Source organism: Helianthus annuus, chromosome 10, assembly GCF_002127325.2.
Source record: "Helianthus annuus cultivar XRQ/B chromosome 10, HanXRQr2.0-SUNRISE, whole genome shotgun sequence".
In the NCBI taxonomy this organism is placed as follows: domain Eukaryota; kingdom Viridiplantae; phylum Streptophyta; class Magnoliopsida; order Asterales; family Asteraceae; genus Helianthus; species Helianthus annuus.
The window spans coordinates 40,981,595-41,053,683 of record NC_035442.2 but is presented as its reverse complement, the minus strand read 5'-3'; the positions used below and the strand labels follow the sequence as shown (position 1 = coordinate 41,053,683).

Genomic DNA, 72,089 nt, shown 5'->3' with positions numbered 1-72,089 from the left:
TTACCGACTGAAAGATGATGTGCAGCGCTCTTCTATCCTTTTTTGCAGAATCTCTGTATGCGGCTATGGCTTCTTCCGAAGAATTTGTTCCTAATTCTTTATATCCATCTTCTACTATACTCCATAATTCCTGAGATTCTAACAAAACCCTCATCTGAATATTCCAGTGATAATAGTTTTGTCCTGTTAATTTAGGAATTTGAGTTTGATATCCGGTTGCTGGAATCATCTTGAAACAGATAATAATTGGATCAAGAAAACGAGATCTGGAGTTGTGTTTTGATAGAGATTTGATCGATGTGTATGTGGCTCTGATACCACTTTGTTGGATCTTCTAGGGTTTCAGAGAATAAACTTGTTCATACGTAAGAATTGATAAAATTAAATGGTACAGAATGAATGATACATATATGAGTGGCCGAGAGTTTAACCGCCACCGACTATAGTTTATAAATAATTAAACATAATATGTCACACTATCTAGATTATAATATAAATGTAATTATCTAATAAATCTGTGGAGTTTGGATTCCAAGACACTAGTTTTGTTGAAAGAGAAGAATCAAACTGGAGTTCCTTCTTTAGCTGAATCAAAACTGACTGTTGGTTGATCTGACACTGGCCCGAAACCAACATCATATCACGCCCATAGAAGATGAGGTAAAAGGATATCATCAAGAAACTCTGAAAACAGAGTCTTCTGGTTCCCATTATAAACTAGAACTTTAGTTTAGACACACAAATGATACTTATTAACCGTACAGATTACCAAATTGGAGTTTTGGCAACTACATAATGCAAAAGGAAAATTCACTTATCCCTCTCTTGCTGCTTGAGCAAATATTAATTATATCTTTAATAATGTGCTAAATCTACATACATATTCTACTTTTTCTTCCTATAAAGTGCAATAATTCAAACTGACTTTGGTGTTTGCTTGGAATTTGGCTATGTGGCCCTACGTGCCTTAACTGCTAACATAGCTTTAAATTTTAATTGCGTGACTAAGGCTAGTGGGTGTGGTATAAAGCCCCTAAGGGATTTATCACGTTACATCAGCATTACGTATGCGCCACATAAGCGAGGGGCTTTATCCTTAACTTGCACGGTGTGAAATAAAACCCCTTTTAAACAATATAAAAAAGAAAATAAAAAGGAAATCAAAAGGAGGAAATCTGATTGGTGGAAATGAATGGGTCCCACATGCAAACCCCTGTAGTGCTCGCCACTAGGGTGACGAAATTGCCCATGACGCCCCCCATAGCGCCCAGGAAATGGGGGAGGGGCGTTATAAGACGCCAAAGATGCTGAGTTGGCCAAGGACTGGACGGTATACCACACCATCTAGTCTAAAACTAAGTAACTAACTACTTGTTCAAAGTGTTTTGTCAAACCAAGCTAGTTTAGCATGAGTAGGCCTGTAAACGAACCGAACGTTCATGAACTGTTCATAAACTTGTTCGGCGGGAAGTTCGTGTATGTTTGTTTATTTAATCAATGAACGAACACGAACACAAAAATTTGTTCGAACGAACATGAACACACATTGTGTTCGTTCATTTATGTTCGTGAACATTCTTTTATGTTCGTTCATTTATTTTCGTGAACGTTCGTTTATGTTCGTTTAAATTTTAATGAATACATAAATCGTTATATTTAAATAAATATTAGGTTTTCTAACTACTTATATAAATATAACTAATTGGTATATCTATGAACACTTATTTAAATGTGTTTTCAGATAAAATGTAATATATTAGACTTGTTTCTTCAATCATGTTAATTTATGTTTATTCAAATATGTTCAGTTGTAGGATCGGTTTTGACACCGTACGATTGCGTACGAACGTTCGACGTGCGGAATCCGTGAACGTGCGTGACCGAACACAAAAGAACGTACTAATGACGTGATTCTATTGAACAAGATAACGTGTACAAAGCCGAGAATCACGTGAGAGACTTTCTCTCTCTAGACTTTCTCTCTCTAAGCTTAGATCTCCTAAATCACCAAATGAGCTAAAGTCTTACAAAGGATGACGTAACTCTCCTATTTATAGCCCTTGAAATTAATGAGACTTCTCATTAATTACCAAAATGTCGCCTTGCTAATTCTATCTAATTGTTACAATATAAGCTTGATTTCTTCGGTTTCTCGCTACGGCTCGGATTGACGAAGGCGATAGACATTACTGCACTAACAGACTCCCCCTTGGATATTGCCGCAGTCAATCTCGTAGCATCTTGTCTTTCTCTTTTTTTGGACAGAATCCCCGTGGATCTGTCTTCGAGCTTCCGTTGCTCTTCCTATCGATCAGACTTCTTTTCTTCAGGCTCCCCCTTTCGTCAAGCTTCCGTGCTTTTGGGATCGACGCCTGGCTTTCCTTATACAAGCTCCTCCGAAATAGTTATCTGGATTTTTGAATCCACGCTTCCTCTTGCGTTGAGATCATATTCAGACTCCCCCTTAGACTCGGCTCTCGGGATCGTAGTCTGGCCTTCACAGGTTCACAAGTTCAGGATCAATTCCTGTCTTTATTCTGCATCTGCTCAGGACTTGAAACCTGGTTAACCTGCACATCCTCTACCTCAACATAAGTTTCACAAATTTATAACACTAAGATTTAAGAAATTTACTGGTAGAAATCATTCATTCAACAATCTGTATAGTTACATCAAGTTCAAATGAATAACCTTGATTAACTAAGCACACAATCTTACAAAACATTTGTATATAACATTCAAAGTTTTCAACATATTCTCCCAACCCTGTTCATCATGTTTAGCACTCGAATTTTGAATATCAGCTCTTCAACATCAGTTGTCGAAAATCTTTTTGTATTTTTCAAAATTTAAGCTAAAACACAATATTTTTGGATTTTTGTTTTTGAATGAAATGCAGTAAACAAATATATACAGAAAATATTTTTGTGAGTTTGTGTAAGAGGATCATATCAGTTTATGAGACAAATCACTAGCACCGTTAAGCTTTAATCATTTTAAGTTCTAAACGATTCACATAGATTGATGATATAGTTGTCCTCCTAAACTCAATCTAAAAACTTTCGAAATGCTTACCGATAAGTTAAGGTATATTAATTTTGCACTAAATTCTTATGGACCCCACGATCTCAGCATATCCCCTCATCATGCAATACACTAACTCAAGTAATGCCTTTAAACTTTCATCAACTGTGATATGTGCTAAAACAAAGCAGAATGTTTAAACATTAACAATCAGGTCGATCTTTCGATACGCAGAGAAAGTCCAATGTTTAAACAAAATAAGAAAATAAAACAAGTTGAAGTTGTTTAGGCTTTAACCACCAGGTCGATACTTCCGTATACGCAGAGCTGATCCAAAGCTTAAACGAAACACCAAAGAAAATAAAGCAAAACGTTTAGGCAATAACATCCAGGTCGATACTCACGTATACACAGAGGATGTCCAATGCTTAAACAAAATAAAGAAATAAAACAAGTTTAAATCTTCGCAAAATAAAATGCACAATCACAGCGACTTTTCAGCAAGTTGTGAAAGGTCACAAACTAACCGGTTTTTATGCTCTTTTAGCATTCAGCGATTACTGAGTAGGTACACAATCACGAAGGACAAAACTAAGTACTATGCTTTCAACTATGTTTCCCACTAGAACTAGGCTTTTTCATTTATGTTTGTATCGTTATCGCAAATCTACTAGTCTAGCTGAGCCTATCGTCATATCCTTAGTGAGACCGTTTATCACATTTGACATTTCATTTCTTTAGCATGCTGTGATAGTCCGCTGATGTACTATCATTTCCTCTTATTCACAACAAAACTCATTTTTGATTTTTCAATGTTTTTGGCATTTTCAAAATTTCTAATTTTTTTTAAAATTTTTCTCTCCCTAAAATCAAAATATGTTTCAATTTTGATTTTCTAGGAAAATTTGAAAACAAACTGTACAAGAAACGTGACAAACTGATACCAAATCGCTTCAATTCGCCATTCACTTGGCATAAACAATCAGAACTCCCCCTGACAACAAACTATTTTCCCATTTAGCTTTCAAAACACTTAAGTTTGTTTTAATCAAAATGGTTTTTCTGGAAAATTAGTTTTGTTTGTCTTTTCACAAACTTGGGGTTTCATCACATTGTTCTTCTTTAATCATTTGTCGGAAAGATAAATCAAGTACAACTTAATGTCCTTGATTAGTCTTTTGTAATTCGAAATATCACAGTTACCAACCTGTGAATTTCTCAAGAAAGATGCCGATACCTGTTCCACACTTACCAACCTGGGAACTCCGGCAAGTCAGGATTTTACTTGAATAGATTCACCCAAGCCTGACCAGCCTTGGGTTTGACAGTTTTTACCTCAACAAATGGCTCTTCTGGTTTTGACGAACCAGAATCATTGCCTGAATGTGGCTTGTCTGACTTTGATGAGTCAGATTCATCGCCAACATTTGTCATTCTTTAGAGAGCAAGACGATTTATCAGAACTTTTATCTGTTCTTCCAGTTTTATCCGAGGACAATATCCTTTCGAGATACTCTCTTGCCTTCTTCCTTTTCTTCCTCTGTTTGTCTTTCTGCCCTTGTGAAACCTTTACTTTCTGTTCGTGAACTTTAGGTTCTTGAATTTTCTGTGCTTTGGGCTTGACATTGACTGGTTTCTTTGCCATTTTCTGAGATTCAGCCCTCGATCTTCCCTTAGATCTCATTGGGCAATCTCTGGCAATATGACCTTTGATTTGGCATTCAAAGCATCTTCTCGTCTCAAACCACTGACTTTGGCAGTTAACAGCAATGTGTCCTCGAACACCACAAGTGTAGCACACTCTGTTATCATACCTCTCACTACTTTCATACCGTACACCATTTTCATACCACACACTTAGATCATAGCATTGAGTTGCCTTGTGCTAGTCACCATTTCTCTGTTTACTATTATTGTAATGATTTGTCCTTGAAGAATCTACATCCCATCTTCTTCTGTAAGCTGGATTCGGCTTTTGAGCACTGTGGTCAAATCTGCACCACATATTACCAACTTTTTGTGAATTTTTAGAATGATTGGATGATTGAACTGATGAACTTTTCTTGTTGTTTTGAGAATTTTTAGAATTTTTAACATTTTGTTTTTGTTCTACATTCTTCTTAACAGGTTTCTGCTTTGAGCATTCACCTACTTAAGTAGAATGTAAAATAGTATCTTTAAATTTTTCTTTTAATTCCAAAAATATTTTCTGTTTCTCTTTTTCATCATCAGTTTTATCATCACAATCTTCAATTTTGACTTTTTCAACATTTGTGACATTGTTACTTATCAGAACAGAATTGATTGGTTTTGGACATACAAGATTTGATAATAATGATGAAGTCACAAAACCTTTCAATTTCTTTTCAAGTTCATCAATTTTGTTCCTTGAATTCTCAGCTTCTTTTTCAAGCTGAGAGATTTTCTCAAGATGAGAATTTGTAACACCCCAAAATCCAAATTTTATATATTCGAAATATGTCCTTACGCGTTATATTATGAAATAAATAACTAGACTATTTAACCTAGTTAAGTGCATGGTAAAAACTATTAAAAGAGAAGAGTGGTCCCAAATATGTGTTAGAAGTAAACTCGAGGGGTTAAAGTGGATAAGATGAAAGTTGATTTACTAATTAAAAGAAATCAACACACAAATAAACACACACATCATGTGTGTTCGAGAAGGAGCTAGGAGCTCCATGAGAGCTCCACAAACCCTAATCATGAAGATCATCAAATCGAAAGGCAAGATGAAGCCTAAATCCATAACCAAGCATGGATTAATGATCACCAACACAAGGGGATCATAAGGTATGTTTCAAAACTAACATTGATGATCATGTAGGAAGTGGGTAATGTTATAATCCGTGAGTTAATATGAAATTGATCATGTATAAGGGTTAGAATCATCATATAGAACATGTGTTATGCATGATTTGATTAATTTGTTGTTTGGGGGTGAAACCCACTTGTAGTGGTGAGGAAGATGAAGTGAGTGAATCATCCATGTTCAATATTTATGTAATTCTTGATGTATTATGTTGAATATGATAAACTCTTGCAAGTTAGGTTGAATATGGTATGAAGTTAGTTTGATGTTTGGTTGTGTTGGTGGTTGAAAGTAAGAACTTGGAAGATTATGCATGAATTGGTTGTAAATTTGCATTAAATGGTGTACGCACACCAAGTGTTTGATGAAATGTCTATGAGAGATTACTAGATGAAATCGCATGCAAGTAATGGATGAAAATGTATAATATGAGGATATAATGTATTTTGTGGTAATTGAACATAAGAAATGTATTTCCGATGGAATACATCTATGATTTTTGGTTAATTATATGATTTGGTAAATAGTATGCATTAGAAGTTGTACTCAATGCTTGGGTAATATGATGTACATTATGTGTTGATTTACTTATGCTTAGATGAAATAAAATGTGATTTGGTGTTATGTGTGTAGAAAGTGCGTATATTAGTAAGGAGTAAGGTTGGGAAGCTATGTGTGTTAAGTACGCTTGGACTATGTTGTTAATTGTAAAATCATGATATTACTAGTATGGAATAAATTGATTATGTTTTGTGTGCATACAACTAGATGATCATGTAGATATATGTGTATTGCTATGAAAGTATGAAATGTATATGATGTCCGTAGTATAATCAATTATAATGATGTGGATGTATGAGATTAGATTGATAATTCATAAGATAGACAGTTGACTTTCTGAAAGTCAACTGTGCATAAATAATGTAATAAGGCTTTTATCACAAGTGTTATATTAGAGAAATCATTAAGTACAAGCTATATCAATATGTGAATTTGTGACGACATGAAGAATTATGTGGAATGAAAAGATGCGACTTCTAGCTTATACTTTGTGTTGTTGGAATTTGACGAGTAAAGTTTAATGTAGGATATGAATGTGAAATGAATGCAATATTAGAATGTGCATTTATACTAATGAAGTGGTAACCATGATGACATGAAAGTATAGGATCATGTCAAGATGGGGGAAAGCATGGAAGGCTAACGGAAAGGATATGAGGAAGCATGTACGAAACGGGCACTCGAGGTAAGTGATTTCCGAAATCACTTCTTATTTATAAATGAAGTTTGGTATGTTGTATATAGGGAAACCAAGTAAGAATTTACGGGTAAGGGTAAGTACCAAGGTAAGTTCATATGAACTTCGTCTATCCTTAACGTAATTTAAGATGATAGTTTCATCGTGTTAATGGAATGTGCATTATATTGTTGAATGTTCATTGTGTTGGAATGTGCATTATGTTGCTAAATGTTCATCGTGTTAAGGGAATGTGCATTTTGTTGCTGAATGTTCATTGTGTTAATGGAATGTTCATTATGTTGCTGAATGTTCACCGTGTTAATGGAATGTTCATTATGTTGCTGAATGATCATCGTGTTAATAGAATGTTCATTAGGTTGCTGAATGTTCATCGTGTTAATAGAATGTTCATTATGTTGCTGAATGTTCATCATGTTAATAGAATGTTTATTATGTTGCTGAATGTTCACCGTGGTAATGGAATGTTCATTATGTTGCTGAATGTTCATCGTGTTAATAGAATGTTCATTATGTTGCTGAATGTTCATCGTGTTAATAGAATGTTCATTATGTTGCTGAATGTTCATCGTGTTAATAGAATGTTCATTATGTTGCTGAATGTTCACCGTGTTAATGGAATGTTCATTATGTTGCTGAATGTTCATCATGTTACTGGAATGTTCATCATGTTACTGAAATGTTCATCATGTTACTGAAATGTTCATCATGTTAATGGAATGTTCATCATGTTTATTGGAAGTTAGTCGGTTATGTTTGTTTGTAATTGCATTAATTTGTGTTGATATGTTTATAGATAAGGCTCAACTTACAATAAGTGAATGTGACATGTATGTAAGTGCGTATGTGAAGACGTAATCATGTATGTATGTAAGTAGATACGTATGTATGCAAGTAAAGGTATGTATGTATGTACGTAGTTATGTATGTATTATATACGTGGTTTCAATACATTTAAGTATTGACCTTATTAACAATGTGCCTCGAGAATGAAATGTAATGCAGGTACATTATTGAAGTTTCACCAAGGATTAGACACCCGGATGGAATGATTAAATCTAGAAAGATAACGGGATGGAAAGTATATGTGGATAGAACGTAACGAGACTACATGATTAAGAATCTTGTTTGTATATAATGTATGCTAATGTTGCGAATGTATGTGGTGGGTGCAGGTTGTACGAGTCACAGATTATCATCACGAGGAGTAGCGATCAAAGACCGAGTCACAAGATAGATTGTACGGGAATGCTTGAGTATGTAATTTGAAAAACATAAGTTATGCTTTTATTTTATTAAATGAGTACGAAGGATGCATATATTGTAAAAGAGTTATTTTAAAATGAACTTTCAAATAAGTCAAAAACGTTTATAATAAAAAGAAATTTTATGGTACGTATTTCCGTTGCGTCTTTTTAGTTAAAGCGTGTTAAGGTCTTACAAGTTGGTATCAGAGCCCTGGTTTGAGGGAAATCAAGTACGAAAAGATAAATACTTGAACTCAAACCTGTGTGCTCTTGTGATAAAGAACCCGTACAATCCATGACTCGATCAACATCTAAAGGTAAGCATAACTGCTTCGAAAGGATGATCCGTGAATGCGGTCTAGAACCGGCATCAAGGCAAGTGATAAGACAAATGGACCCCAGGTACGTAAATTTAACGTGTGGGCGTATGAAGTGGTATAATTAAGCGAGTGAAAGAAAATTTTAAATGAAATATAATAGTGATATGGCAATGAAGTTTTGAAAATGATACACGTGCCGAAACTTAATTCTTCGGACATAAGGTGGCGATTATACGAAGACACGAAACTAGTATGTGGATTGTGTACCTGGCCAGTACACAAGAAACATATGACGTTCGTGAGACCGTGATAATTGTTACAGGTATGTCCGTAGAATCAGGTAGTAGGTGGACGTGAGGGTGAAGAGAAACGTAAGACTTTCAGGAATGAAAGTATGAATGATATGTTAAAATCCACGAGACGGATTCGAAGCATGAAAGTAATGAAGTATGAATGACCTGTTTGAATCCGCGAGACGGATTCAAGGAATGAAAGGCATGAATGGAATGTTTGAATCCGTAAAACGGATTCAAGGAAATGAAATGTAGAAATGATATGTCTGAATCCGCGAGACGGATTCAACACATGTAAGGAACAAAAAATGTGAATGATATGTTTGAATCCGTGAGATGGATTCAAATCATAGATGGAAGAAAAGGTATGAATGGTATGTTTGGAACCGCTGGATGGATTCAAAGCGTAGAAGTAATGAAAGGTATGGATGTTACGTTTGAATCCGCAGGACGGATTTAAAAATATAAAAAGGATGAAACTAGCCCACATCAGAATGTGCCGATAGTTTGACCTTGGTTGCGTAAAACGAGTCATATGAGTAAATATAAAGTAACTGAATGAAAGAATGATCATAATTGGCACGCAAACCTAAATTTTAAAATGAAAGGAAGAAGTTTCGAACAAGTTATGTGTTAAATGTGTTAGAAATCGACTCTTAGGAGTCATATTAAATGACGGGCTACGACCCGGACAATAATTTAAGTATGAATGAGAAGGGTGAGTTTTGTTAAGAATACCGAAATGATGTAATGAATGTCCTTGCAGGTAAACATGAAGGGAAAGACGTATGAATGTGTACCTCTTTACATCTACGGTAAGTAAGAAATGTCGGTTTGACCTTGAAAAGTCAAACTGCAAAGCTCGACAAAATAAGTAACCGAAATAAAAGAATTGCATGTAAGGAATGAAGTGTGGAAAATGTTATAACATGTACGTAGGAAATTGTAAAAGAATTATAAGTGAGTAATCACCTAGTATAATGAATGTTTGAATGAAAAGTGCTAACCGCTAATTTTGTAGATGTCAATGGTAGAACTCTCAATGTGATGAAACCAAACGAATTGGTGAATGAATGTGCATGAGTAAAAGCTCAGTACAAGGATGAATGAAAGCTGGCCTGGTACGGTTAGTACATGCGAAGGAGCGGATCGATCTGGTTTATGGATCGCAGAAGCATGGAATGAAATCAAAGTAAGTATAAAGTTTTAACTCATATCGGATAGATATGGATTAGTAAATTTAAAAGCGACCTACGAGATGAATAATGGAATAGGTATGGTAGGGTAGGGTATGGAATATATGACTTTTAATAGTTGATGTAAGAAGAGAACTATGTCATTAAGAAGTAAATCTCAAAAGTTGTGAGTGAAAGTTCTGAGTACTGATTGAACTCTTGTATGATTAACTTGCACGACACGCTTAGTTGTGTAGATAAGTAATACAGCATGAACTGAAAGCAATAGTAATGTGAAATGAACGAAATGATTTAAAAGTAATGTAATGGTATGCAAGGTACAAGTAACCGTAGAAAACGTAGAATGAGGTTAACGTTGGAGTTAAGCACGTAGGTGGGATTATGTAATAGTAGTTTTGTTATGGTAACAAACCAAAAGTTAAATGTTATACAGTGCATGTAGAGAATGTAATTTTTTTAGATGAGATAAAGATATTAGATCCGTTAAGAACGGGTCATACGAATGTATGTCTGATTACAAGTTGAAGGAGCATGTGTATTGGCCCGTTGTTGACAGGTCAAGGAAATGAAAATGATATGTGAAAGTATGATAAGGAAAGTATTGATTTATTAGGAAGAAGTCAATTATTTGAATAATTTATGAATCAAGAATGAATAGTCACCCATTTTTATGGTGTACCAGTTAGAGTTAAGCATATATGAGTATGTATAAATTACAAAGTAAGATCGTATAATCGATGAAAACGATATGAATATCAAAATAAACATAAAGGAATGTTAGTAAGGGGAAGTTGGAATTTCTTCCAGCAAACAAAATGATGAATGAACCGCTAGCTATGAAGTGCGTTAGCAGCAAGCTCTATTTGGTGAAAGTGACATTAATAAGAACTCTGGGACGGGTTCTTGAAAAATGGGGGATAGTCATCGTGATGGGCTAGCGATAGTGTCAAGGGGACATAGAGAAGAGATAACTAGTGTTAAATGAAGGTAAGAAAGGTTTCGGGGACGAAACCTCATTTAAGGTGGGTAGAATTGTAACACCCCAAAATCCAAATTTTATATATTCGAAATATGTCCTTACGCGTTATATTATGAAATAAATAACTAGACTATTTAACCTAGTTAAGTGCATGGTAAAAACTATTAAAAGAGAAGAGTGGTCCCAAATATGTGTTAGAAGTAAACTCGAGGGGTTAAAGTGGATAAGATGAAAGTTGATTTACTAATTAAAAGAAATCAACGCACAAATAAACACACACATCGTGTGTGTTCGAGAAGGAGCCAGGAGCTCCATGAGAGCTCCACAAACCCTAATCATGAAGATCATCAAATCGAAAGGCAAGATGAAGCCTAAATCCATAACCAAGCATGGATTAATGATCACCAACACGAGGGGATCATAAGGTATGTTTCAAAACTAAGATTGGTGATCATGTAGGAAGTGGGTTATGTTATAATCCGTGAGTTAATATGAAATTGATCATGTATAAGGGTTAGAATCATCATATAGAACATGTGTTATGCATGATTTTGATTAATTTGATGTTTGGAGGTGAAACCCACTTGTAGTGGTGAGGAAGATGAAGTGAGTGAATCATCCATGCTCAATATTTATGTAATTCTTGATGTATTATGTTGAATATGATGAACTCTTGTAAGTTAGGTTGAATATGGTATGAAGTTAGTTTGATGTTTGGTTGTGTTGGTGGTTGAAAGTAAGAACTTGGAAGATTATGCGTGAATTGGTTGTAACTTCTTAATACCATAGCTTAATCACAACAAAGCTATATGAATGTAAAACCATGCAGATCATCCATTGCTTTAAGTTTTAAAATAAAAGTAACACAACATTGTCTTGAAACGTTGACACATGCAACGGAAATTACAACCTAATAACATAGAAACATTGTTTGAAAGACACAACCATAAACTTAAAATAAACGCCGTTTAAGACTTGTGACTCGTCCAGGTAAAAGTCGCAATCCCTAAACGAGGATGATCCCGTAACTCTAACGCAGCGTAGCATACCGTGCCAGATCTTTAGTTCCCTGAAATACATGTAAGTTGGAAAAATCAACAATAATGTTGAGCGAGTTCATGTGTAGTGAGTAATAAAACCTTTGTAAGTATAAAAACCCTGGTATGTAGCAAATAAGGAAAAAAGAGATCTCCAATGGTTTGCAAGGCCATTGATATGTGTGATGTGCAGTAGGAAGACTCAAACCTAGCGTATTTTGCGTTGGGCACAAAGTCACCCCGAGGTCCGTTCTGCTGGGCCTGGGGCTGGGCTCGCTACACCCAAATAGATCTACCGCTACTGTCCCTCGGTCCTACTATGAGGATTAATGGCCTTCAGTTCACGCCTACCCACTCACATGATCTAAGTAGTAACCCTCCTTACGCTAATCATACCATGTAAAAAGTACTTGTAGTCATAGTAACATGTATTTCACCCCCGCAGTTTAGAAAACTGAAAACAGTTAAGAGAAAAGGGGGACATGAATTCACCGAAGTGCGTCTCTAAAAAGTATCTCCCAGTCAACCTGCTGTGCGACGACCTACAGGTACTAACTTCTATTAGACGGACGGCCGTGCCTTAGCTTAAGGTTTAATGTTTTTGGGAAATAGTTAGACAATTATTTCGTATGAACACTTCGTAATTATTTGGTAAATATATTCCTTCCCAAGGATGGGGGTTTTAATACACGTGCGTTCGTATAATTTTGAAATATATTATTAAGTCTCACTTAAAATATATATTTTATTTCTATCTCCAAAATATAAATATTTTTCCCAAAAATATTATATTTTATTCCATATAATTTCTCCCAAAATAATACTTAAACATGTAAGAGTATTTTTCTGAAAATATGTAGGTTACGTTTGAAGTTCGGGTGGTAATAATAATACCGGTGTAACTTAAATATTTATAGTGAGAGCGTTCGTATTATTTTGTAGTCGTAACTGTTCAGTATATTCCAGTAATATTATTTTTATCCTAAAAATAATATTTACGTAGTTCACAAAATAATCATAAAAATCTCACAAGTGTTGTTATGTAAAATATATACTAAATATATATTTTAACAAGTTTTATTTTGTGAAAATCCCACCTCTGACACTTGGAAGTTTCGTAATAAAAATCGTGGCGAAAGTTATTTGGGAAAACAAGTTAAAAATTATATTCATAACACTTGTGATAAAAATATTTACAAGTGTTAGATTTTTGGAAAAATTTAGCCAGAGTTTCCTCTAAAGTTTCCTCTGTAACTGGAGGTGGCCACGCTTTCTAGCGTATCATTTTCTTTTAAAAATTCAATTCAACAATGTTCCCAACATCAATAAACAATGTTTCATCCTCAAAATAGTCAAAATAGATATAAATCGCAAAACACATGAACTTGTGGGTTATGTAAAACTGCGTAGTAACTTTCCATTATTTTTAATAGATCTTCTATAAACAAAATCGGTTTCTTGAGAATCTTGTTTTTAAAGAAGATGCATCTTTACAACTTCTTGTCAAAAATTATAAAAATAATTCTTTGTTAAAACTTTTTGTTACACAAGTGTCTATACACTTGTGTGTTCATAAAAACATCTTTAGTTTATGAAAGATCCAGCTTTAAAAATATGATTTTATCTTACACTTGGTTCTTCGAAAATACCACTGGTAGATCCTTAGATCTACTAGTTTAGAACTCCATTTCATAAGAAAAATTGTTTTTTTTTTACCCAAGTTCATGTTTACATGTAGTAGTGTTCATCATCTGGTCCTTTTCACACTTTAACATACACTAGGTCATGTTCCATGAACATGACTTAGCCGGGTTAGATGACGATTCGAACTACTACTAGCATAAAACAACACTAAATAATCATAACAAAACTAGTTTCACAAGTTTTACACCAATGTTCATTCATTAACCACTTTGTTCATCACTTTTAGAAGACTTTAAACTTTAATCTTGTATGTTCATGATTTTTATCCGACAAATCTCTTATTAACCACTTTAGACAAGATCAAGAAGGTGTTTAGAGTCACTTACTACTAGCTCGTGGCTAGGGAAGAAACTAGACGAAAAATGAGTGGTTAATAGTGATGTAGAGAGGTTCTTTTGATTCCATAAGCACCGAGCCTCCTTGTACGAACCCTTTCACACTTGAATGTATGTAGAATTGAAAATTTGAAATGGAAAACTGAAGGTGGGTGTGAGGTAGTTCTCGGCTGAGATATCAAAGAGAGGGAGACATGGAAAATTGTTTTTTTTAAGTGTTTATGTGAGTGCATGAGCTCATGGTCTCATTTACAGCCACTTAACTCAATTACCCACAAGATATTATGTTCTCTAGATATTGTACATGCTTGTTTAAAATATCAAAAGTTGGTGGTATGTGTTCCCTAGGGGAACCGATCGGTTGTAAGGGGGGAATTATATGGTTAGATCTTAATGTTATAGTTAGGAGGTTAGTTAGCTTATTTAGAGGTTAAAACTAGTTATTAGTGTGTAGTGTTTTGTAACGGGTGTTAGCGTATTCGGGGACCCTAACTAGCTCATAAAAGGAAAAACATTGTCATTAACAATATTTTTATGTCCCGGGTTAAGTCCGGTTGTTCGGTTGGATACTGATCCGTTAAAGTGCTTAACAAGCAATTAAAGTTTCTTTATTATTATTTTTAGTGACACCAAGAATTCCCGACACTTTGGAAAGTGTCTAGTATTATTTTCCATGTTTTTGCACTTTACTAATTAGCTTAAATGCTGAATTTTTATGTTAAAGTGCAGAATTTTGTGTTTAAATCATATTTTTGGCACATCCGGTCACTATAACTATCTCCTAGTGACGCAGTTCTACAACCCTCATTTCCCTACACTCTCTACAGATGTAGTAGACTATCTCTGGCTCATACAGCCTTAGAGGCAGTGTCTGCCTGATGCTGGCTATATCAGCATGTTTAATGGGTTATCCGTTCATTGTGCTACTGTGCTTTTGTGCATCAAGTTTGTCACTAAAGTTCTCTATGTAAATAATGGAGTGACAGTTAATAAAGTATGATGCAAGTATGTGTATGTATCAGTATTCAAGTAGCAGTTTATCCAAAATTGTAAGCAAGCACAGTAATTAAACATTAATTAAATATTAATTAATTCGTACGGATACCTGATTTGGTGAGGGTTGTCACATTCTCCCCCCGTTAGAAAAATTTCGTCCCGAAATTTTAAGTTCTACTTCTTGTTGCAGGTGTCTTTGGAAATAAGTGGGGGTACTTCTCTTTCATTCGGTCCTCACGCTCCCAGGTGTATTTAGGACCATGCCTTACGTTCCAACGTACCTTGACGAGCTTGACACTGCTCCGGCGGGTTTTGTTCACTTTCCAATCTGTAACCTCAACCGGTTCTTCAACAAAATGGAGCGTGTCGTCAACATGAATCTCGTCGGTGGGAATAACAACGGTATCTTGAGTTGGACTTTTCTTCAAATTTGATACATGAAATGTATCGTGAACACCGTTCAGTTCGGCAGGTAAGTCCAATTTGTACACTACTAACCCAATTCTTTCCATAATTCTGAATGGACCAATATACCGCGGATTCAACTTTCCACGCTTCCCGAAGCGTGCCACACCCTTCCAGGGTGATACCTTCAACAATACCATATCACCTACCTCAAACTCTAGAGGTTTTCTTCTTCGATACGCATAACATTTTTGTCGATCGCGAGCCGCCTTGATGCGATCTCGGATTTGTGCGATCTTATCTGTGGTTTCAAATGGCGCGGCACCAATACTGGTGTGGTAGCTGTTGTTGTATGAGAATTCGACCAATGGCAAATGTTTATCCCAGCTACCGCCCAAATCCATAATACATGCTCTCAGCATATCTTCCAACGTTTGTATCGTTCGTTCACTTTGTCCGTCGGTCTGTGTGAAATGTAGTGCTCAGATTCAGTTGTGAGCCAAAAGCTTCTTGGAAGGATTGCCAAATCCTTGATACGAACCTTCCGTCTCTATCAGAGATGATCGAGAGAGGCACTCCATGGCGTGTAACGATTTCTCTCATGTAAATTTCGGCTAATTTGCTTGTGTTATCTTTTTCTCTGATAGGTAAGAAGTGTGCAGATTTCGTTAATCGGTCCACTATTACCCAAATAGTGTCATGACCCTTTGGCGTTCTTGGCAACTTCGTTATAAAATCCATTGAAATTTGTTCCCATTTCCACTTGGGAATCTCAGGTTGTTGCAGAAGTCCTGAAGGCTTCTGGTATTCAGCTTTAACCTTAGCACACGTTAAACACTTGCTCACATAAATAGCAACGTCGCCTTTCATCCTAGGCCACCAATAGTAATCTTTAAGATCCTGGTACATCTTATCCGCTCCTGGATGGATAGAGTACCGTGATTTGTGTGCCTCATCAAAGATGACCTTTCTCAAACCACCAAACAGAGGAACCCAAATCCTTTTCATAAAACATAACGTTCCTTCCTCGTTTGGTATTAACTGCTTCTCCATCCCACGGATATGTTCTTCTTCAAGGTTTCTTTCCTTAAGTGCTTCTTTCTGCGAGGCACGAATGCGCAAGGAAAGATCTGTTTGGATAATCATTTCTGAATCCCTAACCCTTATGGGCTTGATCCTTTCTTTTCGACTTAGGGCGTCGGTGACCACATTCGCCTTCCCTGGATGATACTTAATTTCGCAGTCGTAATCGTTCAGCAACTCAACCCATCGTCTCTATCTCATATTCAACTCCTTCTGGTCGAATATGTGTTGTAGGCTCTTATGACCTGTGAAAATTGTACACTTTGTACCATATAGGTAGTGTCTCCAGATCTTTAAAGCAAATACCACTGTGCCGAGTTCCAAATCATGTGTGGTGTAACTCTTTTCATGTACCTTCAATTGGCGCGAAGCGTAAGCTATAACTTTCTGGCGTTCCATCAACACACAACCCAAACCTTGGCGTGAGGCGTCACAGTATACCACGAAATCCTCCGTACCCTCTGGTATTGCTAAGATTGGCGCATTGCAGAGCTTATCTTTTAACAGTTGAAACGCTTCCTCCTGTTTGATTCCCCAATCAAACTTCTTATCTTTTTGCGTGAGGAGTTTCAATGGTTGAGCGGTCTTCGAAAAATCATCAATGAACCTTCGATAGTAGCCAGCCAAACCCAAGAATTGTCGAATCTCGGTTGGTGTCTTTGGGGTTTCCCAATTCTTGATCGCTTCGATCTTGGTGGGGTCCACATGAATTCCATCCCCATTCACCACGTGTCCAAGGAATTGGACTTCACGTAGCCAAAACTCGCACTTAGAGAATTTGGCATACAACTGTTCCTTCTTAAGCAACTCCAAAATGGCCCTTAAATGTTGTTCGCGTTCAGCCTTCGACTTTGAATAAATCAAAATGTCGTCGATAAAAACAATCACGAACTTACCCAGATACGGCTTGCAGACTCGGTTCATTAAATCCATAAAGATTGCAGGTGCGTTTGTCAACCCAAACGACATAACTAGGAACTCGTAGTGTCCATAACGAGTCCTAAAGGCTGTCTTCGGGATGCTTTCCTCTTGTATCCTTAACTGATGGTAACCAGATCGCAAATCGATCTTCGAGTAAAAGCTTGAACCTTGCAACTGGTCAAATAGATCATCAATCCTCGGTAGAGGATATCTATTCTTGACGGTCAACTTATTCAACTCCCGGTAGTCGATGCACATACGAAAACTATCGTCTTTCTTTTTGACAAATAAAACTGGAGCTCCCCAAGGTGAGAAGCTTGGTCGGATAAATCCTTTGTCAAGTAGCTCCTGGAGTTGTGTCGACAATTCTTGCATTTCTGAAGGTGCAAGTCTGTAGGGTGCCTTAGCCACAGGCGCAGCGCCTGGAACTAAGTCGATGCGGAACTCCACTTGCCTCTGGGGTGGCAATCCTGGCAAGTCCTCAGGAAAGACTTCAAGATACTCCCTTACGACAGGGATGTCTTCGATCTTCGGCTCCGCAGCCTTCTTATCCACGATGTGTGCCAGGAAGGCAGCACATCCCTTTTGTAAACACTTTCGCGCTTTCAGGCAGCTGATGATTCTTAAAGGCGTATCTCGCTTCTCCCCATGAACCACAATTGTTTCACCATCTTCGGTTGGGATGCGAACGTCCTTTTCGTGACAAACTATCTCAGCCTTGTTGCTTGATAACCAATCCATTCCTACTACCACGTCGAAGCTCCCCAGCTGGACTGGTAGTAGATCCAAAGCAAAACTCACGCTCTCCCAACTCTATTACACAACCCCTGACCACTTCATTAGCTTCTACTAACTTTCCATTCACTAATTCGATTGAGTACGGGATATCTAGTTTACTAGCAGCTAACCCAAGCATATTCTTAACTCTAACGATACGAAGCTATAATCAGCACCATTATCAAATAAAACGGATGCAAAGCGTTGGTTTATCGGGAACGTACCAGTAACATCCTCGGGATCCTGGCGCGCTTCCTTTGCTTCGATGTTGAACACTTTCCCATGGACTTGATTCAGCTTTGGGCATTCCCTCTTGAAGGGCCCAACTTCTCCACAATTAAAACATCCTGGTACTCGACCATTCCCATTTCCTCTTCCATTTTCACCCTGGTTGTTGCCATTGCTCCCTCCTTGTCTAGGACTCTTCGTCCCACAGGCATCCTTGTGGTGTCCCTTTCTCCCGCACCTACCACACTTAGGCTTCCGACATCCACATTCGTGGTGATACTTGCACCCATCACGTCTTGGCTTAGTTTCTGAGTAAATCCTAACATCGGCTTGTTTGTTGTTAGGGCAATTTTTCTTGAAGTGTCCTTTGTCTCCGCAGTCAAAGCAACCTCGAACAGATCTTTGGTCATCATTATTATTCGTTCGGGTATCTTCAGTGAGTTTCCTTTTGTTCTTTTCGGTTGACTCTATCTGTGTCTCTTCCTTCCAGTCGGGGTTTGTAGGCTTTTCTAGTCTAAGCGCTTCCGTAGCGAGTGCCATACTCATCTTACTTGCTGCAATAGTGGCTGGTGGTGTTGTTGCTGTCATCAAGCTAATGACTTGAGGCGCCAATCCCCACATGAGTTGTCCCAATTTCTTCAATTCTGGTTCCACCAAGTACAGAACCATGCGAGACAAATCATGAAGTCTTTGTATGTACTCCGACACCTTTGGACCTTCCATTATCAGGCTCTGGAATTCACCTTCCAACTTCTTGGTTTCCGTCTGGGAGCAATATTTCTCATGCATCATTCCTTTCAGCTCACCCCATGTTAACGCATAGGCGGCAGTCAGACCCTTTATTCGAACCTGAAGATTCCACCATATTCGAGCTCCATCTTGAAACAGCTCAGAAACGTAGGGGACTTGTTGTTCTGGCGTACAACCGCTCATTCGAAAGATGGATTCCATACTTTCGATCCACTTTACCAACGCTATGGCACCTCTAGTGCCGTCGAACTTCGGAGGCTTGTAGCTGAGGAAGTGCCAATGGGTACAACCCTGAGGTGGGTTGTTATGGCCGTTGTTATTCGAGTTACTTCCACTAGTTCCTCCTTGTGAGGCTGCATGGCGCAATGGCGGCAGCAATGATTCCTTGAAGTTCTGCCTCGTTGGTAGGCATGCGTGTCTGGCTTCTTGGAGGCATCTTCTAAAAAGATGGTTCATGTGGGTCAGGTCATAGTAAATAAAGTGTACGTATATAGCAAAAATATCATCACATAACATCTCATGTTATAAATAAATCAACACATAACATCTCATGTTATAAATCATACACAATCAATCAAAATATCACATATGATGAGAATATTGCAATTGCATTGCCATAAATCGAGACCATAATGTAAGGTGTACAACTAACTGTATCATACAACATCAACGACTAAGGGCTACATCACCCCAGTCCAAAATATCTAATCAGTGTCAGCAGTATCCAATATACATAACAACAAAAGTCAGGATCAATATGCAGTCTCCCAAAAGCTGTGCAATCTGTGCAATCGCCGTCTTCTCAACAAAAGTCCACCCGTGTCGTACAAAATAGCCCTACGCTGATGGCGGTGGAGGAGGGGGAAAATGAGAAAAGAGCAATCGGCGCATGTGAAGCCAATCCTCCTCCATGGCTCAATGAGAACGCAACAGATATGCTAGCTGCTGCTCCTGAGTCCAAAAACATGCAGCAAAATCGGGAGATAACGGACGAGGAGGGTGTGATATCGCAGGGTGAGTCTGGCCCTGGCACTGGCATGGTGGTCGCTGTGCTCTCTCAAGCTCCTGCACGCGACGTGTAAGTGCCTCCTGCTGGATCATGAACGACCTGAAAATATCCTCTACAGAATAACCCACGAGATAAGGATGATAGGGATCCGATGGTGGCATGATGGGTGGTGAAGTCCACAGGTAAGGCTCGCTGGATGGAGCATAAGATGGCACAGTAAACGGTGAAACAGGGGGAACAACAGTATGATGAGGGATCTGTGGTACGAACTGATCTCCTCCAGTCAGAAAAGGTGCATGGCCGAAAGGCTGACGAGAAGAGCCCTCTCCAGGACGTGGCGGAGGTATGTCCTGGAGAAATGTAATAGGCAGGTCTGTGCGGTGAGCATTAGCAGTGTGTGTGGGGAACAAGGGTGCATCAAAAGGAGCTGAAGCTGGTGCTGAAACAGGTGTAACTGGTACCACAAAAGGTGGAAAATCATCATCATCCTCTATCCACCCATTTCGGGTATGTGCGTACCGGGGGTCAACATGAGTCGCAAAGAGTGCATGGTCGGGCTCTAAAGGCACCGGGTCAGGAAAAGGAGCAACAACAACAGGATCAGCGGGTATATGCTCATCCACTACTAGTGGAGCAGCAACAAGACCCTCTAACAATGGTGGTGCATCAATATGGGCATCAGCAGCAATATGATCATCCTCCAGTAGTGGAGCAACAATAGGATGATCATCGACAGGTATATCAGCAATCAAGGGATCAACAGCGGGTACATCAGCATGAATAGGGTCATGCTCGAATGCGAGGTCTGGAGCAACTACTGGCTCGGGGGGGCACAGAAGGCTCCGGGTCGTCAAACTCCATCTTGAAATCTGCAGGGTCAGCAAACATAGGATCAATGGGATCAACAGGGTCTTCCATGGGCTGATCTAGGTGTATAAACTCAATGTCCTGGTTTGGATCAAAACCAGGTGGGAAGACGGAGTCGGAGTCATCATCAATGTCATGATCGATCGCGAAACTCGGGGCAGGGGCAGGTGCAGCAGATGACGCCCTATCGGGGTCTGAATCATGCAAGTAGTGTTGCGCGCCCTGCGCGTGCGATGGTGCAGATGCCACAGACTCGAAGGAGTCTGGGACAGGTGAATGGCAGGTGACTCCTCAGCAGGAGCATCCGCGAGTAGTAAGAGATCGCCAGCAGCTATGTGGGCCTCGCCCTCAACGTCGTCCTCTAGTGGATCCTCGTCAAACAAGTCGACGTCGTCGTCAGCGACTACGTCAAGGAGCATATCAAGAACAGGGTAAAATGCAAGGGGCATAGGGGCAGGGATCACCGCAAGCGGCAAATCCCCAGCGATGGGGCCATCAGCGGGCTCAGCGACGGCATCGGGTAGTGCAAATGGCTGGAAATCGTCGTCGTCTGTACTGGTGGTGTCCGAAGTATACACCTCTCACTCTGATGACACTCTGTCGTCTGATACTATGGGTATAGGGTCAGTGGTGTCCGACTCTCCTGTGCCGGATGAAGGCATAGCGTCTGTAACACAAACACATATATGCACAAATAATCAATCATATAGTCAAATAAGCACATTAGTCCAATAAGCAATCAAATAGTTCTCCTAGTCCCACTAGCCTCCCAGCCTCCCAGACTGAATCTCCTAGTCTCTCAAACTACCTTCCCAGCCTCTCGGACTGTTCTTCCTAGTCCCACTAGCCTACTTCCTCAGCCTCTCAGACTGAGCCTCAGCCTCCCAGACCGAGCCTTAGCCTCCCAGAGACTGAGCCATAACTAATAAATAAAATATGCTCAACTTTTGTTTGTAAAAACGTTTTGGATCTGGACTTAAGTGGTATGCAGTGTAAAAATGTTTTCGTGAGAGCCCTAGTGATCATAGTCTAGACTCGAGAAGGAATCCTAGTTCGCTATGATCAGAGCTCTGATACCAAGCTGTCACACCCTGGCTTTGCGGAAGCGTGGTTTATTTGGTGTGACTTCTTAATACTATAGCTTAATCACAACAAAGCTATATGAATGTAAAACCATGCAGATCATCCATTGCTTTAAGTTTTAAAATAAAAGTAACACAACATTGTCTTGAAACGTTGACACATGCAACGGAAATTACAACCTAATAACATAGAAACATTGTTTGAAAGAAATAACCATAAACTTAAAATAAACGCCGTTTAAGACTTGCAACTCGTCCAGCTAAAAGTCGCAATCCCTAAACGAGGATGATCCCGTAACTCTAACGCAGCGTAGCATACCGTGCCAGATCTTTAGTTCCTTGAAATACAAGTAAGTTGGAAAAATCAACAATAATGTTGAGCGAGTTCATGTGTAGTGAGTAATAAAACCTTTGTAAGTATAAAAACCCTGGTATGTAGCAAATAAGGAAAAAAGAGATCACCAATGGTTTGCAAGGCCATTGATATGTGTGATGTGCAGTAGGAAGACTCAAACCTAACGGATTTTGCGTTGGGCACAAAGTCACCCCGAGGTCCGTTCTGCTGGGCCTGGGGCTGGGCTCGCTAAACTCAGAGAGATCTACCGCTACTGTCCCTCGGTCCTACTCTGAGGATTAATGGCCTTCAGTTCACGCCTACCCACTCACATGATCTAAGTAGTAACCCTCCTTACGCTAATCATACCATGTAAAAAGTACTCGTAGTCATAGTAACATGTATTTCACTCCCGCAGTTTAGAAAACTGAAAACAGTTAAGAGAAAAGGGGGACATGAACTCATCGAAGTGCGTCTCTAAAAAGTATCTCCCAGTCAACCTGCTGTGCGACAACCTACACGTACTAACTTCTATTAGACGGACGGCCGTGCCTTAGCTTAAGGTTTAATGTTTTTGGGAAATAGTTAGACAAATAGTTAGACAATTATTTCGTATGTACACTTCGTAATTATTTGGTAAATATATTCTTTCCCTAGGATGGGGGTTTTAATACACGTGCGTTCGTATAATTTCGAAATATATTATTAAGTCTCACTTAAAATATATATTTTATTTCTATCTCCAAAATATAAATATTTTTCCCAAAAATATTATATTTTATTCCATATAATTTCTCCGAAAATAATACTTTTGTCAAATAAACATGTAAGAGTATTTTTCTGAAAATACGTAGGTTACGTTTGAAGTTCGGGTGGTAATAATAATACCGGTGTAACTTAAATATTTATTGTGAGGGCGCTCGTGTTATTTTGGAGTTGTAACTGTTCAGTATATTCCAGTAATATTATTTTTATCCTAAAAATAATATTTACGTATTTCACAAAATAATCATAAAAATCTCACAAGTGTTGTTATGTAAAATATATACTAAATATATATTTTAGCAAGTTTTATTTTGTGAAAATCCCACCTCTGACACTTGGAAGTTTCGTAATAAAAATCGTGGCGAAAGTTATTTGGAAAAACAAGTTAAAAATTATATTCATAACACTTGTATAAAAATATTTACAAGTGTTAGATTTTTGGAAAAATTTCGCCAGAGTTTCCTCTGTAACTGGAGGTGGCCACGCTTTCTAGCGTATCATTTTCTTTTAAAAATTCAATTCAACAATGTTCCCAACATCAATAAACAATGTTTCATCCTCAAAATAGTCAAAATAGATATAAATCGCAAAACACATGAACTTGTGGGTTATGTAAAAGTGCGTAGTAACTTTCCAATATTTTTAATAGATCTTTCTATAAATAAAATCGGTTTCTTGAGAATCTTGTTTTTAAAGAAGATGCATCTTTACAACTTCTTGTCAAAAATTACAAAAATAATTCTTTGTTAAAACTTTTTGTTACACAAGTGTCTACACACTTGTGTGTTCATAAAAACATCTTTAGTTTATGAAAGATCCGGCTTTAAAAATATGATTTTATCTTACACTTGGTTCTTCGAAAATACCACTTGTAGATCCTTAGATCTACTAGTTTAGAACTCCATTTCATAAGAAAAATTGTTTTTTTTTTTTTTGCACAAGTTCATGTTTACATGTAGTAGTGTTCATCATCTAGTCCTTTTCACACTTTAACATACACTAGGTGATGTTCCATGAACATGACTTAGCCAGGTTAGATGACGATCCGAACTACTCCTAGCATAAAACAACACTAAATAATCATAACAAAACTAGTTTCACAAGTTTTACACCAATGTTCATTCATTAACCACTTTGTTCATCACTTTTAGTAGACTTTAAACTTTAATCTTGTATGTTCATGATTTTTATCCGACAAATCTCTTATTAACCACTTTAGACAAGATCAAGAAGGTGTTTAGAGTCACTTACTACTAGCTCGTGGCTAGGGAAGAAACTAGACGAAAAATGAGTGGTTAATAGCGATGTAGAGAGGTCCTTTTGATTTCGTAAGCACCGAGCCTCCTTCTACGAGCCCTTTCACACTTGAATATATGTAGGTCCCGAAATCGGAGGATCAATTTACACAACCAAACCCTTGTTTATAACAAACAAAGTCACGTGTGCGGAATCCACGTAACTAAGCCAAAACAAACATAGAACAAAGTAAGAACAGTGGTTTAACCAAAGAAACACAATCGTTTGATTAAACTGGATGAGAATGCAACTGATACAAACACAGTCTAGACAAAGTAACCTTCAGGGTATTCTCTCATCTCTAAGTTGTAACTGAGACAGATTGTGCCTTTATATAGCAGCTGGGCCAAGACCATCGACGAAACACCAATTGGGCCGACGAAACACAATTGGCCCACAACACCAGCCCATCAGACGACGAAACACATCTGTTTCGTCGCTGACCATGACGAAACAGATACAACAGACCAAAGTCTGTTTCGTCGACTAGTGTTTCGACGAAACACATCTGTTTCGTCGAAGGCTGCTGATGTGTGTAAAATGCAACATATAAATTACATCAAATAAGGCATAAAACTAACCCTTTTTAAGTACTAATGTTGGAAAAAGAGTGTTTTTGTCTTCCTTTTGTATTTTCGGGATTAAATGAGCTCAAATTTACAAAAAAGCAAAAAGGCAGCTAAATCTAACATAAATACAAGAAAAGGAACATAAGTGGATTTCCTGACCCCTCGACAACATCCTCCCAAGCAAAACAGAGAAGGTAGAAGACTGAACACGCCCCGTGCTCAGCCAGCACGGGGCCGTGCCCAAGAAGCAGCAGATAAGACAAACCTATAGAAACTTCTATTGCCCACCACGGGGCTGTGCCCAGTGAACACGGGGGCGTGGCGAAAGTACTGCATGCGCATTAATTGTAATTGCGAATTACAATTAATGAGGAGAGAGATTGTAAGACAGGCACGGGGCCGTGCCCAGTGAACACGGGGCCGTGCCCAGGCTTCTATTCAGCCTATAAATAGGAGTGCTTGGTTTCATTGCAACTCATCCCTTGGCACACCACCTCTCTCACACTTCATCCACCATCCACCACCATCACAACACCATCATCCACCACCATCATCCATTGTCCATCATAGAGTGTGTGAGTCGTCTCGGGATCCAAGATTGATCGTAAGAGTTCTTGACAATCAAGGCCATGTTTGCCTAAGTCTCTTACATCACTTGATGAAGACAAGTGTTTAGTATAGTACTTTTTATTTTTAATCTTTTGCACTTTTTATTTGGTTTTGTATTAATGACTTTAATAACTAGTTGCTTATGTTGAAGGTGACTTTTCCTTATCGTTTGTCCGTGGTGTCTTGGCATTATTTTACTGTCTATATAAAATAAAAGATTTTCACCATTCATATATCCACGGTCTATATGGAGGTATGTTGGCTACCTGGCCGGGGGTTAAGGGAACGGTTTGGTAAGGGTCTTGCCCTTGTTCAGCGTTTAGAGGTCCTGCAAGGGACCTGGGTCAAATTTAGTAGGATCTCCTTCAATTCCCAAAGGTATTGGATGGTGGGGATCCAAACTCTTTGACCCCCTCATATGTTAACTACTATTAATACTATAACCCGGCTATTTAGAACTGTATCCCTGCTGACTCAGACTACTTAGTCGAGGGTAACGTCACCTCCAAAAGAGGGGCCTACGATAATTTGCATTAATAACTTAATTCATTATCTTTCAATAATCCGACCCTCTAGGATTGTATCCTTGCTAACTCAAACTACTGGGTTGAGGGTAACGTCGCCTTCAAAAGAGGGGCCTACTACAATAACTAAGATAATCTCTTAAACAAGTGCAAAAGTGCGAAAATATTCAAAGGTTATACTAATACACGAGTCGGATCCAAGTGATTCATCTTGTCTATCTGTTTTTATTTTTTTTATTTTTCAGCATTTAGTTAGTTTTATTTTCTTAGTTTAAAAATCTTTTTCTAACATTTTGATTTGGTTAGACGTTGAGGATAAACCGGTACTAAAAGCTCTTGTGTCCTTGGACGACCTCGGTATCTTACCAACACTATACTACGTCCACGATGGGTGCACTTGCCCATATGTGTGTTTAGTGTTAGTAAATATTGTGTTTTATAAATTTAAAACTTGGCTAAAAGTGTAAAAAGGGCTTAAAATATACATCTAAAACATATACACACTTGCACGCATCAAGTTTTTGGCGCCGTTGCCGGGGACACAAGGATTTTAAGAAAGTTAGGAATCAACGGCCTAATCATATTTTTTATTTTTCTTTTTAATTTTTAGGATTTTCATAGTTTTTCAGCTTCTACAGAGCTCAGCACGGGCCGTGCCCAGCGTTGTTACTGGCAGTTTTTAGTTTTCCAAGTTACAGAAGGCTGACCACGGGGCCGTGTCGGTGCAACACGGGGCCGTGTCCAACTCTCCAGTAACTGGGATCTGGAAAACAATCACTGTAACTCCGACCACGGGCCGTGTTCACTGAGCACGGGGCCGTGGTGAACCTTCTGACCAGCATTCTTTTCTGTTTTTATTGCAGGACTTGGAACCAAACGCCACCCCTACGTAGTGTATGAGCTCCAGTTCTAATAAGGACATAAAAGAACCTCTAGAAGAACCCGAACGCTTTCTCAGAAAAAGATTAAAAGCCAAAAACCAAGAGAAGGTTTCGGGAAATCCACTTCCAATGGCGGACCAACGTACCCTCATGGATTATCTACGACCCACCGTAGGTAATCTCGGCGCCGCTATCAATGCACCGAATGTTGAAGCCAATAACTTCGAACTTCGGCTGCATTTGATACAAATGCTTCAAAACTCCGCAACCTTTCATGGGCTTGCGGACGAGGATCCCCATCTACATATTACTAATTTCTTAGAAATATGTGATACTTTTCGGATCAATGGAGCATCAAATGACGCCATCCGCCTCCGAATGTTTCCTTTTTCACTAAAAGACCGAGCAAAAGCTTGGCTTAACGCCCTCCCAGCTGGATCGGTAAACACCTGGGATGAACTAGCCCAAAATTTTTATATAAGTATTTCCCTCCCGCTAAAACGGCTAAATTAATGACTGAAATTAATACATATTCACAAGAGGACGGGGAATCCTTATATGAAACTTGGGAAAGGTTCAAGGAGCTATTGCGAAAGTGTCCACATCACGGCCTTGTGATATGGCAACAAGTATCCACTTTCTATAATGGGTTGTTGCCACACACAAGGCAGACACTTGACTCTAGCTCCGGGGGACTTTTAGGTAATCGCCACCCGCATGAAATATATAATCATATTGAGGAAATTGCTCAAACCAATTTTCAGTGGCACACTCCCCAAGGCAATAAATCTATTGCCCCGGGCGCCCATAAGGTTGATGAAAGCACTTCTTTACAAGCCCAAATCGAGGCCCTTTCTTCGAAAATAAAAAAATTGGAAATGACAAAAACAGTCTCGGTTATGGCTTGTGAAGGGTGTGGTGGGCCACATGAAAATTGGAGTTGTATGAAAGAAACAGACGATCAACAAGAGTCGGTAAGCTACATTGATAATAGACCTAGGCCGTCAGGTCCTCCAACGGGCACCTACAACCAAGGATGGTGAAATCACCCTAACCTTGGTTGGAGAGAACCCGGCAATAGTAGTAACCAACAACACCAACGAACAAACTTTCAACAACCAAGAAATGAGTCACAAAATTTACCTCAACAACAAGGTGGACGAGAAAGGCTTGAAGATACTATATCTCGCCTCATCTCCGACACTGAAAAGAAAAACTCGGAAAGGTTTCTACAATTAGAATCAATTTTTAGAAATCAACAAGCTAGTATTCAAAACATAGAAAAACAAATAAGTCAACTAGCCCAAAATTTTTCCGAGAGACCACAAGGCGCATTACCAAGCAATACCGAAACAAACCCAAAAGCGCAAGTTCATCTCATCACATTACGAAACCGCACCGTGGGTCCTACGGAAGTGCCACCGCCTACCGAGGAGACTATACCGCCACCTCTACAAGAGAAGGGTTCCCCTCCATCACCAGAGCCTACCAAGGCTCCTCGGGTTCCGTACCCCGGTAGGTTAATCCGTCAAAAGACCAATGAGCAATTCGTAAAATTCGAAAGTCTACTAAACAATTGCATGTCAACATTCCTTTTATTGATGTCCTAACCCAAATGCCCAAATACTCTAAGTTCATGAGGGACTTCCTCACTCATAAAAGGAAAATTGAAACTTTGCAATTAGTTAACTTAGGCGAAGAATGCTCTGCCCTCGTACTCAACAAACTCCCCCAAAAGAAAATCGATCCCGGAAGCTTCACGATTCCTTGCTCGATCGGGGACTCCCCCGTTCGTAATGCACTAGCCGACCTTGGGGCTAGCATTAACCTCATGCCCTCATCAATGTTCAAAAGACTCGGCCTAGGAACAACGAGTCCTACAAAAATGAGCATACAACTTGCTGATCGATCCGTCAAATTCCCGCAAGGTGTCATCGAAAATCTCCTAGTCAAGGTAAACAAATTTGTCTACCCGGCCGACTTTGTCATACTCGATATGGAAGAAGACACTGAAGTCCCCCTCATACTAGGGAGACCATTTCTCGCCACCACACAGGCAGTGGTAGACATGAATGACGGAACGCTCACCTTAAGGTATGGGGATGATGAAGTAAAATTCGGGGTTGGGAACAGAATAGAGGACGATGACCCGGTCAACTACATGAAGGTTATTGATTCGAGTTTGGATGCTGCTCTCCGACGGTGCAACATGGGATGCAAAACATCCCACTCAGAAAATATATAACCTCACCTTGGGTCTAGCCAAGGACCCTTATAAACGTGGCACACCACGGAGGCATTCCGCGGAACTATCTTTAGTTTAGTTTAATCTTTTAGTTTTAATTTGCAGGAATAAAACACACTCATGGTGGTAAAGGATGATAAGGGAAACGAGAAACATGGCCTCATGCACAAGAACAAGGCCACCTGACAACAATTTCTCCATTACAGTAGGTTCAGCACGGGTCGTGCCCAGCCAACACGGCCCCGTGCTGAACACCCTGCAGAAAAATGCCAAGTTCAAGTAACTGGACACGGGCCGTGTTCACCGGACACGCCCCCGTGTCCAGGCTTCTGTTTCTTTTCTTTAATTATCGTTACTGGCACCTGAACACGGGGCCGTGCCCGGTCACCACAGGGCCGTGTCCAGACTGCCAGTAACATAAATTTTTGCTTTTAACACCATGTTACACATTCAATCAACCTAAAAATTTTATTTTTGGGACACATTGAGGACAATGTGTAATTTAAGTGTGGGGGGGATGCTAAAACCTTGAATTTTGCAAATCCTAATAACAAGCCTTACACAAAACTCTATTGGAACCGCTAATCACCCCAAATTTTGTTTTCAAAAATTGTCATTTTTTTACTTGTCTAAAGTTTAAATTGGGAATTCTAAGACTAACAAGTTTATATTTTTACAAATTTACATCCGATAGCGTCGTGATAAAAAGAACCAACATAAGAAAATTATGAAACGGCATGACAAGCTTAGTTAAAATTCGATTATATATGCTTGATCACATAAAAACCCATTCCCACAAAAGTGAGTTTTGAGCCTTTATTGAGCATACAAATATACATCTTTACGCTAAATGCTCATTTTTTGTTTCTTGTGTGAATAGCCGCTTGGTTCTTACGACTCTAGAACTTGTCACCACAATTCATTCCCAGTCCTTACCAACTTAAACCCAAGTAAGTAAATGATGGAGGCATAGGACTAACCCTTTTTCTTTCAAAACCATTATTTTTATTTTTCTTTTCACCTACCCAAAAACTCCCCCTAGTTAACCCCTTTGAGCCTAAACCTTTTCATTTCTTAACCCAAAACCCTTTTTACCCACCAAAAACCCTTTTTATTTTTACCCTTTATTTTAGTAACAAGCTCGGTTTTCGTGTGACTAAAAAAAAAGAGAGAGAGAGAGAGAATTTTACAATGAAGTTAGAAATAAACAAACAAAGCTCCTAAAAAAAGCTTGTTTGAAGAAATACTTCATTAAGAATAAAAAGTCACTAAAACAAAATGTTTTACGAAAACCGACGCTTTTTACGCTTTTAGCCCTTTTCTACTAACCACTAACCCAACCACCCACCTTTAGCCCAAGCTTTTACCCAAAAAGTCCTCTTGATATTTACAAAGGTAAAAAGTTAAAAAGGAGGAGGATTGATTGCTTGGCAAGCCTATGGTAGGAATAAGTTCCATGCCGCTCTCGAGTGATTCACTAAAAAAGACACATTCGGCCGAGTGTGAGTGATTTCTCCCGTGAGGTATGTGAACTTGTATATAAATGGAATTTTAAAAAGGCATGTTATGCCCAAATAAGTAATTTCTATTATGAAACGTTCTAAATAAGTCATAACGAATAGGATTGTAAATAAATAAAAATAAAACCCAATAAAGATCTTGGATTCCCGACACTTTATGACAAGCCAAAACCTTCTCTTCTACCCGTTCCATTTGGGAGTGTAAGCCACATATTATAGAGTTTTGCTTGAGGACAAACAAAAATTCAAGTGTGGGGATATTTGATGTGTGTAAAATGCAACATATAAATTACATCAAATAAGGCATAAAACTAACCCTTTTTAAGTACTAATGTTGGAAAAAGAGTGTTTTTGTCTTCCTTTTGTATTTTCAGGATTAAATGAGCTCAAATTAACAAAAGAAGCAAAAAGGCAGCTAAATCTAACATAAATACAAGAAAAGGAACATAAGTGGATTGCCCGACCCCTCGACAGCATCCTCCCAAGCAAAACAGAGAAGGCAGAAGACTTGTTGGGATTGAACCCTACCAAAGGAACAGATAATAAAAGCCAAAACTGGATCACAGCAGTAGATTCAAAATAAGCAGATGTCTGGTTGAGGGTCTCTCCCCTTGAAAGTGATTTCAACATCTGCTGACCTCCTATCTGCTGATCATGCAATCTGCTGACCTATAACTGCTGACCAAGACAAAGTCTGATAGAAGAACTAAGGCTCTGCTGCTCAATCTACTGCCTTGGTTCAAGCTCTGCTGATCATGACAAGTACTGCTGGGTTCACAGCAGTGGAAGGATGCAGCAGCAGTTTATGTTTAGTTTATGCATTGAAATGTAATACCAGTAGTTAGCATAGCAGTGTTTGTATAGATCAGAGGTTAGAGTTTGTTAGGAGGTTAGAGGTCACTTTCATGGTGACGTCAGCTTTGATGCTCAGTGGTTTGCGAGTGCCTATAAATAGAACAGTACTCTGTATTGTTCTGTTTAGCTCATTCACCATCTTCTTTCTGCACGAACAAACACAGAGCTCAGACTGAGGGGGAGTTTGCATATCATACACACATTGTAATCAGAGTTTAAAAATAAATTTAATCATTTGATTCAGTGTTAGAAAATGTATGATTGATAGCATTTCTTATGTTTGATTGTGAAAAGTTTGGTTCCATTAAATTCTGCTGCACTACTCTTTCATCTGTTCATCTAAATTCAAACACAAATCACAATCAATCCAAACTCAGATCCTAACAAGACTGAACACGCCCCGTGCTCAGCCAACACGGGGCCGTGCCCAAGAAGCAGCAGATAAGACAAAGCTATAGAAGCTTCTATTGCCCACCACGGGGTCGTGCCCAGTGAACACGGGGGCGTGGCGAAAGTACTTCAGGCGCATTAATTGTAATTGCGAATTACAATTAATGATGAGAGAGATTGTCAGACAGGCACGGGGCCGTGCCCAGCGGACACGGGGCCGTGCCCAGGCTTCTGTTCAGCCTATAAATAGGAGTGCTTGGTTTCATTGCAACTCATCCCTTGGCACACCACCTCTCTCACACTTCATCCACCATCCACCATCCACCACCATCACAACACCATCATCCACCACCATCATCCATTATCCATCATAGAGTGTGTGACAGGATCCAAGATTGATTGTAAGAGTTCTTGACAATCAAGGCCATGTTTGCCTAAGTCTCTTTCACTTGGTGAAGACAAGTGTTTAGTATAATACTTTTTATTTTTAATCTTTTTCACTTTTTATTTGGTTTTGTATTAATGACTTTAATAACTAGTTGCTTATGTTGAAGGTGACTTTTCCTTATCGTTTGTCCGTGGTGTCTTGGCATTATTTTACTGTTATATAAAATAAAAGATTTTCACTATTCATATATCCACGGTCTATATGGAGGTATGTTGGCCACCTGGTCGGGGGTTAAGGGAACGGTTTGGTAAGGGTCTTGCCCTTGTTCAGCGTTTAGAGGTCCTGCAAGGGACCTAGGTCAAATTTAGTAGGATCTCCTTCAATACCCAAAGGTATTGGATGGCGGGGATCCAAACTCTTTGATCCCCTCATAAGTTAACTACTATTAATACTATAACCCGGCTATTTAGGATTGTATCCCTGCTGACTCAGACTACTTAGTCGAGGGTAACGTCACCTCTAAAAGAGGGGCCTACCATAATTTGCATTAATAACTTAATTCATTATCTTTCAATAATCCGACCCTTTAGGATTGTATCCTTGCTGACTCAAGTTACTGGGTTGAGGGTAACGTCGCCTTCAAAAGAGGGGCCTACTACAATAACTAAGATAATCTCTTAAACAAGTGCAAAAGTGCGAAAATAATCAAAGGTTATACTAATACACGAGTCGGATCCAAGTGTTTCATCTTGTCTATCTGTTTTTATTTTTATTTTATTTTCAGCATTTAGTTAGTTTTATTTTCTTAGTTTAAAAATCTTTTTCTAACATTTTGATTTGGTTAGACGTTGAGGAAAAACCGGTACTAAAAGCTCTTGTGTCCTTGGACGACCTCGGTATCTTACCAACACTATACTACGTCCACAATGGGTGCACTTGCCCATATGTGTGTTTAGTGTTAGTAAATATCGTGTTTTATAAATTTAAAACTTGGCTAAAAGTGTAAAAAGGGCTTAAAAGATACATCTAAAACATATACACACTTGCACGCATCAGCTGCAAATGGTTAACTATTTGCTGCAAACAGACAGCAAACAGCAGGCACAAAATAAGCATATTGACAGAAATACCCTTAACATGCAACATGCATTGTTCAAAGACTATTACATAACAGACGAGACAAATAAGTCGGACACAAGCGGATAGGAGGATATCCGACTTGGTTGACTGCGAACACAGACTCGATAAGCGATAAAAGACCGTACAAATACATCGTAAATTACAAGACTAGTGACAGACACAAAAATGCATCAACAAACTCCCCCTTGTCTGTTACTCGTCTTCGATCTTTAAATCTTCCTTCTTCAGTGTCGTTCGGACCATGAACTGCCTGAATGTATTCCCCTGTAGTAACAGAAGCAAGCGACGCGCTGAAATTTTAACTCCTGATGTGCGTCCTTGTCTTCATATAATATGTCATGCCGGTACAACTTGTTAATGTCGGATGCGGACATATTAACTATCCACATTGGATCCAACATCCTGAAATTCTCTTGATCGCCATTGAAAACGATCACTGCCTCTTGTGTGTCGGAATCATAACACCATAAACGCATTTCACCAAGAAAGTCTTGCCTCATTGGCATCAAGGGAATCTTGTCTACCACTTTCGCTGGCTCATAAATAAGCTTGTATCTGCCAGTGTTGGTTGCCGGATCAAGCGTAAACTTGATTTGTTGGTAGATGGGGAACTGAGGTTTGTAAGACTTGTCCTTCCACCCAGACTTCTTGTTCATCCTAATCAATCGCTCGAATAACGTTGCACCATCATATTTTGAGCGATTTATGAGATCTATCTTTGTCAAAGCGGCCACATCATAAAATGGCAAAGAGAGAATGCTCAGCAAAGACCGAAAGTACTGGATCCCAAACTCCCGCTTAATGGCAACACAATGTATCTCCTTCACAAACAACCAACATAGGATTCTCCCACTAGGCTTCACTTTCTCAAACCATAAGTAGTCAACTTGAGCAGCCTCAGGCACGGGTTTGGAAACATTTTACAAGAACCGTTGACGCCATGCGAAGAATGCATCGGTGGCATTTTCTGATGAATCGCGGTTCTTCAAATACTCATAAATGTCTTCTACATTATCTTTTAACCAGTCTTCATCAAACGGGGCAAACTCAGTTCCATCTTGTCGAATATACGAAGACTTCTTCACATTTCCCTCGAAGACAATTTCTTCGATGTTTTCAACATTTGAAGATTCCGGCTCACTAGGCATCTTTTCAATCTCATCATCATCTATATCTCTCATTGCATTTAGGGTAATCAACTGCTGTTGTGAGAGATCTTCAATAATTTCTCCTTCCTCAAGCAATTCACCGGTGAATGGATGAATAACCTGCAAGGCGAGATCAGCACTGCTAGGAATATCAGATGTACCTTCAATTTGTTGTACTTCTTCAGCTGCTCCAGAAGAAGTTCCTTGAGTAGATTCAACTGTTGGTGGCTGAGCAACAATAATTGCGGAAGATGTAGTTGCTGTCGGTTGCTGTGATGTAGCAGAGGGATCAAGATTCCCTTGATCCTCGGGATCATCATCCTTTTTCTTCAGTATTTCTTGCTGCTTACATCTATCCTCCCATAGTGTAGCAACCCGAGATCATAGAAACTCGTAGCCAGCGTTTAACTTCTTAGCCCCTTCAAGTATTGTGGTATTCCGCGAGTCGTACCACTCTTTCATGACATCGCATCTACTTCTCAAATCTTCAGCCAGCTTTTGAAGTACAGAGCTACTTCTTTGTCTTTCTTCGTCTGCAGCTCTTAAACGGACGTTTTCGGCTTTAAGTTGATCAATCTCAGCTTGTTGGCGTTGTATTACAGCTTGTTGTTCGCCAACCATGGACTTCAACCTATCAATGTCCACTTGATGAGTGATCTGATCGTTTTTCGTGATCCTGATGAAGTCCATCTGCCTTTGAATACGATCTGCCGCTGCTTCAAGATGAGAGAATAGAAAGTTATTCTTCTCCTCTTGAGTCATTTCCAAGAAGATCCTCTGACGCTCACCACTCGGCTGAGAAGTTGTTGCTCTAATTGCTTCAGCCATGGATCTTTGTGGAATAGCCTGAGGAGATACTGTTTGAGTTTCAGGAGCTGAAGATACTACCGGTGGTTCTTGAACTGGTGCATGAGGGATAGATTCTCGAGCAGAGGTACTCAAGTATCAGCGAGCTTTCTTCTTTTTCTAATGTTCTGCAGATTTTTCTGCTTTCCTTTTCCTTAGACGTTCCGCTTCAGAATCAGAAGGAACGTATTCTGGATCATCTTCTTGTCGAATCTTCCTGAATCTCTTTACACCGCGTTCATCGAGATACATCTCGTATCCAGGTTCGATCAGATGATCATCATCATCAGAATCTGAATCAGCCTCGTCATCACCACCGGCTGACGTATCACCCGCTGACACACCACCTGCTGATGTACCACCCGCTGATGTACCACCAGCTGACGTACCACCAGTAGTTCCAACACTAGATGCACCAACGGCACCTGTATCACCACCATCATCACCTTCATCATCACTATCACTCTCCGAATCAACTAGATCTGGACCGAACTTTTCACTCATTCTTCTTTTCAACTCCGGTTCTTCATCATCGGATTCACTGTTATCGTGACGCCACTTATTTTCTTCAGGAGCAACGTATTCAGTGTTTCCTAGCATACCGAACAACTTTCTTGGAGGATCGCTTTCTTTGTATCTTTTGTGCGCAAGATTCTTGATTATCCTTAAAGAATTGAAGTTCATCGCCTCTATTTTCAGAACATCGTTGTCGGCTTTAGGAAGACCCGGATGTTGAATATTCATAACCATTTGAAGAAACCGTGGATACATCCAGAACTTGTTCCCGGTTATCCTACTCCCAGTTCTTGTCATGTTTTCTTTCATGTTGCCAAAGATGTACCTTGAGATGCTAAACGGTTTGTTCAGCACCAAAGCCACCATAAAACCAACTAGATCGTTGCCAGCCATGTCATAACCGGCACGTCTATTGCTAGGGCACTGGATGAGAACGTGTAGCAGAAATTTGTAGCGTAACGGCAGATCACCCTTGTTGATTTGAGTGCTGAAGATGTCTCCGGTACATTTCATGCGTAACAAGCAGCCTCGCGTACACATAATTGGGATAGAATCTGGAGCGTCCAGATGGTCTTGTAGTTGTAGCACTTCGTTCAGAATATCCGGAGATACGATCACATCCAAATTGTTCACACGGGCTCTGATAACATCCTTTCCACCCACTTGCACAACGCTTGCGGAATCCCAGAACGCCTTGATGAGAGACTTGTAAACCGGCGTCGAGAACGTGACAGCATAATTTATCCGCGACTCCCTGATCCACTTTGTGATATCTTTCAACTCAGCAAGTTTTTCTTCCGGATCCAAATAGGCGATTTGATTATGGCGCTTTTCAGACATAATCTCCTCTTCCGTTTTGTTCTCCTTCTTTGTCGCGGGTTTCCGTTTGCCTTCTTTCGGTGCCATCTGAAATTGGAAATGTCCACAATAAGCAACAATTACATCACATATGCATATAGACATGTATGGATACAAGTACATGTATCCAACTGACAGATAACCTATCAAACTATGTCTACTGTGAACAAATAACACACTGTGAAATTTCCTAAGGCATGGACGACGAAACAGAATCACTCGACGAAACAGAAGTAGGTTCGACGAAACAGAATTTGACAGTTGACCAGCTCTGTTTCGTTGACCACTGCGTTTCGTCGATCATGTCTTCGACGAAACGGACTCACTTTGTTTCGTTGACCAGTTACACGACGAAACAGATTTGTTTCGTTGACTTTTCTGTTTCTCCGACTGTCTGATTCGCCGTAGTTAGGGTTTTGGAAATTGGGCGTTTCGCCGTATGAGGTTTAAACAATGAACAGATCATCACAACTTACAAACTATTACTTGTTTAACCCAACCCAAGTAGGAAACATACCCAAAATCTAATGGGGATGAGATTTCCGGTCAAAATCCGTTTAGGACGGTAAACCCACCACAAACAACAATCCCCTGTTTTTGTTACATAAACCCAAACCCGAATCAAGGCAAACAAACATATAAGAACCCTAAATATAACTGATATGATAGAAACCAAGACAAGTTCAACATCAAAACATAGAATATCAAGGAAAACAAGGTCTCTGAGGGTCTCCGAGGGTTTCCGACAAAAACCGACGGTGCAATATGTGAAAAACATGAACATGAACATTTTTGTACCTTTGAATTTTGCAAGATTTCGAGTTGAAATGATGATTTTAGGTGATTTAGGGATGACCGAAAGTATGGGTGTTTGGGTGTGTTTGGAGAAGATGAACAGTTGGGTCCCTTTATACACCGATTCTCTTCGACGAATCGGACAACTCGACGAAATGGATAGTGGGCTTCGACGAAACAGAATGTTGGGCCAGAACTTGGGCCAGAAAGTTTAGCCCATGACAAAATAGAGATGGGCTATTCCGTTTCGTCATAATCTCGAAGAAACAGCCTGTTTCGTCGAATACCAAACAGGTTTGACCAAGGTTGACCAAAATGAAACCTTGACTTTGACCAGACTTTGTTTCGTCGAAATGAATTCTGTTTCGTCGACCATGTTCTGATTCGTCGACAACATTTTTTAGAAAACACCAAGGCATGAAAATTTTGCACACTGCACAGATTTTAATTAATTAAACATTTTGCCATTTTGTTTGAGTTTACAAATGCAAGGACGTTTTATGAAGTAGGTTTCAGGCTTCCAGCATAAACACCAAGCAACAACTTTGGCTTAATCAAAACCGAACTTACACACTACACTACAAACAAATTTAAAACGTGGAAAACTAAACGAAATGCAATTGAAAGAGATAAACAACAGTACAAGTGCAACTTTTGCGAGTTTCAAGGATAAGGAATCATACCAGCTTAGGGTCTTAGTCAACATGATTTTGATTTCTGTTCAAGGTTCTTGATAAGTATACTACCTCGATTATCGGTATTGTTGTCCACATGAACTCAAGCTTATCAAACGTAATCACAAATAGGAGATACGATTTACGGTAAGGATTATACTTACAAGTCGATGTGAATCCACTTCACGACACATTCCCGTATCAAGGTATGCACGAGGATTCATCTTACAGGTGAGTATACCGATTATCATCTGTTTGACCGTATAAAGATGTGAGATACTCACTTATTTTGATTTGAAAACAAGCCCTATGTGATAGAATCACTTATTGATGAGGAACTTGATTTTCGATGCATGAGGGCACAGGAGCAAGTCCGTGAACAGGTCAGTACTTTCGTACAGCATAGAGACGAACTTGACTCCCGGATAAATGTGATATAATATCACTTATTTGTTTGGACATGTGATTGTTTATCACTTATTGAGGTCGAATGCAATATGTACACGTATGTATGGTATCATGGAAGATCTAGACTTGCGTCCTCGTTATTTTTTTCGGTAAAAGATACAACCATGATACCCAGATGATAAGCAGCATAAAGACCGAATATCTCAGAACCTCGGCAATCTATCAAACGAAATTTCGGTACCAAGACCATATGCCAATGAATGGTTCCCACCAGACTTGAAGTCTGTTAGGTTTGTATCATCCTGCACATTTTAGTTTGATTGTGAGCCTACCGATACATCGTTAGTAGAGATACTTATCATTTGTTTAACATTTTTGACCATGTTGACCGACCACACCAGTGAATATCATTATCTTCCTTTTTCCAAGAAACTCATTTTTGGGTTTTCTAATTTTTTTGAATTTTTGAATTTTTCAGATTTTTTTTTAATTTTTGAATTTTTTTTCAAACGAAAAGACAGAACATAAAGACATCTTTTTGGATTTTGAGTTTTTCAAATGTTTTTGTATTTTCTTGAAATTTTCTCCCCCTAAAATGCTAAAAGGTTACGAAAGTGAAAATCTTTTTGTATTTTTTTAGAATTTTGAAAGAAAATATTTACAAAAACGATTAGCCAAAGAAGTTTACTCGGGTATCACCTTAATGCCATTGACCAAAAGTAGATAATCAAACCGCGATTTATCAAATGCTTTTGTAAACAGGTCGGCACGTTGGTGATCGGTGGGGATATAAACGACATCGATTAATCTTTTGTCAAAACAATCACGTATGAAGTGATATTTAATTTCGATGTGTTTGGTCTTGGAATGCTGCACAGGATTTCTAGTGATCTGTAAGGCAGCATTGTTATCAACAAAAATAGGAGTATATAGGAATTCAAAACCGTAGTCGCGCCATTGTTGTTGTATCCACAAGACTTGGGAGCAACAACTGGAGGCAGCAATGTATTCTGCTTCACAAGTTGATGTAGGAACACACGTTTGCTTCTTGCACTGCCACGTAACTAGGCGATTTCCTAAGAATTGACATCCTGTTGTTGTTGATTTGCCATCAATTTTGCAACCACCGAAATCAGAATCACTGTATGCAGTCAAGTCAAAGCTATCATCCCTAGGGTACCAAAGACCGGTGTCTGGGCATCCCTTCAAATAGCGAAAAATCCTTTTAACAGCTGACAGATGAGAGGCCTTCGGGTTGGCTTGATATCTTGCAAGCAGGCACGTTGGATACATGATGTCAGGCCTTGAAGCAGAAAGATACATGAGAGATCCGATCATGGCACGATAGTATGAAGAGTTGATGCTTTCACCCTTCAAATCCAGAGTAATCCCGTGATTCTGCGGAAGTGGGGTACCAATGGGCGTTGCATCTGACATCTGGAACCGGCTCAAGATGTCACCAACATATTTAGTCTGATGGATGAATATCCCAGACTCGGTTTGTTGAACTTGTAGGCCCAAAAAGAAAGTCATCTCCCCATAGCGCTCATCTCGAACTTTTCCTGCATAATACATTCGAATTGCCTGCACAAAGAATCATTAGTAGAATCAAATATGATATCATCAATGTATACCTGTACCAATAGAAGATCTCCATCTTGTTCCTTGATAAAGAGAGTGCAATCAATAAGATCTTGTCGAAATCCATTCTCCAAAAGATAGTTGGATAAGGTTGCGTACCAAGCTCTAGGTTCTTGATGTAAACCATAAAGAGCTTTGTTGAGCAACCAGACCCGATCGGGGTGAATTGGATCTTCAAAACCTGGAGGTTGTTCGACATACACCTCTTCTTGAACTATCCCATGAAGAAAAGCACTTTTGACATCCATCTGGTTGACTTTGAATCCTTTAAAAGAAGCATAAGCAAGAAAGATCCGAATAGCTTCCAGACGTGCAACTGGTGCATAAACTTCATTGTAGTCAATCCCCTCAATCTGGCGAAAACCTTGAACCACCAGTCTCACCTTGTTACGAATAACTACTCCACGATCGTCTTTCTTGCACTTAAAAACCCAGCGAGTGCCAATTTTCTTGTAATTCACCGGCCTTTCAACAAGCTTCCAAACACCAAGCTTTTGAAATTGCTGCAGTTCATCCTGCATGGCTTCAACCCAAGCATTATCCTTTAAGGCTTCTTTCCAAGATTTTGGTTCTTCTTGTGAAACGTAACACGCGAAGGACCAATCATTTTGAAGACCAGATTCTCTGATGGCTGAATATAAACCAGCATTCTGGTTATTTCTCAGCTGATTATGCGTCTGCACACCGCGATGGACATCTCCTATAATATTCTGCTGAGGATGGGTATCGTGAATCCTCATTTCAGGATTTTCAGGAACACGAGCATTGATACCCAAATTATTAAGATTAAGATCAACAACCAATTCCACACCTAGAATATGTGTAGAGGTGGATGCATTTCCTTCAGCAGTATCTACATTCTGCACATGAGGAGTTTCCAATGAAGCACCTTGAACAGGAGCAACTGGAGCTGAAGATCCTTCTGCCGCATCATGATATTCATTATCTTCCAATGACTCATTGTAATCGGTAGCATCTTCAAATACCTCATTTTGTACGGTATTGTTAACCGAAGAAGAACCTTGAGGGTTAACGATAACAGGTCTAACCAATGGCGAGTCAGCAGCGTTATCACTGTCAAATAACATTCTAGTAGCTGCAGATTCTTCGTCAAAGGTTGGCAGATTAAAGGAGTCAAACAGTCCATCGTAATCGAACATCCAAGGATCACCCGGAGCCCTAACAGGACTTGTGTACCTTTGAACCCTTACTTCACTCCATAGTTCAATCTTTTTGGTTGCCAGATTCCATACACGGAAATTTGGAGTTGCATATCCACAGAAGAAACCATCGATAGCTTTCGCGCCAAACTTTCCATCCTGCTCAATCATAGTACATGGAGCGCCAAACGGTTCTAAGTAAGAAAGATCCGGTTTCCTTTTCTGTAGAAGTTCGAAACAAGTTTTGCCATATCTCTTAACTGTAAGAACTCGGTTTAATGTGTAGCAAGCAGTCGACACAGCCTCCCCCCAGAATTGAACAGGGAGTTCCGACTCTACCAGCATTGTTCTTGCAGTTTCAATTATCATCTGATTCTTCCTCTCAGCGACGCCGTTTTGTTGTGGACTGTATCGAGAACTGTATTCATGCAGAATCCCCTTAGAAGTACAGAACTCATCCATCACATGATTCTTGAACTCCGTTCCATTGTCGCTTCTGATCCTCTTAACTTTCAAAGTGTAGAGATTCTCCAACATTGTAAGAAGATCTTTGAGGATGCCAGGAGTATCACTCTTGTGTGCCATAAAAGATACCCATGAAAATCTAGAGTAATCGTCAGTAACCACTAGACAGTAAGCATCCCCGAAAGTTGTCTTGTGTTTCATAGGTCCAAAAAGGTCCATATGAAGACGTTCTAGAGGCATGCTAACAGTGTTGATTTTCTTCAAAGGGTGAGACTTCTTTGTTTGCTTCCCTTTCTGGCACGAAACACAGATATCTTGTAAATGAAAACTTCTCACAGGCACACCATCCACAAGATTGTTTTTCACCAATGGTTCATTTTCCTCAAGTGAATGTGCCCCATTCTTCTGTGCCAAGATATAGACTCCTTTTCTGTGGCTTTTGAGACAAAGCAAGTGACTTGTGCAGATGTTGTAATCACTTGGCTCATATCAAGAATATAGAGATCATTAACTCTTGGAGCCGATAAGAGAATCCATTCTTTAGGAATCTTGAAACCAGGTTTAAGCACATAACAACCGGCATCATCGAAATGCACGGTGAACTTTTTATCGCAGATTTGCGACACACTGAGAAGATTATGATCAATTTGACGAACATAATTGATCTTATCGAAACACACAATACCATTGGAGATACTTCCCTCTCCAGTGATGTATCCGCCTTTGTCTCCCGCAAATGCGACAAAGCCTCCTCTAATATTTCTCACATCATATAGAAGCCGTAAGTCGCCTGTCATGTGCCTGGATGCTCCACTATCAACAATCCAATGACTATTAATAGTTCCTCCTGGAACATCCTGCACATATCATTAAAAGATCAGTTGAGGATGGGGACCCAAGCCTTAGTGGTCTTGGGTCGTCCCTAAGCATCACGAAAAGTGATCTCAATTTCTTGATGATTCTCAAAAACAGCAGCTCCCCCTGAACTATCACCCGTCTTAGGTTTCCAAGTTTGTTTTTGTTTACCAGATTGAGTGTTGTAAACAGATTTTGACTCTTCTGGTTTTAATGGTTCCCTTTTTACTGTTTTGACTTCAAATTTTAAAGCCTTTTCAACAGCTTTGATGTTCTTACGTCGTTGTTTCGTTTCTTGTTCTTTAACAGTTCGTTTATCATGTTTTGGTGAAACTGGACGACGTTGAGGGTGAACCTTTTCAGGTGGTGCTTTCTCAACAAATTTATCTTTTGGAGTGTTTGTGCAATTCTTAATGATATGCCCAAACTCCCCACATTTAAAACATGTTCTCCTTTCCACAAACTTAGGAGAATTTAATTGACCAACAGATGTCGAACCCGTAGAACCTGAGGTACTTGATTTCTCATCACACCCGTTTGTATGTTGAGTGTAATTGTTTTCACTGTTACGTTTTAAAATCGTGACTTGTTGTACAAATCGGTGTTTGATTTGTTTTCAAAAGTCTCAATTTTATCCGTACCCTTCGATGCTATGAATTTGACATCTTTTGCTTTCTTTTGATAACGAGCTCCTTTTGTTTCAGATTTCGATTGAGAAACGTTAGGCTTTTGAGCTCGCCTTTCTGGTTGTTTACACTTAGAAGCAATAGGTTGTTGCTTTGTTGGTGGTTTTTGATTTCCAAATTGTTTTCTAATCTCAGCCTTAGGAACTGGATCACATTGAGTTACAACGACTCCTGGAAGTGTTTTTTCCCAAAAACTTGTTTGTGTTATCTTCAAAAACTTTATCAATCGAAGATGGATTGACATTTTTAATTGGAAAATCGTGATCTGAATAGATTCTAGAATCACCAACCAAAGTATACAACACATTACTGCTCTTAATGGTAGACACAGATGTCTTGTCATTCTTGACAGGATCTATCACTTGTTTGGCCACAGGTTGAACAGCAGGAGTATCAGGATTACAAAGAATATGATTTTCAAGTGGAATTTCTACTCCTTTCATCTTGTTAAGTGATTTATCCTGATCACTAATATCTGATTTAGATTCATCATCAGACGACTCATAGTCCTCAATGATTGGAGGACTTTGTTTCGTAGATGTCGAGGTTTCTGGTTGCTCAGATGATGTGTTTGAAGAACTATCCGGTTTGAACCCTAGGCCAGTAGAAAATTCCTCATAATCAAGAGGCACACTAGGTTCATACCGTGGCATATCCTCTTCACCAGGCATTTTGGTATAGTTATGTCTTAAAGGGGGCGGACATTTCTCATACCCTACGCCTTTCTTGTTTCCCTTTAGTTGTTGAACATCAATGATGTGATCAAGCACAAATCGGGAGTTATAATAACTTTCCAACTTTTGCTTGATAGCATCATGCTTGCATTTGGCTATGGCTAGTTCCTTTTTGGTTTCCTCAACAATGTTTATGTAATCGTTTATGCTAACTTGTTTATGATAAACCACTTTGTTAACTTCGGAAACGCTTTTCTTTAGAGTTTCAATTATAGACTTAAATTCCTTTTTATTTCGAACTAAAGCCATATTAGCCTCTTTGAATTTAGACAGTTCAATAACCAAACTTTGATTATGACTATGGAGCTTTTCGGATTCAAGCTTCATATCTGCACAAGATTTACAAACACTAGGAGCAGGAGTTTCAGAATTTACCTGACTCGTAGAGGCTAAGACATTTGCCATAAAGGCAGTATGAAAAGAAAAAGATCCATCTTCAGAGAAGAACTTCTCCATTTCCTTAGATGCTACAGCAGCCTTCTTGATCAGAACTGATTTCTGACACTTCAACTCCTCAGCTTCATTTAACAAGTCTTCAACATCAGAACTTGCTTCTTCCTTCACATCAGAATCAGAGTGATCATCTCCCGAAATAGAACTTTCTTCATCAGAACTCCCGGTATAACCCGAACTGTCGTCACTTTCAGAAAATTCCTCCTTATGAACATGCTTGATGTGATTGATGATCTTTGCATAACATGTTGTTCCTCCTCCTTGATCACCTTCCCCAAACTGTACAGAGCAGTCACACCCTTCGTCAGCTTGGACAGTCAATGCTCGATTGGGATTTGATGGTCCAGACTGGTTCTGATTGTTATTCATTGCTACAATCCTCCTTTCACGATTCTCTTGCTGGGCATTGACATTTGAAGTACTCGTCTGGTTTCTGAATGGGTTATGATTGCCTTGTTTGGTTGGTCGGGTGCACTCACGTTTGAAGTGCCCCTTCTCGCCACAATTGAAACATGTGACAGCATTTATATCAAACCCGTACTTCGTATCCTTTTTGCCTTCCAACGAAGTTCTTCCAGTTCGAGCCATGAAGTCCTTTGCCCTTCTAACTGCACTTGCAAATGCCCATTTAATATCCATTAACTCCATTTCATCCCTGTCGATCTGTTGATAATCTTCATTGGTCATATTGATGTTTCCAATTTGACCTGCTACCAACCCGCAGTACGCACTGACCATTGTATTAATGAGTTCCATATGCTCCTTTGCTACTTCAATGCTAACTTGTGAGAGGTTTGAAGTATCGACTCTGACCGTGTTAGGGTTTAGGGGTGGAGGATTGTTGGTATAATGAGCTTGCTGTTGTGGTTGTGCTTGAGGTGTAGGAATGGATTGTGAAAGATAAGCACTTTGATCCCACTGTGGTTGTGCTTGATTGAATTGTGGAAACGGAGAAGAGTTTGTATTGGATACAAACGCTGTTTGAAGCTTCGGTTGTTGAACGGAACTAGAACTGGCTGAAGGACCAAAACCAGGCAAATACATTTCTGTATTTTGAGGAGGTGCAGCTGCAATTCTTTTAGCCTTCCGAATTTCTTCTTCATTCTTGTGCTCCAACTTCTGAATGAATTCATAGAAACTGGCATTGGCTACATCCAGTGCACCCGTATGTTTCAGAAGTTCAATGAATGGACTCCACTTAGGAGGTAGAGCATCAGCAAATCGAGCAATCATTTCCTGATGGGTAGCATTAACATTGTAAGAACTCATTTCACTAATCAAATGATAGAAACGGGAAGTCATATCATTTAGGGTTTCATTTTCCAAGAACTGAAATGATTCAAACTCTTTCTTTAACAAATCATAGCGAGTCTTCCTAGAAGCTGCACTCCCTTCTCCTCTCACCACCAATGCATCCCATAGGCATTTCGTGGTCTTACAATACCCAAATTGATGATAGATTTCTTTGTGAAGCGCTTGTGTAAGAATAGCAAACGCCTTTTTCTCCAAGTCATAGGCTTTCTTATCATCTTCAAGCATATTAGCATAACCTGCTGAAGTTGATGCTGCTAACTCGAGGGCAGGGTTAACTGCATTAATGAAACACGTCCAAAGTTCGGTGCTTTGCCCTTGAACATAGGTATGTAAACGTCCCTTCCATGATGGATAATCATTCATGTGATTTAACTTAGGCGGGCGATTGTTGCTACCCGTCTCACTTTCACTCAGCAAGAGATTTTGAATGCTTTGGTTTTGATTTGATACCAAGGCCCATTGACTTGCACTTATGGAAGGTTGTTGTTAAGGTATGGAGTTTGCTAAGTATGAAGCCATAGATGTCTGATTTGAACTTTGACCTGGTCGTGGGTCCGTACTCCAGTCCCACAGGCTTGTGCAACTCATCTTCAATGTATACAAGAGGAATACCTGACCAAACACTTGAAAACACAATGTTATGATAGTTTTGCAAACCTTCTGTTTAAAAATGGTATCCCACACGACGAAACACTTTTCAACGAAACAGATTCTGTTTCGTCGAAATCACTTATGATGAAACAAAGTATGTTTCGTCGAAGTATTATGGCGAAACACTTTTTGATTCGTCGAAGGGACCTTTGGCGAAACACTTTTTGATTCGTCGAAGGGACCTTTGGCGAAACACTTTTTGATTCGTCGCGAATCTGTTTTGTCGATTGTTTGATTCGTCGAGGCTTGTTTCGTTGAAAAAGGTAACCAGAGTTGGTGAGGTAGGTCAAATCTTATCCACAGACCGTCAACTCACACTACCTTTCTCACTTTACCCCATGCTACGACTACCAACTAATGTATAGTGAATAATAGTTTAATACTTTTTCACTTCTTTTCAGATTAAGTTTAAAATCTAAATTCTATGAATATTGAAGAACAACTTGAATATCCCTTGGATAAATGAAGAACAAACCCAGAAATTTTGAACTTTCCGGTCACCGTTAAATTTTCCGAAACCCGAAAATGCACAAGACTTTCACTAAAAACCCGGTTTATCACACAAACAAACAATCTAACTGGGTTTTTGATAAAACTATTTAGCAAACAACCATATTGAACAGATTTTTAAGAAGTTTTCCAGAAAATATGAGTTTTAAGAACAATTTTCTGAAAAACACACAAACACTTGATAAAACCGAACTATGTTTGATTTTAAACAAGGATAAGAGCCAAGGCTCTAATACCACTTGTAGGTCCCGAAATCGGAGGATCAATTTACACAACCAAACCCTTGTTTATAACAAACAAAGTCACGTGTGCGGAATCCACGTAACTAAGCTAAAACAAACATAGAACAAAGTAAGAACAATGGTTTAACCAAAGAAACACAATCGTTTGATTAAATTGGATGAGAATGCAACTGATACAAACACAGTCTAGACAAAGTAACCTTCAGGGTATTCTCTCATCTCTAAGTTGTAACTGAGACAGATTGTGCCTTTATATAGCAGCTGGGCCAAGACCATCGACGAAACACCAATTGGGCCGACGAAACACAATTGGCCCACGACACCAGCCCAACAGACAACGAAACACATCTGTTTTGTCGTTGACCATGACGAAACAGATACAACAGACCAAAGTCTGTTTCGTCGACTAGTGTTTCGACGAAACACATCTGTTTCGTCGAAGGCTGCAAATGGTTAACTGTTTGCTGCAAACAGACAGCAAACAGCAGGCACAAAATAAGCACATATATTGACAGAAATACCCTTAACATGCAACATGCATTGTTCAAAGACTATTACATAACAGAAGAGACAAATAAGTCGGACACAAGCGGATAGGAGGATATCCGACTTGGTCGACTGCGAATACAGACTCGATAAGCGATAAAAGACCGTACAAATACATTGTAAATTACAAGACTAGTGACAGACATAAAAATGCATCAACAATGTATGTAGAATTGAAAATTTGAAATGGAAAAGTGAAGGTGGGTGTGAGGTAGTTCTCAGCTGAGATATCAAAGAGAGGGAGAGATGGAAAATTGTTTTTTTTTAAGTATTTATGTGAGTGCACGGGCTCATGGTCTCATTTATAGCCACTTAACTCAATTACCCACAAGATATTATGTTCTCTCGATATTGTACATGCTTGTTTAAAATATCAAAAGTTGGTGGTATGTGTTCCCTAGGGGAACCGATCTGTTGTAAGGGGGGAATTATATGGTTAGATCTTAATGTTATAGTTAGGAGGTTAGTTATTAGTGTGTAGTGTTTTGTAATGGGTGTTAGGGTATTCGGGGACCCTAACTAGCTCATAAAAGGAAAAACATTGTCATTGACAATATTTTTATGTCCAGGGTTAAGTCCAGTTGTTCGGTTGGATACTGATCCGTTAAAGTGCTTAACAAGCAATTAAAGTTTCTTTATTATTATTTTTAGTGACACCAAGAATTCCCGACACTTTGGAAAGTGTCTAGTATTATTTTTCCATGTTTTTGCACTTTACTAATTAGCTTAAATGCTGAATTTTTATGTTAAAGTGCAGAATTTTGTGTTTAAATCATATTTTTGGCACATCCGGTCACTATAACTATCTCCTAGTGACGCAGTTCTACAACCCTCATTTCCCTACACTCTCTACAGGTGTAGTAAACTATCTCTGGCTCATACAGGCCTTAGAGGCAGTGTCTGCCTGATGCTGGCTATATCAGCATGTTTAATGGGTTATCCGTTCATTGTGCTACTGTGCTTTTGTGCATCAAGTTTGTCACTAAAGTTCTCTATGTAAATAATGGAGTGACAGTTAATAAAGTATGATGCAAGTATGTGTATGTATCAGTATTCAAGTAGCAGTTTATCCAAAATTGTAAGCAAGCACAGTAATTAAACATTAATTAAATATTAATTAATTCGTACGGATACCTGATTTGGTGAGGGTTGTCACAATACATCTATGATTTTTGGTTAATTATATGATTTGGTAAATAGTATGCATTAGAAGTTGTACTCAATGCTTGGGTAATATGATGTACATTATGTGTTGATTTACTTATGCTTAGATGAAATAAAATGTGATTTGGTGTTATGTGTGTAGAAAGTACGTATATTAGTTAGGAGTAAGGTTGGGAAGCTATGTGTGTTAACTACGCTTGGACTATGTTGTTAATTGTAAAATCATGATATTACTAGTATGGAATAAATTGATTATGTTTTGTGTGCATACAACTAGATGATCATGTAGATATATGTGTATTGCTATGAGAGTATGAAATGTATATAATGTCCATAGTATAATCGACTATAATGATGTGGATGTATGAGATTAGATAGATAATTCATAAGATAGACAGTTGACTTTCTGAAAGTCAACTGTGCATAAATAATGTAATAAAGCTTTTGTCACAGGTGTTATGTTAGAGAGATCATTAAGTACATGCTATATCAATATGTGTATTTGTGACGACATGAAGAATTATGTGGAATGAAAAGATGCGACTTCTAGCTTATACTTTGTGTTGTTGGAATTTGACGAGTAAAGTTTAATGTAGGATATGAATGTGAAATGAATGCAATATTAGAATGTGCATTTATACTAATGAAGTGGTAACCATGATGACATGAAAGTATAGGATCATGTCAAGATGGGGGAAAGCATGGAAGGCTAACAGAAAGGATATGAGGAAGCATGTACGAAACGGGCACTCGAGGTAAGTGATTTCCGAAATCACTTCTTATTTATAAATGAAGTTTGGTATGTTGTATATAGGGAAACCAAGTAAGAATTTACGGGTAAGGGTAAGTACCAAGGTAAGTTCATATGAACTTCGTCTATCCTTAATGTAAATTAAGATGATAGTTTCATCGTGTTAATGGAATGTGCATTATATTGTTGAATGTTCATTGTGTTAATGGAATGTGCATTATGTTGCTGAATGTTCATCGTGTTAAGGGAATGTGCATTTTGTTGCTGAATGTTCATTGTGTTAATGGAATGTTCATTATGTTGCTGAATGTTCACCGTGTTAATGGAATTTTCATTAGGTTGCTGAATGTTCATCGTGTTAATAGAATGTTCATTAGGTTGCTGAATGTTCATCGTGTTAATAGAATGTTCATTATGTTGCTGAATGTTCACCGTGGTAATGGAATGTTCATTATGTTGCTGAATGTTCATCGTGTTAATAGAATGTTCATTATGTTGCTGAATGTTCATCGTGTTAATAGAATGTTCATTATGTTGCTGAATGTTCATTGTGTTAATAGAATGTTCATTATGTTGCTGAATGTTCACCGTGTTAATGGAATGTTCATTATGTTGCTGAATGTTCATCATGTTACTGGAATGTTCATCATGTTACTGAAATGGTCATCATGTTACTGAAATGTTCATCATGTTAATGGAATGTTCATCATGTTTATTGGAAGTTAGTCGGTTATGTTTGTTTGTAATTGCATTGATTTGTGTTGATATGTTTATAGATAAGGCTCAACTTACAATAAGTGAATGTGACATGTATGTAAGTACGTATGTGAAGACGTAATCATGTATGTATGTAAGTAGATGTAAGTAGATGCGTATGTATGCAAGTAAAGGTATGTATGTATGTACGTAGTTATGTATGTATTATATACGTGGTTTCAATACATTTAAGTATTGACCTTATTAACAGTGTGCCTCGAGAATGAAATGTAATGCAGGTACATTATTGAAGTTTCGCCAAGGATTAGACACCCGGATGGAATGATTAAATCTAGAAAGATAACGGGATGGAAAGTATATGTGGATAGAACGTAACGAGACTACATGATTTAGAATTTTGTTTGTATATAATGTATGCTAATTGTCACACCCCGGCCGCGTAAAACAACAAACCGCGGCGGAAACGCCGGGGAGGTGAGTGGCGATAGAATTATTGTTTCAACAACCATGGCAAATAAAGTTATGTATTATTAAAATTTAAAGTTACATTGTCTTTGAGTTCAACTAAACTAACATAATAACTGTCTTTTAAGTCACTAAGGCCCGAGTCCGCCTAAGTGAAGCACAAGCATCATCATGCATTAGCACCTGAAACACATGTAAAAATAGGTACGTCAGCATAAAAATGCCTGTGAGATACATAGGTTTTGTTTATGTAGATTCATGACTTGTATTTGAAAGGAGAGTTTAATAAAATGTAGTTATGAACCTTGTAAAATGTTTTCCTTTGTAAAACCATGTGAAAATCAATGAAAATCAAATGATGATGAAATGATAATGCATGGTTAAATGAATAACCAAGTAAAAGTAAATTGGTATAAAAATGTGTAATTTGTAAAACAATGTCATGTCTATGTATGAAATGTTTCATGTGTTGCCCAAGTGGTTTATATAACGCAACGATGTATAATATGATAAAAGCACTTATATATAGGAAGTACCAGCGGCGTATCCACCATGCTTTTATCATATAACACATAGCCCCGTTACATAAGTCACTTATCAATAACCAACCAAAATGTCTTGTTCCATGTCAAAATGTGTATGTGTAAACCATGTACAATGTCATGTATATCATGTAAAACCAATGAAATGCATAGCAAGTAGGAAATCATCTACTTAACTATGTAATGATGTCTAATGTGAAAACAAATGTCATGTATGGTGAATAACTAGAAGTTACTCAACCCCATAGAAAATGTACAAAACATGTTTTTGAATAAACCTAAGTTTAAATCAAATGTTATGCTTTGCAGAAAAACAATGCTTTATGATTACAAACATTTATGCAGTAATGTTAATCGCATACATTCAAGCCTTGAGACTGTGGCGACAAACCCTTAAACGAATTAAAGGTTCATCTAAAGTTATGTAGTCGGATTCTGTCATCCCCAACTTCCAAACAAACCCAGGAAGTCGGAAACGGGAGTTGTCAATTCCTATGGTACCATTACATAAGTCCGAGCGGCGTAGCTAATGTTAATGAATGTATTATTGTCCCGATTGAACATACCAAATGTCATAACCAATGTAGCATGTGAAAACCATGTACTAGGAATGCTAAGTAAACATGCCTAGTAGAAATGTTCATGTAAAAGCAATGTGCTAGCATGCTCAGTAAACATACATAGCAGAAACGTTATGTAAAACAATGTGTTACATATGCTAAGTAAACATATGCAACAAATGTGTAACAAATCAATGTGCTAGCATGCTTGACATACATAGCAAAACACAATGGAAAGCATGTACTATATATGTACTAGGTGAAAGTAGCATGTTTATGTCATAAAAGCATGAAATACACAAAAGTAACATGTATGTACATGTGTATCACCCCAAAGTATTTGAAAACGGTAAAAGATGGGAACTATGTACTCACTTGGGATTGCTAATTAGTCTTGAGAATAAGACCAATTTAAGCTCCAAGTATCACGGAAATCAACCGGCACCTAGTATAGGTAACTATGTTAATAATCGGCTCCTAAATCGGGAGATAGGATAGAATGAGGTTCTATAAATCAAATGAGTAATTGAACTCATATGGTATGATTTATTAGTCCCAACATTCTGATTGGAAGGCCTACCTAAGTGCTTTTGACCCGTTTCGACACATTATGGTAACATAAGCTACTATAAGGCGTCGTTAGCGTAAAACTATGATCGGATGGTTAACTATGTGCTATGTCAAGTCTTACATGCCCAATTATCCCTAAACATGTTACTAAATCAGATTACATGTCAAAATTATGTTCACATAGTCAAAATACGGATTTATGCTTCAAAAGGGCATTTTGGTCATTTCCTATGGGCATACAAGCTAACAAGCATATGACTAACCAATCCTATGTGATCATATGGTATAACCTCAGTGGTTATTCCCTATGAAACTATGATCACTAACTAAGCTTGGTCGGATCCTAAAGATCGACCAAACGGGACGGGTTCGAAAGTCTAAGCGGTTGTTTAGACCGCTTACCTTACGACCCTAAACAAGCACAAACTAATAGTGTCGAGTTAGACATGTCAAAACATGTCTAACCTACTGATTTGGTATCAAAACAAAGTGTTTTGATACCCTAAAGTAGTTTCGTTGCAAAATGCGTGCTAAAACGCATGTTGACCGAAACTTTGACTCGACACTACAACTAGCTAACGTGGTAATCAGCAACTATAACCGCGAAGGATTATAGCTATCGTGATTACAGTCACGTTTCAAAGTTCAATTGAACTTTGACTTGACCAATTGATGGTCAAAACCGAAAGTCAAACTGTTGGCCAAACTGTTTGACTTTCTGCACTACAAAAGGAAAAAGGAAATAAAAAGAATGAAAGAATGCTCACTTAAGGTCCTTGCTATCTTTTCTACAAGAAGACAAAGTCCCAAATGCTTGAGAGAGAGCTCCAAAGCAGATGTGAAGAGAGAATGAGAAGAAATGAGCAAAGAATGAAGGAGTTTGGATGGCTATTTATACTTGTGGTGAGTTAATAGGATCATCACAAGTGTTTTGCTTGGTCATTAAGCATTAATCCTAGCCATACATGTGTTACAAGCTGATTAGAAGCCTTGGTGAACACACAAACTTGCTAATCACTCAAAGAAATTGCACAAACAGCCCCTGAATTTGCAAACTGTTGCTGAAAATGATGTTTCTGCCCAGATGAGGCACTCGCATAGCGCGACAGCATAGGCCATAGGGCTCGCGCTACGCTAGCATGTATCAGGTTCAGCAAAGTTTCAAAATTGACAGAAATGGTCCCTGCACGTGTTTAAAGCCTTTTTCGATGCGTTTAAACCCCGTTAACCTCATTTCAAGGCTCTAAAATGAAGTTAAAGTATAGGGGACTCAAAACATGCTTGAAAACATCTCAGATGTCGGTTCGTTTGGTCGTACGATCGCGTTGTTCGGTTAATTACGACGAAACTTGAACGGACGCGAAAACGATCCAAATTAAGCGACGAATGGAATTTTTGCATGGCGATCACTAAAATAAAAATATTTTAGTGTGTACAAAAATTTTGGATGTCCAGATGTGTCCAGAACGTAAGATATGCGCGAAAATGCAAACTTACGTCGTTTTTGACACTTTTAGTCCCTGTAAGATTATATAAGCATGTTTTCGCACACCGAACCTATCAAAGCTTATTTCTAAGCCATGTTTAGGTTATATATGGTATGTTTAACTTATGATCAAGTTCCGGACTGTACGTTGCCTTACGAAAAGGCAGACTTTCGCCAGTTGACGCAAATAGTCCCTGAGAGCGAATAAACTTGTTTTTGCCATACCAAAGCCTTTAAAACTTATTTCTAAGTTATGTAAAGGTTATTTAAGGTATGTTAAGTTTATGATGATGTTCCGGAGTGTTTGTCGCGTTAAACTGATCGTGTTTACGCATCAGTTTGCGTATAACTTTCCAGAAAACGATATAGAGTTCAAAATCGATCAAAAATCAACATGGGCACAAAACCAAACATAAATGACAAACATTGGGATCAAAACACACTGTTTTATTAATATTGTATTGTTCAGAGTTTGTAAAATGATATCACAAGCACAGATGTCACAGTCTCCCCTACTTCAGGAAATTTCGTCCCGAAATTTATTTAGAGTAAACTTGTGAGAATAGATGCGGATATTTTGCTTTCATCTGATCTTCATGTTCCCAAGTAAACTCTGGGCCACGTTTAGATTCCCAGCGAACTTTGACCAATTTAATCCGCTTGCCTTTCAACTGTTTAAACGAACGGTCCACTATCTCCACAGGTTTCTCAACGAAGTGCATTGTATTATCAACACGAATTTCATCAAGTGGTATGTGGAGGTTCTCATCAGCTAAACACTTTCTGAGATTGGACACATGGAATGTTGGATGAACATTTCCAAGTTCAGGAGGTAGCTCAAGCCTGTAGGCTACTTTTCCGACTCTTTCAACGATCTTAAATGGTCCAACATAACGAGGTGCAAGTTTTCCTTTCTTCCCAAATCTAATCACACCTTTCCAAGGGGATACCTTGAGTAGGACGTGATCACCAACTTGGAATTCCAAGGGCTTGCGTCGTCGATCCGCGTAACACTTCTGACGGCTTCTAGCTGTCTGAAGGTTTTCACGAATCTTCTTGACCTTATCTGTAGTCTCTAGAATGAGTTCAGGTCCAGTAAGCTGAGCTTCACCTATCTCATTCCAGCAGACCGGTGAACGACATTTTCGACCGTATAAAGCTTCAAAAGGAGCCATATTGATGCTAGAGTGATAACTGTTGTTGTAAGAGAATTCGATCAAAGGTAGATGCGAATCCCAACTACCACCAAAGTCAATCACACACGCTCTAAGCATATCCTCCAGTGTCTGGATTGTTCTCTCAGATTGACCATCTGTCTGCGGATGGTATGCTGAGCTTAAATGAAGTTGAGTACCCATGGCAGATTGCATGGTTCTCCAAAAGCGAGACGAGAATCGAGCATCTCTGTCTGATATAATGTTCAAAGGAACACCATGTCGAGATACAATCTCATCAACATATATCTTGGCAAGATCGTCAGCAGATAGACTCTCACGGATTGGCAAGAAGTGTGCTGTCTTTGTACACAAAGACGATCAACAACAACCCAAATGGCGTCATGACCCTTCTTAGTGCGCGGTAACTTGGTAATGAGATCCATAGAAATGTTTTCCCATTTCCAAACCGGAATCTCTGGTTGCTCTAATAATCCAGAGGGATGTTGATGTTCTGCCTTAACCTTAAGACAAGTAAGGCATTTTGAAATATATAAGGCAATGTCTTTCTTCATACCCGGCCACCAGTACTGGGTTCGAAGATCCTTATACATTTTGTCTGCACCAGGATGAATAGAATAACAAGACTTGTGAGCTTCATCCATAAGCAAGGTGCGAAGATCGTCTATACTTGGGACCCACAAACGGCCCATGTAATAGAAAATCCCAAAATCTCTCAGTTCAAGCTCAGGGTTAGTATGACATGGTAACTCTTTACCCATCAAGTCTTGTGCCACACAAGTATGTTGAGCCTGAATTATGCGAGATTGAATGTCAGATCGAACCTGAACACAGTGAAGCTTGACACGTTCCTTACGACTTAATGCGTCAGCCACGACATTCGCTTTACCAGGATGGTAGCGAATTTCGCAATCGTAGTCGTTTAGGAGTTCAACCCAACGTCGTTGCCTCATGTTTAGTTCTTTCTGATTGAAGATATGTTGGAGACTCTTGTGGTCAGTAAACACTACACACTTTGTACCGTAAAGGTAGTGTCTCCAGATTTTGAGAGCAAAGACTACTGCACCTAACTCAAGATCATGAGTTGTGTAGTTTTTCTCGTGCACTTTCAGCTGTCTTGATGCATAGGCTATAACTTTGTTTCTTTGCATAAGAACACAGCCTAGGCCTAAGTTGGATGCATCACAGTACACGACAAAATCGTCGTTACCCTCGGGCAAAGATAGAATAGGTGCATCACAAAGTTTCTGTTTCAAGGTCTGGAAAGCTTCTTCCTGTTTGGATCCCCACTCAAAAGGTTTGCCTTTATGAGTTAAAGCAGTGAGAGGAACCGCAATCTTGGAGAAGTTTTCTATGAAACGGCGGTAGTAACCCGCTAGACCAAGAAATGAACGAACCTCGGTAGGAGTAGTAGGAGTATCCCAGTCCTTAATCGCACTGATTTTGGCGGGATCTACATGTATACCTTGTTCGTTGACGATGTGCCCCAAAAATTGAACTTCCTTAAGCCAGAATTCACACTTGGAGAATTTGGCGAAAAGCTGTTCTTTCTTTAGGAGCTCCATTGTAAGACGAAGATGTTGTTCGTGATCCGCATGAGTCTTAGAATAGATCAAAATATCATCAATAAAGACGATGATGAACTTATCCAAATACGGTTTACAAACCCTATTCATCAAGTCCATGAAAATAGCAGGAGCATTTGTTAAACCGAAAGGCATAACAGTAAACTCATAATGACCATATCTGGTACGAAAAGCTGTCTTGGGAATATCTTCTTCGAGAACTCGAAGTTGATGATACCCAGAACGTAGATCAATCTTTGAAAAGCAAGTAGCACCCTGAAGCTGATCAAAGAGATCATCAATGCGAGGTAGGGGATATCGATTCTTGATGGTAAGCTTGTTCAGCTCACGATAATCAATACACATCCTAAAAGATCCATCTTTCTTTTTCACGAATAGGACAGGAGCGCCCCAAGGGGAAAAGCTTGGACGGATGAATCCTTTGTCAGAAAGCTCCTGAAGCTGCTTAGACAACTCTTGCATCTCAGACGGTGCAAGACGATAAGGTGACTTAGCAATGGGATTAGCGCCAGGCACAAGATCAATGCGGAACTCAACTTGGCGCACAGGGGGTAAACCAGGTAATTCTTCAGGAAATACCTCTGGATAATCCCGAACAACAGGGATATCTTGGGTTGTCTTACCCTTGCCTTTATCCTCTACGACATGTGCCAAGAAAGCAACATATTTCTTGCGTAGATATTTGCGGGCTTGGGTACATGACATGAGTTTAACGGGTTTCTCCCCATGAACTTCTAAGATCTCACCAGTCGAAAGCGGTATACGAACCAACTTCTCAAAACATACTACCTCAGCATGGTACTTGGATAACCAATCCATTCCAACTATAATGTCGAAGCTCCCGAGTTGCATCGGTGTGAGGTCGATAGGGAAAAGATGGTCATTGAGATTCAACTGGCAATTTCGAAGAACAGAGTCGAGGACAACAGGTTCACCACTAGCTACTTCTACTGTCAAGGGCTTTCCTAGTTTTGTTCTAGTCAGCGCAAGTAAAGGCTCAAATGCTAAGGACACAAAACTCTTATCGGCACCCGAATCAAATAGAACAGAAGCAGGATGGTTGTTAACAAGGAACGTACCGTTCACCACTTCGTTATCCGCACGCGCCTCATTTGCATTCAGATTAAAAGCTCTACCACGAGCTGGTGCCTGATTTGCATTTACCAACCTCGGGCAATTGTTCCTATAGTGGGTCAAATCCCCACAGTTGAAACATGAACCAGGTGGAAAGTGAGGTCGTGCAGGATTCTGGGCTGGGTTTTGTACTGCTGGATTTTGAGCTGCCTGATTCTGATTAGGAGCAAAGCGACAGGTGTTTGCAAGATGACCAGACTTGCCACAATTCGTGCAGATACGGCATTGCATCTGTGGCTGGTGGTGGCTGTTACATCTGTTGCACAGAGGTGCATTACCAGCATACTGCCTCTTGGCAGCAGGTTGTGCAGCCTGATTCTGTGCAGCCTGATTGGTCTGAGCAGTAACAGCGAAATTTTTGGAAGCCTTGCGCTTCCTCGATTTCTTTGAAGACTCAGCAGCCTTCTTGCCCTTATTCTCAGTGGCGCTATCAGACTTTTTCTGCTTCTTGTCACCCTTCCTGTGGAGTTTACCCTTTTTGATTTGGGATTCAGTAAGGGTAGCAGCTAGCTCAATGGCCTGACGGACGGTAGTAGGGTGACTGCCAGTTACAATATCCTGAACAAGATCTGGCAAACCGTCTATGTACTTCTCAATTGCCTTATCCAAAGGAGTGACCATAGTCGGACAGAGCAAGCTTAACTCCTCATATCTGTCAGTGTAAGCCCGGTGCTCACCACTGACTTGCTTCAGATCATTGAACTCATCTTCTAGTGCCCTCTGCTCGTGACGAGGACAGAATTCTCTCATCATGAGAGCCCTGAGTTCCTCCCAAGTCTGACCCAAAGCTACATCTGCACCTCTATCTCTCATTACCCCATTCCACCAGGTAAGGGCCCTCTTTTGAAATACACTCGAGGCAAACTCGACTTTACGGTTGTTCGGACACTGAACATGGCGAAATGTGCTCTCAAGACTCTCAAACCACTGGAGAAGCCCTGTTGCTCCTTCAGTACCACTAAACTTGAGTGGTTTAGCCGAGTTAAACTGTTTAAAGTTGCACGGAGCAGGTGCATTAACATTGTTATTGGTGGCTTGGTTTATTTGAGTTATGAGACCAGGTAGCATAGCAGCCATCTGCTGTGCTATAATAGCTGCCAGTTCGGCATCAGGTTGCTGAACGTTACGTCGAGGAGGCATTCTAAAAGAGGAAACATGAGAGAAAACGAGTGAGATGGTGATGAAAAATGGGATAACAACGAAATCGACAAAAGCAAGGAAGGTGGTCATTTGTTTGTTACCACAAAGCAAACAAACAACACACGGTGACAAATCAAAGTAAATGAGTCATAATAATGTATCACCGAAGACATGCTCGCCTATAAGTGAACACTCACCCCAAGAGTTCCCAGGTAAGAGTGACTGGTCCGATACTGCGGATTTGTACGAACACTCTGGCCTTAGACAGAAAACTCAGGGTACAAGCATTCACTCTTCCAGTTTGCACGTGTTCACATTATTTAGAACCAAAACTTTGACGAGATTTTGAAAATTTGGAAGGTTTAGGAGATTGATGATTCATTTTGGCTTCATGCCTTCCATTATGTTCGGTTTTTGTTAATCACCTAAGGATAGGTGACGGGTATTGTTTTAAAATCTAAACACAAGTAAACTTGTGTTAGGGTCCTAAAGTTATAGTCTAGGTCAAAGCATTGCTAATAACCTAATTCCCTATAACCATTGGCTCTGATACCAACTCTTCTGTCACACCCCGGCCGCACAAACCGCGGCGGAAACGCCGGGGAGGTGAGTGGCGACAGAATTATTGTTTCAACAACCATGGCAAATAAAGTTATGTATTATTAAAATTTAAAGTTACATTGTCTTTGAGTTCAACTAAACTAACATAATAACTGTCTTTTAAGTCACTAAGGCCCGAGTCCGCCTAAGTGAAGCACAAGCATCATCATGCATTAGCACCTGAAACACATGTAAAAATAGGTACGTCAGCATAAAAATGCCTGTGAGATACATAGGTTTTGTTTATGTAGATTCATGACTTGTATTTGAAAGGAGAGTTTAATAAAATGTAGTTATGAACCTTGTAAAATGTTTTCCTTTGTAAAACCATGTGAAAATCAATGAAAATCAAATGATGATGAAATGATAATGCATGGTTAAATGAATAACCAAGTAAAAGTAAATTGGTATAAAAATGTGTAATTTGTAAAACAATGTCATGTCTATGTATGAAATGTTTCATGTGTTGCCCAAGTGGTTTATATAACGCAACGATGTATAATATGATAAAAGCACTTATATATAGGAAGTACCAGCGGCGTATCCACCATGCTTTTATCATATAACACATAGCCCCGTTACATAAGTCACTTATCAATAACCAACCAAAATGTCTTGTTCCATGTCAAAATGTGTATGTGTAAACCATGTACAATGTCATGTATATCATGTAAAACCAATGAAATGCATAGCAAGTAGGAAATCATCTACTTAACTATGTAATGATGTCTAATGTGAAAACAAATGTCATGTATGGTGAATAACTAGAAGTTACTCAACCCCATAGAAAATGTACAAAACATGTTTTTGAATAAACCTAAGTTTAAATCAAATGTTATGCTTTGCAGAAAAACAATGCTTTATGATTACAAACATTTATGCAGTAATGTTAATCGCATACATTCAAGCCTTGAGACTGTGGCGACAAACCCTTAAACGAATTAAAGGTTCATCTAAAGTTATGTAGTCGGATTCTGTCATCCCCAACTTCCAAACAAACCCAGGAAGTCGGAAACGGGAGTTGTCAATTCCTATGGTACCATTACATAAGTCCGAGCGGCGTAGCTAATGTTAATGAATGTATTATTGTCCCGATTGAACATACCAAATGTCATAACCAATGTAGCATGTGAAAACCATGTACTAGGAATGCTAAGTAAACATGCCTAGTAGAAATGTTCATGTAAAAGCAATGTGCTAGCATGCTCAGTAAACATACATAGCAGAAACGTTATGTAAAACAATGTGTTACATATGCTAAGTAAACATATGCAACAAATGTGTAACAAATCAATGTGCTAGCATGCTTGACATACATAGCAAAACACAATGGAAAGCATGTACTATATATGTACTAGGTGAAAGTAGCATGTTTATGTCATAAAAGCATGAAATACACAAAAGTAACATGTATGTACATGTGTATCACCCCAAAGTATTTGAAAACGGTAAAAGAGGGGAACTATGTACTCACTTGGGATTGCTAATTAGTCTTGAGAATAAGACCAATTTAAGCTCCAAGTATCACGGAAATCAACCGGCACCTAGTATAGGTAACTATGTTAATAATCGGCTCCTAAATCGGGAGATAGGATAGAATGAGGTTCTATAAATCAAATGAGTAATTGAACTCATATGGTATGATTTATTAGTCCCAACATTCTGATTGGAAGGCCTACCTAAGTGCTTTTGACCCGTTTCGACACATTATGGTAACATAAGCTACTATAAGGCGTCGTTAGCGTAAAACTATGATCGGATGGTTAACTATGTGCTATGTCAAGTCTTACATGCCCAATTATCCCTAAACATGTTACTAAATCAGATTACATGTCAAAATTATGTTCACATAGTCAAAATACGGATTTATGCTTCAAAAGGGCATTTTGGTCATTTCCTATGGGCATACAAGCTAACAAGCATATGACTAACCAATCCTATGTGATCATATGGTATAACCTCAGTGGTTATTCCCTATGAAACTATGATCACTAACTAAGCTTGGTCGGATCCTAAAGATCGACCAAACGGGACAGGTTCGAAAGTCTAAGCGGTTGTTTAGACCGCTTACCTTACGACCCTAAACAAGCACAAACTAATAGTGTCGAGTTAGACATGTCAAAACATGTCTAACCTACTGATTTGGTATCAAAACAAAGTGTTTTGATACCCTAAAGTAGTTTCGTTGCAAAATGCGTGCTAAAACGCATGTTGACCGAAACTTTGACTCGACACTACAACTAGCTAACGTGGTAATCAGCAACTATAACCGCGAAGGATTATAGCTATCGTGATTACAATCACGTTTCAAAGTTCAATTGAACTTTGACTTGACCAATTGATGGTCAAAACCGAAAGTCAAACTGTTGGCCAAACTGTTTGACTTTCTGCACTACAAAAGGAAAAAGGAAATAAAAAGAATGAAAGAATGCTCACTTAAGGTCCTTGCTATCTTTTCTACAAGAAGACAAAGTCCCAAATGCTTGAGAGAGGGCTCCAAAGCAGATGTGAAGAGAGAATGAGAAGAAATGAGCAAAGAATGAAGGAGTTTGGATGGCTATTTATACTTGTGGTGAGTTAATAGGATCATCACAAGTGTTTTGCTTGGTCATTAAGCATTAATCCTAGCCATACATGTGTTACAACCTGATTAGAAGCCTTGGTGAACACACAAACTTGCTAATCACTCAAAGAAATTGCACAAACAGCCCCTGAATTTGCAAACTGTTGCTGAAAATGATGTTTCTGCCCAGATGAGGCACTCGCATAGCGCGACAGCATAGGCCATAGGGCTCGCGCTACGCTAGCATGTATCAGGTTCAGCAAAGTTTCAAAATTGACAGAAATGGTCCCTGCACGTGTTTAAAGCCTTTTTCGATGCGTTTAAACCCCGTTAACCTCATTTCAAGGCTCTAAAATGAAGTTAAAGTATAGGGGACTCAAAACATGCTTGAAAACATCTCAGATGTCGGTTCGTTTGGTCGTACGATCGCGTTGTTCGGTTAATTACGACGAAACTTGAACGGACGCGAAAACGATCCAAATTAAGCGACGAATGGAATTTTTGCATGGCGATCACTAAAATAAAAATATTTTAGTGTGTACAAAAATTTTGGATGTCCAGATGTGTCCAGAACGTAAGATATGCGCGAAAATGCAAACTTACGTCGTTTTTGACACTTTTAGTCCCTGTAAGATTATATAAGCATGTTTTCGCACACCGAACCTATCAAAGCTTATTTCTAAGCCATGTTTAGGTTATATATGGTATGTTTAACTTATGATCAAGTTCCGGACTGTACGTTGCCTTACGAAACGGCAGACTTTCGCAAGTTGACGCAAATAGTCCCTGAGAGCGAATAAACTTGTTTTTGCCATACCAAAGCCTTTAAAACTTATTTCTAAGTTATGTAAAGGTTATTTAAGGTATGTTAAGTTTATGATGATGTTCCGGAGTGTTTGTCGCGTTAAACTGATCGTGTTTACGCATCAGTTTGCGTATAACTTTCCAGAAAACGATATAGAGTTCAAAATCGATCAAAAATCAACATGGGCACAAAACCAAACATAAATGACAAACATTGGGATCAAAACACACTGTTTTATTAATATTATATTGTTCAGAGTTTGTAAAATGATATCACAAGCACAGATGTCACACTAATGTTGCGAATGTATGTGGTGGGTGCAGGTTGTACGAGTCACAGATTATCATCACGAGGAGTAGCGATCAAAGACCGAGTCACAAGATAGATTGTACGGGAATGCTTGAGTATGTAATTTGATAAACATAAGTTATGCTTTTATTTTATTAAATGAGTACGAAGGATGCATATATTGTAAAAGAGTTATTTTAAAATGAACTTTCAAATAAGTCAAAACGTTTATAATGAAAGAAATTTATGGTACGTATTTCCGTTGCGTCTTTTCAATTAAAGCGTGTTAAGGTCTTACAGAATTGATTGGCTTTTCATTCACAATTTTGTTTTTCTCAAAAATTGATTTTTCATTTTCTAAAATTTTTATTTGATTTTGAAATTTTGTTTCTTTTTCTTTCAAAACTTTGTTTTCCAGCTTTATCCAAGAAACATCTTTATTTTCACTTTTAATTTTTTCAAAATCTTTGTTTTCTAATGACAAACTCTCAATATTCTTCAAAAGTTTGTCATTTTCAGATTTCAGTTTTTCACAGTTCAAGCGCAACTCCAGAATCTGTTCATCATCAGCTTTCTTCTCGATCTTCAAAGTTTTGTTTTCCAATGTCAAACTCTCCACATCCTTCAAGAGTTTCACATTGTTTGCTTTTGATTTTTCGCATTTCGAGCACTTCTCCGTCTCCTTCTTGTATGTTCCTGCAAGAAGAATTTCAACCAAATCAGCAGGATTCAAATTTTCATCCAAAAAACAACCTCTCTTTAAATCATATTTCAATCTATCTCTTGTGCTTAGACCTTTTCTAATTCTTTTCATTATTTCAAGAATCACATCTAAACTCAAGTATTCAAAAGCATACTCTAATTCTTTTATTAAATCTTTCTTTTTCTCTACAATCTCATCATTGTGTCTTCTAAGCTCTCTGAAGAGATCATATGAATTAAATTTTGAGAACCTAGAATCCTTTTTCAGTCTACCCGAAAATTCATCCCACTCCAAAGGTAATGCATCTGCAAACTTAGATATCTGTTCATCATCTGATATCGTTACGTAATGCATTCTCAAACCATTAAGTAAATCAACATATCGCTTTTCCATATCATTAAACTTCTCATGTTTCCTTCGCATAAAATATTTAAATCTTTCAACCACAACCTCCTTTGACTCAAGATAACAACCACTATACCAATTGTTTGATCTTTCAAGTTTAATATTTTCCTGTTCATCAAACATTTTTAACCACAAATTCTTTGTTAAGTGTCTTGAATTCCATTAAATGTGACCAACAATTTTAGAATCACACAACACTTTGATTGGGCCGAATAATAAGACTTGATCACATGCACTTTTGGGCCGAATCTTTTATGATACCAACTGTCAATCTTTTAATTGCGCCTTGTGATATGGATCTGATTAAATGTCTGAACACCTGAATTTGTCACATGCAAGCCGAATATTGCTAACAAAATATCTATCACATACATACAAAAGATACTTCTCAAAATCTGATTGGACCGATTCTCTTGAATGGGTCGGTTCAAATGATCTGATTGGGCCAATAACAGTTTTCAATACACTTGTTTAGTGATTGGGTCGTTCGATATTTAGCACATGGACACCGACACTCCCATTATTTCACATGTAATTTGTAACAGCTAGAACTTTTGGGCCTCGCAATTGGTATCGTTGTGTTCTATCTATGTGCATTATGTTAAATTATATGTGATTGTTGCTTGTATTTTATGTGAATTGCAGTCATCGGCCCACTTGTGAAATATGGTTGCACGATTAATGTTAATTAGGGATTCTATTATTTCACAATCTCATGAACTCGTTAGTGTTGAATGCATCAAACACTTTGGTAGATGGGCTCTATGGCCCAAATCACTCAACAACACTTGGGCCACACAAGTGTCAAACATAAACAATACACTTGAGCCCTTAAAACCTTCGGCCCAATCCCCTAATTTAATCAGACTTGGCCCGTATACCTTCAAATTAACTCACGGTTATGCATGTATGCATTCATAACTTCAAAGCGACATATAGGGTAGCAAACCCTAAGCCCTTCGATGACAGCTCCCTTCTCCACAAACTCTTTTGATTCACGGATATCATCTACCGTAGTTACACCATCCCACCCCCCTCAATCGGTATGTCTGCTTGTCCTTTATGTATTGCACATGATTGATTAATTATGAGTGTGAGGTGTGTGAACGTAATTGTAATTGTGTGTGAACGTAATTGCAATTGATAAAGGCTTGTTGATCACGAAGAAGGATTACTGACATGTGATATTAGAACATAACTTTAGAGTGTAGTCCATAAATGAATCGATGTTGATATATAAAGAATTGGTTAATCACTTGCCATATATGAGTGTAAATAAATGATTATGAATCGGCTGGGTTTGGTAAGGGCCCTCGCAAAATTAGATAGATGAGCATTGTGACCAACCGTTGTTGTAGGATGCTTGATATAAATGATAAAACATCATGTAACATTGAATATTAAAGTTGCTGACAAAAATTAATGACAAGTCAACCTAGTTGAATGTGGCACATGATTCTGAACCGACATAATGATTAGGATGGGTGGGTTGTGCCATGTGATTAGACCAAAGGTGTTGATCATAATCATGAAATAACATGGTTATAGTTATGATGATGAACCGATTTATATGTGTTGAGAAGTTAGAGGTATTTTGTTATTTGTTTTTGGATTGTTAGTTGCCTATTAATTAATAAGTTACTATTAAAAAAAAGATGTTATTGATCTTGAATATGACTTGTGTTAACCTAGTTGCAATGTAAACAACTAATAAACTCACTGGGTAAAGTTTCACATAAACATGGGCTGAATGTGGGAGGGGGATCGCCCAAATGGGAAGCCCACTTGTATTTGATTTGGGCCCGAGTTACATCTAGGCTGTGGTACCACTCCACCCAAGCAAACCTTGGGCCGGCATCACTTGGGTCATAAACTGAATGAATGGGCCGTTCAGATTAAAAGAATCACAATAAATGTGGGATTAGGCCGAGTGGGCCTTGTTGCCGGAAACAGGCCATAGACTTTGGGCCGCACCTTCTATATTGGTGTTGGGTCACTGCGGCTTGCACAACAGGAGGTCGGGTCACACTGTGGTGGGCCGGAACCAACTGGGCTGCACAGCACGAGACGCGACGCTATGGGATAGTAAGTAGGGACTCGTGTGGAATAATGTAATATGTTGTTACCTGTGGATTGAATGGTTAAAGTGCACTAGTTAGTGAACACTTAAGTTATAAATTGTAGAATGCATGAATGGTTTATTTAGGTGTTGATATGATATCTGTACGTGTGACGAAAGCAAATTAGTGAAACTGGAACTGATTCCTCAATGCATGCTGTGACTAATGTGATGTGTGATTTATTGTTATGACTTGTATGATTTATGTGGGAATTTCATGCAAAATGTGTATAAGGGACGTATGATTGTGTGCTATAAAACTGACCATAACTGGGACTGATATTAGGATTCGATTGATCAAGTGTGAACAAATAATGAGTCTTACCGAGCAAACCAAAGGTGAGTTCACTGCTCTTTTCTAAGCATTCGTCCCGGTGGTTTGGGACATCTGGTAAACGTTTCCGAAGGGGATACTGGGTAAACTGTTTAATTGGGATGTTGGTTATTGAACACAGTATAAATCATGTAAGACCACGTACATCTACCGTGTTGCTGAAAAAGCAACGAGGTATTTAGTTGATAGCGCTATTAGGTTTGGCACCCTCACACCGGGCCGAAAGGACGGGCGTGAACTAATTACCTAGACTTCATGACCAATGCCTAGTTAGAGGCATTGGGGTTGGGCATTCACATCGTATACATATAAGACCCCTTACATCTATTCAAGGTTGTTTGATACCTTAACATCATGACCAATGCCTAAATGGAGGCATTGGGGTTGGGCATTCACATCTAGTCGCCACATACGGTAATCGAGTAATAACAACATCAAAACAAAACGTTGAACTATTACAAACACACGTCTGGTAACTAAACGCGGTAACAAAACTTTGAACTCACCAGCGTGGTCTGACACACTTGTCTGCATGCTTGCAGGTTTATAGGGTTATATCTTGTGGAACTTGCTGTCTGGAAGGCTGGAGTGGTCATGGGTTAAGAAACAAAGAATCTCCATACAAGCTTAATGGTTTACGTACACATGGTTTACGAAATACTTAACAAATGAATTATGCTTCCGCTGTATACAATGAATGACATGTAACATTTGTAACACCTTATGTTAATGAGTGAAAGTTTATTTAAATACATTTATGAGTTCAATGTGATTGGTGGCTTGGATCCTGGTACGTCACACGCCTCGCGGGGGTTTCTGCATGTGGTATTTTGGGGGTGTGACATAATTACTAATGTCCGACAATTCAATTAATGCTTCACATGGGTCGTCACACTCGACTGTTAAACATGGGTCATCAAACTCAAAAAAAGATGTGAAGCTATTGGACAGTTAATATATTTAGTGTACCGAACACTTCTCGATGAAATCAGCGTCTCATGTAGCCTGTCAATTAACACCGACAACTTTATTTTTTACTCTATTCTCATTTGACCAACTTATTAGACTTAATGCCTTTTAATCATACGCAACAGCCGACAATCTATGATCAAGATGATATCATTGGACCGCTCACATTAATCACATGAAATAGGCAACTTTTAAATTTTTTTTCGACAATATCAGTTCACGTTCAATCGAAATCAGAATTTAAACTTCGAGCGGAATCAGACTTGTCTGATTTCGAGCGGAATTAGAAGGTATTTCACGAGCGAAATCAGAATTAAACCGGTTGGAGCAAAATCAAACTGAATTTACGAGCGAAATTAGATTGTAAGCTACTTTGGAGCGAAATCAACCTGAAATTACGAGCGGAATAACGTTTTTCGAGCGAAATCAAAGTTTTTCGAGCGAAAACAGATTTTTGACGCGAAATCGGACCTAAAATCTTCGATTTCTCCTAAACGGCTAGGAGTTTGAATCTGAAATTTGGTAGGGTTGTTAATCAAGTGTTTTCGCACAACATATCAAAAATTCATCCGATTTGGACCGTAAAAACCTGTTTAATTTGACGTTTTTCGGTGAAAACCGTGATAAAAGTGAAAAAGATGAAGAAATTGATGAAATTCAGATCTGAAAACGCTGTAATCTGGTATGAATCTATGTGTTTGATCAAAGCAATCGAGCTCCTGCTCTGATACCACTTGTAGGATCGGTTTTGACACCATACGATTGGGTAACGAACGTTCGACGTGCGGAATCCGTGAACGTGCGTGACCGAACACACAAGAACGTACTAATGACGTGATTCTATTGAACAAGATAACGTGTACAAAGCCGAGAATCACGTGAGAGACTTTCTCTCTCTAGACTTTCTCTCTCTAAGCTTAGATCTCCTAAATCACCAAATGAGCTAAAGTCTTACAAATGATGACATAACTCTCCTATTTATAGCCCTTGGCATTAATGAGACTTCTCATTAATTACCAAAATGTCACCTTGCTAATTCTATCTAATTGTTACATTATAAGCTTGATTTCTTCGGTTTCTCGCTACGGCTCGGATTGACGAAGGCGATAGACATTACTGCACTAACATCAGTTAATTTTTTTATCTTCCTTTGTGTTCGTTTATGTTTGTGAACTGTTCGGTTAGGCTTAAAACGAATGAACATAAACGAACACGAACATGCCCGATTTCTTAATGAACGAACACAAACAAAAAAATGTGTTCGCTTATATGTTCGTGTTCGTGTCCGTGTTCGTGTCCGTGTTCGTGTTCGGTTAAAGTTAAATGAACAAACACGAACATGCCTATGTTCGTGTTCGTTCGGTTCGTTTACAGGCCTAAGCATGAGTGTGAAATTGGGGGATAATGAAAACGAGACTGGTCTATTTATTTGGCCTAAAATCAATTCCTTGGGTCCGCCCCTGCATCTCAACACATGAAGAAGTTATAACAAGTTATTTTAGGTTTGCTATACAAATATATGACTAAATTATACTTTTGGGACCAAAGGGCTTTTAATCTAATTATGGTATCAAAGTGTTGGATAAGATTTTGTCTTATTAAATAATGAGGTTTCAATCCCCGCCATGAACAAATACAGGTGTAGTTGAGTAGTAAAATTAAAGAGTTTGTTAGTTGTCAATCTAAGAGAAATGTTTTTAGGCCTTGATGAGTAGAGGTGCACAAAACGGTTACAGCATCAATAATAAGCAATATTTAGGAGATGTTTTTAAGGTGTCACATGGTGTCACATGGCACCTGTCTATAAGTTTCTCTCTCTTAACCTCTCACAAACAAAATACCCATCAAATATTTACCTTCTCTCTCCTCTCTGCTACATCACACTCACATACCTTTCTTCCCTCCATTTTTTCTCACATACACCACTACACTATCTCTCATCCACCTCACACCCTCTCTCTTCCACATCACACCCTCTCTCCTTAAAAACACCAAAAAAATTTCTCTATTGTGGATGCTCTTAATTCCCTAACCGATTTGATTATCCTAACCGCCGGTTATTTTCTCATTTTGGCTTTAACCGGTTATTACTTTAATCGGATCGGTTATTCACTTACATCGGTTTGGTTAATAACCATTTTTTCCGGTTAATTAAACAGTTTTTTTTTTCTTTTGTTTGTTTTTTTTCGATTAACCGGTATGTATGCCCACAAAAACCTAGAGATAGATGCGGGCAACACATAAAATACTACCCTCGAACAATTATGCCAAAGTCAAAATGCCCGGTAATGACAAAGTATTTAATTCATGAGACCGCCAAATTCAAAAAACCAGCTAACAATCAGGCGAACTCTTCTCACAAACACGCCCAGAAAACGGCATGATGAAATGGAGGGAGATTACATTTTTAGGCTTGAATTGAAATACTCGATGCTTGTCACCGAGGCTGGGATGCTACGTATAGAAAGTAACACTAGCGGCAGGCTCGGATGTACGTATATTTTAGAGGTAGCCCGGACGACCCCTCAACTTTGTTTGCGGAGTGGAAAACTAATGCAAAATATTTTTTTCTTCTTCGTTTTATGTATCGGGATACACCAAAGCAAATAATAGGATACCATAGATAAAAAAAATATAAAATAAAGAGTAAACTGCAATTTTACCCCCTGAGGTTAGGGGTCATTGGCATGTCTACCCCCCCCCCTAAGGAAATAATTGCAATTTTACCCCCCACTATTCACTGTTATGTTGCACAATTACCCCCCGGCGTCAAAGTCAATGTTATCTTTAAACGGTTAAAGGGCATAAAGGTAATTTCACCATTTGGATCTTTATAATCCCCCTGTACTTCTCTTCCACCATCATTCTTACCCCCTAAGCTTCAGTCACTATACTTCTTCTTCTTCACCCACCAACGATCCAGCTCCACCTCCACCTCCATTGCTCCGGTGACCACAACGTCAACACCCACCGGCTTCCACTCCAGCTCCGGCGACCACAACGTCAACACCCACCGGCTTCCACTCCACAATGAGTGAATCGCAGAACCCCATGCTTCCACCTCCACTTCCGGCGACCACAACGGCGTCCACTCCAGCTCCGCCGATGCACTAGGCTGCCGGCAACAACCACCAATCCTCCCTGTTGTCTCTGATTTCAGGTATAAACATCGATCTTTCTGAACAACTAAAAAACAGGGGGTTATTGAAACATCGATCTTTTTGTGTTTGCAGTGGACATGAGGATTCGGTGGTCACTCGGATCGATTGTGGTGTCCGTGGTGTTGAAAATGCGAGGCCGCTCTTTCCTGCACTTCCAGTTTCCCCGCAGCAGGAAATGGTTGTGTGGTTGATGTTTTATATATTAGGATCTTTTGGTTAAATATATTAGGATCTTTTGGTTAAATATATTAGGATCTTTTGGTTTAATACTGATCTAATTGTATATATATTAGGATCTTTTTGATTTAATATAATGTGCCTAGTTATAACCAATGTTTACAGTTACATGATCATAGTTGATGATAGTTATATGTGCAGTTACTAAACATAGTTGATGACAGTTACATGTGCAGTTGGGATGTTTGATGTTTTGATCAAAATGTGCCTAGTTATGACAGTTACATGATCTTACATGATCAAAATGTGTAGTTGT

General features: G+C 38.9%; 1 long non-coding RNA gene and 1 other non-coding gene across 2 annotated transcripts; one reads left to right on the top strand and one right to left on the bottom strand.

Annotated features, from left to right (window-relative positions):
* Positions 1-27,825: 27,825 nt before the first annotated feature.
* On the bottom strand, positions 27,826-27,932 carry LOC118483520. The gene has a single exon (XR_004870810.1). It is a non-coding gene; the product is annotated as a small nucleolar RNA R71 (small nucleolar RNA).
* Positions 27,933-50,239: 22,307 nt separating this feature from the next.
* LOC118483307 lies at positions 50,240-64,055 on the top strand. Its single transcript, XR_004870310.1, has 3 exons — positions 50,240-50,278; positions 51,270-51,362; positions 63,941-64,055. It is a non-coding gene; the product is annotated as an uncharacterized LOC118483307 (long non-coding RNA).
* Positions 64,056-72,089: the final 8,034 nt, after the last annotated feature.